The sequence below is a fragment of the Amblyomma mixtum genome, chromosome 5 (genome assembly GCF_055824585.1).
Source record: "Amblyomma mixtum isolate Tamu chromosome 5, ASM5582458v1, whole genome shotgun sequence".
NCBI lineage: Eukaryota > Metazoa > Arthropoda > Arachnida > Ixodida > Ixodidae > Amblyomma > Amblyomma mixtum.
The window spans coordinates 143,963,734-144,035,417 of NC_143016.1; the positions used below are offsets into that span (position 1 = coordinate 143,963,734).

Consider the following 71,684-nt stretch of genomic DNA (forward strand, 5'->3'; position numbering starts at 1 on the left):
CGGGACGCCATCGCCCACGCCAACGCTCCCCGTCTTGTAGCTCACTCGCCACCGGTTGTCCGCGTCCCAAGGCTGTCAGAAACGCCATCATGACTGTCGTCATCGCGAGGACGTCGACACTCCGGGCTCCCTTGTCTTCGTATGGGCCCCGTCAATTCAATTCGTTTATTTCACCATATATATGGTAGGAACTCTTGGGCAAAAAGCTGCTCGAGGCAGCTTGACTGGGCCCAAGAGACAGGTACCCTGTTGAAAATTCCAGCAAAAGTCGTGCTGGATTTTACGCTGGTCACGTTGGAGAAAACGGTGGGACGACTGGATGTGTTGGTTTCCACGTTGGGTGCTGGTGGAGCGAATGGGAGAGATGCTGGATGCACTAATGGCGACGTTGGGCCACGCTGGATGGAGTGGAAATTTTGGTGGCTGCACTGGCACTTTCAGTACACAATATTTGGCTGAATGGAAACCACGCTGGACACTTCAGTGAACACGATGGGACGGGATGGGCTTGGTGGTATCTATCGTGGTTATCTCGATGGGCCTGGCAGGCAACACTGGACTATGTGGAAACCACGGTGGGAGCCTATGGATGTGTACCTACTTGTTTGGCATGGCACAAACAATGGCTGCATTTGAATGGGCGATGCTGGGCAGCAGACACTGCATGCATGTGCCTATATGGTTGACAAAATGAAACTCATTAATGCACTAACAATCTCAGTGGGTCAAATCCATCAAACGTACACTTGGCACTTTATGCTGTTAGAATAAAAGCTGCATGGCAAAATTCTTTTTTACACGTGCTTTTGTTTTGTTTACACGTGCAATTTCACAAAATTTAAAACGTAACGACTTATATACTTGGGCTTAGATTATCATTAGCAAAATATTTGAGAAAAAGTTTAACTTCATTGTTTACAAAATAATAAATTGCATGTTTGCAGAGCCCTGCATGCCTGAATCCGAACACTCAATTTGATTCAGAAAATTTTATTGAGCGTGCATTTCAAGACGTTACTAATTCAATTAACAAATTGTTAACCACATAGCTGGCCACACAGCTGCTTTGTAGAAGGGTTACTAATAGAAATATATACACAGAATATTTCTACAAGGCTGATTACAGCACTCTTATACAAGCACCTTGGTACACAATTACCAGTACAACACTATTTTTCAAAACAGAAATGCAGATATATTATAAACACAATATGAGGATCTAAATTGCACAGCATATTTCATACTAAGAATTGATTTGGATTTCACATTGGATGAGCGAACTCCACTATAGGATATGCACACCTTCACTGTAGTCTCAAGAAAGCATATACCATGGAGGTTGTTCTCTCCACGCGCGTTTCAACGCTGCCGCCTCGCACGTCGTGCTGCCGACCAAACAGCGTCACCATGTTTTTACGACAACATACTCTCTACGACTGCTACGTTGGGTACTTTGTTAGCCTTGCTGATCTCCCATCAATATAAAAAAAACTTCCCCATACAAACAGAAATCGGCACGCAATTTCGTGAATGAGCAAAGCAGGGAGCGATACTGCCGTGAGAACTCATGCATTTTTCAACCGCAGCGCAAGCAACAGGCAAAGCAAAGACCACAGCGCAAGCAAGACCTATAAAGGTGACTGCTCCTTGAGGGTTGTAGTTTAAGACAATAGAAACTATCAGAAACAAATCGCCTTCTCTTTTCGACATAAAATTAAGTTGCTCAGCATTGATGACCCCTCTCATGTATGATCTGCACAGAAAGTAACGCGGTTTCTACACAATAACTCTCGCACCAGTTTCATGGGGTGCTATGTTGATATCAAGGATATATAATACACCATCCCTCAATCAGGATCAATAATGTGTTGAAGAATTCATTAACCTAAATGGAGCAGTGGCATTCCAAACGTCTCAGGCGTTTTGGTGAATACTTTTGTCGCACTTTTAAGCTCATACATTCAGTCCGCCTTTGTTAAATGTCAGAATAGCTTGTTTTTGCAAAAAAAAAACTGTATTAGCGCCGCTGTTATGTGACTTATTGCAGGATCTCCAATCCTGACGAAGCATTGTCTATGGTTAGAGAGGAGTTCTGTCAAAGCCTCAGTCCACTTTGAATCACCACTGAAATTATAGAGGATATGTCATTACATTTATTGCATCTCAATCTTGGGTGGCTACACTTGTTGGGCTTATGAGCCAAGGGAAAACAAGCGACTTTTACCATTTTCTTCGGTTTAGTCTAAGCTGGTCAAGAGGTGTCACTAACCTTTGCTTCAAAAATGCCTTAATGAAATCCTCTTTGCTTGCCATGACATCCAGTTTTGCCCAGCTCATATGCCGTTTGTCCTTTACTGGCTATTCAGAACATTTGTTGGTGTCTTTAGCCGGTTGCTTTAAGCAGAAGTTGAAACATTCCTTTTGTGCCCCCGTCGAGACTGTAACTCCCAAAAACAAGGTTGTACGTACCTGTTCCCTACATCCACAATTGGTCGCACTGGTTAAATAGGCAGTCGAGTTGGCGTTGATATTGTTTTTCTAAACCTATGAAGCTTCAGTACCTGTAGTCAACCGAGATTAGCCATCAAAGTCTCTTCGCGCACTGCACAGAAGACATAGTGTGTTCGAACTCCTTGAAATGCGGCTATGTTTACATTGGGAAAACAGGCAGGTGTGCCACTAAGAGGCTAAAAGACCACCACGACGATGTGAACAAAGCTTGCGGGAGAACTTTGATGATTCACTGTCACAATCGCAATTGTTTGCCAGATCTTGAACGCTGTGAACCGGAATTCACGTTCTGCATTTTGCCTGACAGACACAGAAAAGCTTGTGCGTGAGATAATCGAGGCCTCTGAAATTTAAAAAAAAAAACGCAATCACTGTGTTAGCACACCTTCTTTATCGCTTCCTAAGGAAGAGTTCATGCCCTTAAATGCTTCTTTATCAGTTTTTGTTTTGTTTTCAACTCATGCAATGTGGTTGACACAAGGTGCCCTTTGTTCGTTGTTTTTTTAGGCCACAGCGTATATATTTTGACGTGGTTTCCATACACCTTGGCGATAGTCAGCACTGATGCCATCATATTTATTCCTTCGTTGTCCTTGTCTTGTCTGCATTATTTTGTCACAAGGTATTGACCTCCTTTCCCACCTCTAGGGTTAATGGTGTGGAGAAACCTTAACCAGATGCAGCCCCACATGCTTGGAGCATGTCACGATACATGCTGCTGGCACCACAACGGCACTCGGGTTTATCAGGAGATGTCACGATCTGTGTGCTCTTGCCGTGCTGCGCAGTTTATGTATAAAAATTTTATTGATTCCAAACTGAAGTATTCCCTAGCTCTTTCAATTTTGCACCAAACTGTTTGAAGCTATGCCACCAACTCCCTTTAATCCAACAGCGACACTTGGTACAGCATATGTGTAATCAGTCATCTCATTTGACCACCAGACATCACTGCATAAAAGGGCAAATCGCTCGTTTAGGTGTGTTCCATATACTCTACAATACTTTTCCACAACTTATTGTTAAATGTTGCTGCCCCGCTTCAGACCAGGATGCCATCACCACTCAATCAAGAAATTTTTCCTGTTCCCATTGAAGAATAAATTGGCTACCTCACCACATTTTCATTGCATGTGGCCCCTCAAAATTATGGAAATAAGTGATATCGCTTGGAGCATTGACACTGGTTTGTTTTACCTTTTGTTTGCTGCTGTTTTTATTTTTTGCAACTGATGTATCAATGGAGTGTATGCCTCTTTTCTTAGTGTATCGTCTGCGACATCTCAGCTGTGCTACTGCAGTCACCCTTCTGATGTTACCTTGATATTGTCCCTCTTATTAATACCCCACTAAAAGCCTTCAGAGGACAAAAAAAAGGTGGCTTTTTTATTTTGCTCATTATGGCACACGTCAGGCTTATGTTTAGGGATATAGGAGAGGCCTTTGTCTTGCAGTGGTGCTAGTTATGCAGCTGATGATGGTACTTAATGACGGGAATATGATATTGTAACGTACTTGTTGACGAAGGGGGGCTTTAATAACAAGTGCGAAGACAGACAAGGCCACGCAAGCTGGGGCAGCAAGGGCGACAGATTCCACACGGCGCGAGCCCTTCTTCGTCGTCGTCAGCAGCTATGCGCCACCTGGCAATGCTAGGTGGCATTATTCCCCCCCTTATGAAAAAAGAGCGCTGTCGACGTAACAAAAAAAATAAAAAAACGAGCAAAGTTCCGCAAGTGAACCGTTCCAAGACATCAACACGTCTGCGTCACCGAGTATAGTACGGTTTAAGCCGTACAACGTGCACAATGTCAGAGCTGGGCTGTCGGCGTCGGGGTTGCGCAACACCGTCCGAAACCACTTCATAGTTTACGTCACTCACACGCCGGATCACTCTGTAAGGGCCAAAATAGCGGCAGAGCAGTTTATCGCACAAGCCTTGGCGACGGACAGGAGTCCATACACAGACTTGGTCACCGGGTTTGTAGTCAACCTGTCGGTGGCGAAGGTTGTAACGGCGCGCGTCGGTGCTCTGCTGTTGCCCGATGTGCACGCGGGCCAGCTGACGGGCTTCTTCAGCACGTTGGGCAAATTGTTGGGCGTCTGGGTCGAGTTGGTCATCCTCTGGGCACGGGAGCATGGCATCAAGCATGCTCTGAACTTCACGTCCGTACACAAGGCGGAACGGTGTAAAGCGCGTAGTTTCCTGCAGGGCGGTGTTATAGGCGAAGGTGACATACGGCAGGACCTCATCCCAAGTTTTGTGCTGGACATCTACGTACATGGACAACATGTCCGAAAGGGTCCTGTTCAATCTTTCGGTCAAGCCATTGCTCTGCGGATGGTAGGCTGTGGTCTTGCGGTGCGTTGTGCAGCTCAGCCGAAAGATGTGGTCGATTAGCTGCGCTGTAAACGCCGTCCCCCTGTCTGTAATGACGTGCGATGGGGCGCCGTGTCGCAAGACGATGTTGTGCATGAAAAACTCCGCGACTTCGGAAGCTGTGCCACGAGGGATCGCCTTGGTCTCGGCGTAGCGAGTCAAATAGTCGGTAGCAACTATGATCCACTTATTGCCGGCCTGCGACAAAGGGAAAGGGCCGAGGAGGTCCATACCGATCTGGTCGAACGGAGCGCGAGGGGCTGTAACGGGCTTGAGAAAACCCGCCGGCTTAAGTGGTGGCGTTTTCCGGCGCTGGCATTCTCGGCAGCTTTTAACGTAGCGTTTGACATCATCAGAAAGTCCAGGCCAGTAGTACATGTTCCGCACTCTGGCGAGCGTACGTGAAAAACCCAAGTGGCCAGATGTGGGCTCATCGTGGCAGGCGAAAAGAACGTCACCTCGGAGATCGGCTGGAATGACCAGAAGGTAAGGTCTATCGTTGCCTCTCGAGTTCTTCTTGTACAAGAGGCCTTGCCGCAAACAGAAGGAGCCAAGACGTCGAGAGAAGTGGCGAGGTATAGCCGTATCGCTACCTTCAAGGCCGTCAATGAGAGGGCGAAGTTCCGAGTCCGCCCTCTGCCGGGTCAGTAGGTCGGAGGCGGTGAGCGTATCAAGGAATCCGCTGTCGTCATCGGGCGCTGCGTCGCCAGGATCAACTGGTGCACGCGACAGTGTGTCGGCATCTTCGTGTCTGCGGCCGGACTTGTAGACAATAGTGATGTCAAATTCCTGGAGCCGTAAGCTCCAGCGTGCCAAGCGTCCAGATGGGTCTCGCAAATTTGCCAGCCAGCATAGGCAGTGGTGATCGGTTACGACTTTGAATGGGCGGCCGTATAGATAAGGGCGAAACTTCATGGTGGCCCACACGACCGCAAGACATTCTTTTTCAGACGTGGAGTAATTGCTCTCGGCGCGGAAGAGAGTACGGCTAGCATAGGCGATAACCCTCTCAAGGCCCTCTTGGTGTTGAACAAGGACAGCTCCAAGACCGATGTTACTGGCGTCGGTGTGAACCTCGGTATCGGCATCTTCGTCGAAGTGCGCAAGAACGGGAGATGTTTGAAGGCGCTGGCGGAGCGTAGAGAAAGCGGTCTGTTGCTCAGAGGTCCAGACAAAGGAGGTGGTATTCCTGGTGAGACGCGTCAACGGCTCGGCAATCGTGGAAAAGTCCGCAATAAAGCGCCGATAGTACGCACAGAGACCCAGGAAGCGCTGGACAGCTTTCTTGTCGGTTGGAACGGGAAAGCGCGCGACGGCGGAAGTCTTTTCGGGGTCCGGCCGCACTCCCTCAGCGCTCACAACGTGACCCAGAAATTTGAGCTCTTCGTAACCGAAATGACAGTTCTGGGGCTTCAGGGTAAGGTCAGCCGAGCGGAGAGCGTCGAGGACAGCCCGCAGGCGCTGGAGATGTTGATCAAACGTTTCCGAAAAAACGACGACGTCGTCCAAGTAGACAAGACAGCTTTGCCATTTGAGGCCTGTGAGGACGGTGTCCATCATCCTTTGAAACGTAGCCGGGGCGGAGCACAAACCGAAAGGAAGCACTTTGAATTCATAGAGGCCATCTGGAGTCACAAAAGCGGTTTTTTCGCGGTCCCGTTCATCTACTTCAATTTGCCAATAGCCGCTCTTCAAGTCAATAGATGAGAAGTACTTAGCGCGCCGTAATCTATCCAGCGAATCGTCAATGCGCGGCAACGGGTAGACGTCCTTTTTGGTCACACTGTTCAGTTTGCGATAGTCGACACAAAACCGGAGAGTGCCGTCCTTCTTCCGAACGAGGACGACAGGCGAAGACCACGGGCTTTGGGAAGGTTGAACAACGCCATCATCAAGCATTTCCTGAACCTGGGTTTGAATAACTGCCCGTTCTTTAGCAGAAACACGGTAAGGCTGCTGTCGTATAGGGCGAGCGTCGTCATAGGTGATGATGCGGTGCTGCGTGATGGGTGTTTGACGAACTTTCGAGGAAGAAGCGAAGCACGGCTTGTATTCCTTCAGCAGAAGCTCCAAAGCCAGTCGTTGTTCCCGAGGCAGGTGGCAGTTTATGTCGACGTTTTCAAGGGAGGGCTCGTCAGTGCCGGCTGCCGCGGAAGCAAAACAAACAGGAGTATCGATAAAAGGTTCGGCAGAAGCAATAGCGGTTCCTGCAAAAAGATGTCGGTATTCATTAGAAAAATTTGTGACCAGCACCGCAGATCGGCCACTACGAAGCGTTAGTAGACTGCGAGCGGCACAGATGCCTTGAGTAAGCAGGAGTGAACAGTTAGCCTCGGCGACTGCTTCTGCGTCATGCAAGTCGTTGCAGGCGACTTCAACCAAAACACTGCTCCGTGGCGGCAACGTGACACTGTCAGCAGAAACACGAAGGGCGGCACTGCGGTGGCAAGAGTCGGCGAGGTGGGTGGCTTGACTGGTCGAAAAGCTGATGATTCGGTGGCGGAGGTCGATCACAGCACCATACTCCCGCAGAAAGTCAATGCCGATAATGAGATCGCGGGAGCAATTGCACAGAACTACACAACTGATGACGAACGTAGATCCATGAATCTGAACGCGAGCCGTGCAAATGCCCTTTGGGGTAACGAGATGACCACCGGCTGTACGAAGATGCACCACAGAACATGGAGTAAGCACTTTTTTCAGAAGAGTCGCCAATTTATCACTGATAATTGAATAGTCGGCCCCGGTGTCCACTAATGCACTGACTCTGTGACCGTCGAGAAGAACAGGTATGTCCAAAGAAACGGGGCTGTCTAGGTCGGATGACGGTGCCATCTGTTCACGGTCGGAACGTAGCGGCGGCGACGGGAGGTCTTCAGCGCAGCGACTCCCAGCGACCTCGCCCCCGAAGGTCGCCGGTCTCAGTTTTCCCGACGAGGGCTGGGCGAGCGACCCTGTGGTGCTCGCGAGGAGCTGTGGGGGTTCGGGGAAGAGCGCCTCGGAGACGATGAGCGCGGCTGATGCGGCGTGCGGGCTGAAATTCGCTGTTCCGCTGGAAATCTTCAATGGCAGGGGGCCGATGGCCAAACCGGGGTCTGGGTGAATCGGCTCGAAAGCCCTGCAGACCGAGACGTCGATAAGAGCAGTTACGGTAGAGATGTCCTGGTTCTCCGCAGTGAAAGCAGAGTGGCCGGTTATCAGGTGTGCGCCAGACATCGGCCTTCCGCAAGGGCGCTAGGCGATCGTCGAAATACTGCACTGGTGGCACTGAGGACCGCGGCTCAGGAGGCGTTACCGGAAACGGTGGTGGCGAAACCGCAGCCGGGCGCCTCGCAATTTCAGCATAGGTGGGGCGGTGGCATTCTCCTGGTAGGGGAGGTGTTTCGACAGCAGGAGCCCTGAACGCCTGTTGCACTTCCTCGCGAACAAGAGCAGAAATCGAACCTAGCGCTGGCTGCGAAGGGCTGCAAAATTTCAGGACCTCTTCACGCACGATGGTGCGAATAAGTTCACGCAGATCGTCAGGGTGGCTCCCGGAGGTAACAAACGATGCGGTGACAGCAGCAGCATGCACGGGCCGGTCGTAGGTCGCAGAACGTTGTTGCAGCACCTTTTCCATCGTTGTGGCCTCTGTAAGGAATGCAGCAACGGTCGATGGTGGGCTGCGCACGAGGCCTGCGAAAAGCTGCTCTTTGACGCCACGCATCAAATGCCGGAGTTTCTTGTCTTCCGGCATGGCCGGGTCAGCTCTTCTGAAAAGGCGCGTCATGTCCTCGACGTACATCTGGACACGTTCGTTCGGCAGCTGGATGCGAGATTGTAGTGCACGCTCAGCTCGTTCACGACGATCAGCGCTTGTGTAGGCCTCCAGCAGCCGACGACGGAACTCATGCCACGAGATTAAAACGTCCTCTCGGTTCTCAAACCAGGTGCGAGCACCATCCTCGAGGCTGAAGTAAACGTTCCGGAGTTTGGCTGCGTGGTCCCATTGGTTAAACGCAGCTACGCGCTCAAAATGAAGGAGCCAGTCCTCCACATCCTCAAGAAGTTCCCCACGGAACGTCTTGGGAATCCGCGGAGTCTGCAGGGTGTAGTGAGATGGCGCGGCAGCGGCAGTTTGCAGAGGAGAAGGAGCGGCTGTCTCCATGGCGCCGCTCTCTACTAGTCCTACCTCCGAAGGCAGTCCCTGGATCCTCCGACTGAAGCGGTGTACCGGGGTGTCGAGTGGTACAGGGCTGGCGCGACGGCTGCCTGGAGGGGTCTCTTGCATGGGCTCACGGGTACCCGGCACACTCCACCAAACTGTAACGTACTTGTTTACGAAGGGGGGCTTTAATAACAAGTGCGAAGACAGACAAGGCCACGCAAGCTGGGGCAGCAAGGGCGACAGATTCCACACGGCGCGAGCCCTTCTTCGTCGTCGTCAGCAGCTATGCGCCACCTGGCAATGCTAGGTGGCAATATATTGAATAAGAACCTCAAATTATTTTTCTTTTTGAGTGCGAATAGCTTCAGTGGTTCTTGATTTAGGTTGAGTTGAGTTGACTTGCGTATTATGGCGCATAAGCGACTGAGGCTATCATGCGCCAAGCTCAGGGTATGAAAACTGCTTTATTTACATGTTATTCAAAAGTCTAAACGAACGGCGGTGTAAAGGGCCTAAAAAGTTAATTCATGCAACCTAGTAAAAATATAAGACAAAATTTTAAAAGTGACTTATGGTAAAAGCTTTAAAGAGGGTCGGCAACCTCGGCAGCCATCCTTGGCTGTGCAAGGATCTGGAGGTCCCCAACCGATGAAATAGTGACCTCAGCCGTCCTCTCACGACGGAGAAGGTGGATGAGGTGTGTCAATAAATTGTAAAGCACGGGGTAAAAATTTAGAGTTTTTCTATTACATTGGCTTCTTTTAAAAAGTTAAAAACGCTTGACTTATCAATAAGAGCTTCTTCACCTAAAATCAATGACGGATGAAAATGGATGTGTTGGTTGTAAAACGGAGTAAAAGCTTGGTTCTGAGTGTTTCAAGTTCTATGCATGAGATTAAGATGTGAGTTACTGTGAGTTCATCTCCGCATTTTTCACATGTAGGTTTGTCTTGTTTTGTTAGTAGAAAGTTGTGGGTAAGGTGTGTGTGTCCAATGCGTAAACGACATAAAATAACTTCAAAAAAGCGTTCCTGATGAGTGCATGATTTCCATTCTTCTAATATTGGTTTTATTAAGTGTAGCTTGTTATTTATCTGACTATTCCATGTGCTCTGCCATTTGTTCCTTAGTCTGCTCTGAACTAGCTTCATGCAATCATTATGTGTCATGCTTATTTTCTTTATTTCCTTGTTGTGGGCTTGAGCAGTGCATGCGTCAGCTTTCTCGTTACCATCAATTCCAACATGGCTAGGAACCCAACATAATTTTATGTTATGCCCTTGTGTTATGATCCTTGTTATGTTATGTATGACGGTACCTAGTGATGGCATGACTGCATTTCTGGACTGTAGTGCTTTCAGTACCCTGAGGGAGTCTGTGTAGATAATGCTGTTTTCGATGTTCTTGCTTATTATTTTCTCCGTAGCAAGAAACACAGCATAACACTCGGCTGTAAAAACTGATGCACACTGAGGAAGCCTTACTATTTTTTCCCAGTTCCCTTCCACTACTGCACTTCCAACATAACCTGTAGTTTTCGATCCGTCAGTGTAGAACTCGGTGTAGCTATCATATTGTTACGTGGCCCGAAGTCTATGTCGGCACAAGGACGACCGGAGCACAGGGTCCAGATCACAGCTAGCCCCGAGCGGCAAGCGCGCACACACCGGGCACTTCCTCTGCGTCGTCTTCACGGAGATTATCCGTTGCATGGCCCCCCGGTCGGAAAAGCACCGTCTCGGTGCTCATCAGGGCAGTGAGGGGGACTGCAAGACGTAGGGCTTGAGGCGAGAGACGTGCACAACATCGGTCTGATGCTGAGAGGACGTGGCACCGGGGAAGGCCGGAGCGATCTCGTAGGTGACTGCGGTGACTTGGCGCAGGACACGGTACGGGCCGATGTAGCGGGACAGAAGTTTTTCAGAGAGCCCCACGCGGCGAGATGGCGACCAAAGCAAGACGAGGGAGCCGGGGGTGAAGGAGACCACACGGTGACGGCGGTTGTAGAATTCCTGCTGAGAGGTCCGGGAAGCGAGGAGCCGGGAGCGTGCGAGTTGGCGAGCGTGGTCAGCGCGGGTAATGGCGTCGTGGGCGTATGCAGACGGCGGAGCAGTAGAAGTGGGAAGCAGCGTGTCCAGAGGCAGCAGGGGCTCGCGGCCATACAAAAGATAAAAAGGGGAGTAACCGGCAGTGTCATGGCGGGAGGAGTTGTAGGCGAAGGTCACATAGGGGAGAGCGGTATCCCAGTCGCGATGGTCCGGAGAAACGTACATAGCCAGCATATCGGTGAGAGTGCGATTGAAGCGTTCTGTGAGGCCGTTCGTCTGCGGGTGGTAGGCGGTGGTGAGCTTATGTTTCGTAGAGCACGATCGAAGAATGTCAGCGACAACTCTGGACAGAAAACATCGGCCTCGGTCGGTCAGAAGTTGACGGGGAGCTCCATGATGTAGGATAAGGTCGGTCAAAAGAAAGTCGGCAACATCAGTAGCCGTACTGGTGGGCAGTGCGCGTGTGATCGCGTAACGGGTAGCGTAGTCTGTGGCAACAGCTATCCATTTGTTGCCCGAGGCGGATTCCGGAAATGGTCCTAAAAGGTCTAAGCCGACGCGATGGAAAGGTTCGGGTGGGACGTCAATGGGCTGAAGCAGACCGGCTGACAGAGTGGTGGGGCGTTTCCGGCGCTGGCACTCATCGCAGGCAGCAACATAGCGGCGTACACAGCGGTAGAGGCGCGGCCAAAAGAATCGACGACGCACGCGGTCGTAAGTACGGGAGACACCCAAGTGACCAGCAGTGGGAAGATCATGCAGCTCTTGGAGGACAACAGTGCGAAGGTGCTCGGGGACAACGAGAAGGAGGTCTGGGCCATCCTGGCTAAGGCTCCTGCGGTATAAAACTCCATCACGGAGCACAAAGCGGCGCAGCGGAGGGTCGAATGGGGCGGTGTTGAGGCGGTCGATAATGGAGCGCAGCTCGGCATCGCGGCGCTGTTCTTCGGCCATGTTAGCGAGGACAGAGAGGGAGCACAGAGCATCCACGCTGTCAGTGCCAAGATTGTCACACGGGCCAACGGGGTAACGGGAAAGGCAGTCGGCATCGGCGTGCAAGCGGCCAGACTTGTAGAGTACAGAGTAATGGTACTGCTGCAGGCTCAGTGCCCAACGACCAAGCCGTCCTGTAGGGTCTTTCAAGGAAGAGAGCCAGCACAACGCATGGTGGTCAGTGACAACTGTAAAGGGGCGGCCGTATAAATATGGGCGAAATTTCCCAACAGCCCAGACAAGAGCTAAGCACTCGCGTTCGGTAATTGAGTAATTCCGCTCCGGGGCAGAGAGGAGACGGCTGGCGTACGCGATCACACGGTGCTCTCCGGATTGTCTCTGTGAGAGGATAGCGCCGATACCGTAGCCACTGGCGTCGGTGCGAACTTCAGTGGGAGCGGTCACATCGAAGTGGGCGAGAACTGGCGCGGTAGTAAGCTTCGATATCAGGTTGGAAAACGCTTGTGCCTGGTCGGGTCCCCAGATGAAGGTGGTGTCTTTCTTCAGAAGGTTGGTTAGGGGGCGGGCGATGTCGGCGAAGCCTTGAACGAATCGACGAAAGTAGGAGCAGAGCCCCAAGAAGCTTCGGACGTCGTTTGAAGAACGTGGCTGAGGAAAGTCTTTGACGGCTCGGATCTTCTCAGGGTCAGGGTGGACCCCCGTATTGTCGACGACATGACCCAAGATGGTGAGCTGGCGGCGCGCGAAACGGCATTTAGACGAGTTGAGCTGCAGGCCGGCATGACGAAAGAGGGAAAGGATCTGGGAAAGGTCAGTGATATGAGTGGAAAACGTGGGCGAAAAGACAATGACGTCATCGAGGTAGCACAGGCAGGTGGACCACTTAAAGCCGTGCAAAAGGGCATCCATCATGCGCTCGAATGTGGCTGGCGCGTTGCATAATCCGAAAGGCATAACTTTGAATTGGTAAAGCCCATCAGGTGTCACAAAGGCGGTCTTTTCACGGTCCTGGTCGTCTACAGCAATTTGCCAGTAGCCGGAGCGAAGATCTATGGATGAGAAAAATTTGGCACCATGAAGGCAGTCAAGGGCGTCATCGATACGCGGCAAGGGGTACACGTCCTTTTTGGTGATCTTATTCAAGTGCCGATAATCAATGCAAAAACGCCAGGAGCCATCCTTTTTCTTCACAAGTACGACGGGTGAGGCCCAGGGACTGTGCGAGGGTTCGATAATGTTTTTCGCGAGCATTTTAGTAACTTCCGCATTGATAACTTGACGCTCGGCGTGAGAGACTCGATAGGGGCGGCGGCGGATGGGAGGGGCATCGCCGGTTTCAATGCGGTGCCTGACGGCGAGAGTTTGGCCCAGCGTCGTGTTGTTGACATCAAAAATATCCGAAAAAGATTCGAGAAGGGCACGAAGCTGGGCAGTGTGGTCGGGACTGAGGTCGGTTGCCATCATGGTCGTGAAGGCGTCGGGCGACTGAGGAGACTGCCGGCGCGGGGTGGCAGTGTCTTGAACAGGGGTGTTGGCCAACTGAGCGACGTGGCAAGGAGCGAGGGGAGATAGTGTAGCCACGCAGATGCCGGACGGGAGCACTTGAGAAGAGACGCCGAAGTTGAGGAAAGGCAGAGAGAGGGCGTTAGCTTGTATGGTGGCGATGGTATGAGGTAGGGCAACGTTACGGGTCAGCAGCAGGTCAAGGTTGGGCGTAACGAGATAGTCGCCATCAGGAACTGGGCGAGATGGGGTCAGTGGAACGAAAGAGGCGGTTCGGGATGACAGGCGAGCATAATCGGTACTGTACAGCCGCAGGGATATGTCGACAGGTTCTGAATCCAGCAGTGGAAGTTCAAGGTGTAGGACGCCATCCGAGCAGTCAATGAGGGCGGAATGGTCAGTCAGAAAATCCAAGCCAAGAATGAGGTCATGGGCACAGGTGGTAAGCACGGTGAATTGAACCGGTATACTGTGGCCGCCAATGGTAACGCGCGCGGTACACGTACCGTCGACAGCAGGCGTGCCACCATCCGCGACACGCACACGGGACATTGCAGGCGTGAGGACTTTGCGTAGGCGACGGCGGAGGGCAGCACTCATCACTGATATTTGAGCACCGGTGTCAATCAGGGCGCGCACAGGAACACGGTCGATAAGGACGTCCAGGAGATTTGGTCGAGAGGTCGAGAGAGGATTTGTGGTCCGGGTCGTTGATGCAGCGTCACCTCCGGGAGCTGCATCATTTAGTTTTCCAAATGGGAGTGGCTGGTTGAAGGCGACTGTGGGGAGCGAGAGCGGCGGCCCTGCGGCGACGGAGAGCGGGAGAATCGGCGTGGAGGGGGAACGGCTGCTTCAGATGGTTCGGACGGGGCTCGGGGCGAGAAGGTGCGGGTCGAGGTAGAACTGTAGAAGGAGGGGCCGACGTTGCGGGCTGGTGAAGACCATGGACTGCGGCAATGTCGGGCGATGTGGCCAATGCGAGAACACCGGAAGCAGATGGGGCGGTCGTCTGCCGTACGCCACTCATTTGGATTGCGATAACGCTGCGGAGAATAATAGGAGAATGCAATATTTTTCCTTTAGTGTGAGGAACTCTTGTATGATGTGTTCTGGCGGAGTTTGTCTTTTGTTGAACTGTGTAAGACTTATATCACAGACCGACGGAAAACTGTACCAAGGGGCGAATGCGTCAGAACTTTCTGCAACATTTGGTAATGTTTCTGATAAGTCAAGTTCTCGGCAGATCTCCTCAAACCGCATTAGCAAAGGCCTGGTTGCTTGGGGCTTATTTGTAAATATTATTTGAGACGGGCATGTTGTGACAATTTTATAACACACGTGTTTTGTTCGAGACATAATTCTAAGAATGTGTGCACATGTAAGGGCTTTTCGTCTATCTTCCAGTGATGGCTCATTTGCTTCAACAAGAAGGCTCATTACCGGAGACGTTCTGTATGCTCCACAAGAAAGGCGGATACCTAGATTATGAACTGGATCTAATTTTTTGAGATATGAAGGCCTTGCCGAGCCGTACACTATACACCCATAATCTAGACATGAGCGCACTAGAGAACGGTAGATGTGAAGGAGGCATGCTCTGTCAGATCCCCAGCGTTTCCTTGAGAGTACTTTAATAATATTCATTGCACGGGAGGCCTTTACTTTCAAGTTGTTTATGTGCGGAAAAAATGCAAGTTTTTTATCAAATGTTATTCCTAAAACATTTATGTTCTTGTTTTACCGGTAGTGTGGCTCCATTTAGGTTTAAGCTCGGATCGATCTGCAAGCCTGTTTTAAGCGAGAAAACAACAGCCACTGTTTTCTGTGGAGAGAACTTGAACCCATTTTTGTCTGCCCAGATTGCTAGCTTGTTTAATGTGGGTTGTACCTGCCTCTCACACGTTGACAGGCTGGAGGACGTGCAAGCAATCTGAAGGTCGTCGACATACACGGAATACATAATGGAGTTGGGAATTATTTTCGCTATAGAATTCATTTTCACTACAAAAAGAGTGGTACTTAGGATACAGCCCTGCGGTACCCCATTCTCCTGGTCAAAGCTCTGCGAAAGGGTTGCACCCAGGCGCACCTGGAAAGACCGGTCTGACAGGAAATCCTTCAGGCAGCTCAACATCCTACCCCGGATGCCAAGATCTGGCAAGTCGCGTAGAATGCCATATCTCCATGTGGTATCATATGCCTTCTCCATGTCAAAGAAGACTGCCAGACAGTGTTGTTGATGTATGAATGCCTCTCGGGCTGTGTTTTCTAAGCGGACGAGATGGTCAGTTGTCGAACATCCTTTTTTAAATCCGCCCTGGTGGATGTCAAGGAGTTCGCGTGATTCAAGAATGAACATGAGCCTAACGTTGAGCACACTTTCAAATGATTTTGCTATACAACTTGTGAGAGCTATGTGCCTATAACTATTAGGAGAGGTGGGGGGCTTTCCAGGTTTTAAGAACGGTACGATAACTGCTTTTTTCCAAGCCTCCGGCATCTTTCCGGACACCCATATCTTGTTGAAAAATTGCAGAAGTGCTGCTACAGCAGCTTCAGACAGGTGGGCAAGCATTTGATAATGTACATCATCCGGGCCAGGTGCTGTCTGTTTACCGGAGGACAGTACGTTTTGGATCTCCTGAATTGTAAATATTGTATTATATGTTTCGTTTGCACTGCCTGTCATTGGAAATTTCTGCTTTTCAGTTGTGTTTTTGTGTTTTAAGAATGACTGTGTGTAGTGTGAAGAGCTTGAAACGTCAGAGAAATGTTGTCCTAGTATGTCAGCCTGTTCATCTATACTTGTTTGTGTTCCAGGGGCTGTTAGAAAGGGTACTGTAAAGGGAGAGAATTTGCAGTCTAATTTACGCACCTGTTCCCACATCTTTTTTGATGTAGTTGAACTGTTGATGGATGAAACATATCTTTGCCATGAGCGTTTCTCTGCACTGCGGCGAATGTACCGAGCTTTAGCTCTCGCCTTTTTAAAGTTTAAGAGGTTCTGATGTGTCGGATACCTTCGAAACTTACCCCAAGCTCTATTTTGTTGTTTTTTTGCTTCCTTGCAGTCTTTTGTCCACCACACTTTGCGGTTTTGTGACACCACTCCTGAAGACTGCGGAATAGCTAACTGTGCGGCAGTTACGATACAATTTGTGAACATTTCGTTTATCTGGTCAATGCTTAAATTATCTAAAAGTATATTTTCTAAGGTGGCTTTTGCTTTAATAAGTTCCCAGTCTGCTAAATGCGGCTTCCAGCGTCGCGGCTTTGTTGGGATTATTTCGGGTGAGGAAGTTAAAGTGATTAGTATAGGGAGGTGGTCACTGCCATACGGGTTGTCAATGACATCCCATTTAAAATCATTAAAAACAGAAGGTGAGCTAAATGACAAATCTAAAAAGGTCCTTTTCCCCGAGGTAGGGGAGCAGTAGGTGGCTTTTCCTGTATTTAAAAGACATACATTGTTTGTGAGGATAAAATCTTCGATGATTTGGCCCCTAGAGTCACAGCGCTCGCTTCCCCAAAAAGGGGAGTGAGCGTTGAAGTCCCCAACTACTAGATACGGTTTTGGAAGTTGATTGATAAGTTCTTGTAAATTGTGGACTGTTAGTGTGAGATGTGGAGGAATATATACAGAGCAGAGTGTGATTGTTTTGTAGCTGACAATGCTGACTGCAACTGCCTCAAGTTTTGTTTTCAGTCTGCCTCTTGAGCAGGGACGCCGCTTTGTACGACAATCGCGACGCCTCCCGAGAGTCTATTTGCCTGCTCACGATCGCGTCTAAAAGTTTTATAATGCTTCAGGATGTCCATATGTTGTGGACCTAGATTGGTTTCCTGCAGACATAAGGCTACGGGTGACATTGACCCTAAAATGTTTTTTATGTCATCGTAATTTCTCAATATTCCTCTACAGGTCCACTGAACTAGAAAAGCCATGTTTATGTTTTGGGGTAGGAGCAACGAGAGGTTTACTTATGTTCTGGGGCCGTTATGGTGGCCCTGCCTTTTTTCCGCTCAAGAGAGCTGTTCCGCCGCTGTAAAGCAGGCGGGTTGGGAGTTTGGTCCATCACCTCGGAAGAGGTGCTGGACGACCGCGAAGAAGCCGCGGGTGTGTGGGTGTCAGGCCTCCCCCGACGGGGGGAAGTCCTGCGGGATGCTGACCTGTGGGCCGGCACTCCCTGGCTTGTAGTTGGCAGAGCAGCTTTCGCTGTCTCGGCCTGGGGCGTGGATGGCACTGCCACAGGCGCGGTGGAAGTGGCCGCGGCAGGTGCCGGAGCGCTGTGCGGCGCTACGCCCCCGCGCACCACATCAGCGAAGTTTGGTTTCGCTGTGAAGTAGAATGTGTTGTGAAGTGCAAAACGCCTTTTGGCTTCTTTGAATGAAATGTTTTCTTTAGTCTTAATGGTGATGATTTCTTTCTCCTTTTTCCAGGACGGACACGCCCTGGAGTATGCAGCGTGATCTCCTTCAAAATTCGCGCAGCGTAGGGCTGCGTCGCATTCCTCAGAAGGGTGGTCCTTCGAAGCACATTTCGCGCAGGTTTTGCAGCCGCGGCAACTATGTGAGCCGTGGCCAAACTTCTGACAGTTGAAACAGCGGCGGGGATTCGGTATGTAGTGTCTGACGGTGATTTTCAGGTATCCAACATCGATCGTTTCGGGCAAACTGCTGGTGTTAAATGTGAGGACCATGTGTTTTGTGTCTATTTCTTTGTTGTCCTTGCGGATTTTGATCCTGTGCACGTCAATTACATTTTGATCAGAGAGTCCTTGAAGCATTTCGGTTTCTGTTAGATGGATGAAGTCAGCCTCTGAGATAACGCCTTTAACTGTATTAAGAGATCGGTGGGGAGTCACGGAGACAGAGATGTCCCCTATGGAAGCAATATTTGAGAGTGTCGAGCATTGGATGCTCTCACGGAGTTCGAGGAGTAGGTCGCCGCTTGACATTTTGGATACCTTGTAGCCAGGCCCTAAGGTATCTGTTAAGCATTTGGTGACAAGAAATGGGGATATGATTCGTGCTTGTTTTTCTCCACCGTTGCTGTGTATGACGTGAAACTTGGTGAAAGTTGGCTTCTTTTTCGCAAAAAAGTCTGTTGCCTCGTTCCGCCCTCTTTTCAGAGAGCGGTCTGGTTTTGAAAGGGGGGGAGCCATAAAAAATTTGGTTTTTCGGTCATGGTGGCAGCCACCCACCATGTAGTCCAACAAGGGGACGCGACAGGAACTTGAAGGCAAGTCCTGCCCACGCCAGCTGTACACCTTAACTATAACCAAATATGACGCAACTCAGGGTAGTTGGCCACACAAGTTTAACCCTCGCCGCCAGGAAAAAAGGAAAAAAAACGAAGAAGGGAAGAGGATACAGGAAAGTTATAAGTAAAGAGATAGGACAGTGAAAGATGGAGAGGAGAACAGGAAAAGGCGACAGACGATTTCCCCCGGTCGGGTCAGGCCGGATGTGCCGTCTACAGGAAGCTGGGGCCAAAGTGGTGTGTTGCCTCCGCCGAGGGGCCTTAAGGGTCCAAACGCTCGGCATCGGCTCAACCACCAGGATCCCCTTTTCCCCGGACACGGCGATGCCACGCACGGCTAAGCGCGGATGCTCGGGTCCGTGGTGACGCATTGTTCACCATCATCCCCCTGCGGGGATGTCCCTGCGGATACTCGGGTTAACCCCGTGGTGTCGCCGCTCACCAACGTCTGCATGCCGCAGACGCCTCCCTGCGGGGATCTTCATTTAGGTTCACTTTATTCCTGTCGCCACAATACGGAGTTTACTTTTTTAGCACTCTAATACTGGCAAGAACAATAACTTGTGGATCCTAATTCTATCATTTCAATCTTTTCTGCAGAGTGCACCGCCCAGTTTTCCCAAGCCCTCATGCACCGGTGGTACATCAACAAGGCTGTTTCATGGGGCCCAGCTGCATTGACAAGTGGCTAAAGAAGAGCAATAGGAGCATGAACACAAAATAAAACTGGCTGTAGGAGCTTCATCTATTTTGAAATTTGCTGTCTCATTGCGACAGACGTAACATTGCCGCATGGCCCCTGCCCCAACATCTCCCAGGCGTCCCAACATCTCCTAATCATCCCAACATCTCCCAGTAATTCCAACATCGCCCAATCATTCCAACGTGCCCAGTCATTCCAACATGTCCAGTCATTCCAACATACCCAGTCAGTCCAACGTATTTGCCATTACCATAATCCACCAAGGTGTTGGATGCTGGTTTCCATTATTCCCATCGTTGCCTTTTTTTCCAATAGGGTATGATCGTATGATCGCGCCATATAGGCCTGTGTCAAAAACTCCTGTTGCGCTACACGGGCCCTTACCGTGCCATGAGAAACGACCGCGGTGACGTACGAGATCACACCGTGGCATCCATTCACCGGCCGATACATCCCGCACCCACATTACAGATGTCTCACGCCTCAAGCCGTTTTACTCGCTCCCTACCTTGCCTATGCAGTGCGCACCGGCAGTGTGCTTTTCCCCGGGGATAGTGCTACGTACGCTTGGAGGACGACGAAGTGCTATTAGAATGACGACAACGCTGTGGTGCACGCTTTTGTTTTCGTCTGCTGTCCCAGGCCCTCGATTTTCTGTCTTGCAGATTGCATCTAATGCAAATAACTATGAAGTAATAATATCACCCCACTTTCTAAAATAGAACGCTCTGGATTCCGTTGCGTACCTGTCGCGTATCGCGTATTTACGATCATACTTGGCATGCAGGAGCTGCCGCAAGTTTGTATAATAGGACTGCTTCGTTTTACACTTTATATAAACCATACAGTTCGAATAAGCAACTAAGCATTTTTCTGTAGTCTACGCAGATGACACACGAGTTTTTTTCGTCATGAAGTCAGAGGGCGTGAGTGAATTATCACACTAAGGTAACATCACATTTAAATAAGTGATCGATTGAGGCAAAGTTTGTTTATTGGAAATGAATACAAAAAAACAAGCCTGTGTTATCTTCACCTATGAAAAACTTTCTTAATCGCAGTCTTAGGTAACAAAAATAAGTCCTGAAGAATTAGATACTGTGCAGGAGGGGCAAACATTAGGTGTTGTATTTTATGAACATTTAGCTTAGGATGTATATGTACCACATGTGCTTCAGAGGTTTGAGAGGGCCGGCGGTACTGTCTACGTAATTTGTTCCACCTCTGATTAAAGTTTCATAATGCCTTATTTACCCCACATGTCACGTACTGCAGCCTTGTGTGGGCAACAACTTCCGGGAAGAACATAAGGCGGCTGTTTTTATTAAAAAAATAATGCGTCGCAGTGCAGGCTTACCGCTTGATGCCGACATAACGCAGCTGTTTTTAACGTTTCATATACTTTCTGTATTACGTCTATGGAGTTCAATCTAAGCATGAAGTAGGGAAGGGAAAACTTTATTTACACTAATGGTTTTTCCTGCGGTTTGGGGGCATCTTCAGAGACGTCTTGGTTCTACCCCCAGCAGCCTTCTCTGTCGAAGTCGTCCGCCTCTAATCAGTGGTCGGTTGCCCTCAGTCCAGGGCTCCGCTGGCCACTGCCGCCTGTTGAGCTCGCTGCCCCAGACCTTGTTGGTCTTCACAGCGGTCGCTGGACAGCAGAGTCTCCCAATGCTCCGCACTCGGGTTTTGCATTTTGGGGACCACGTGTATGTTTTGGCAGGCCCATGTGATGTGGTATAAAGTAGGCTTTTCGTCGCACCAGGGACATTTGTCCGTGTATATTGTAGGGTGCATTTTGTTTAGTATATGTAGGTTTGGGAAAGAGCCTGTTTGTAATTGTCTCCAAGTGACAGCTTCCTCTCTGCTGAGAGATTTGTGCGGTGGGGGATATCGCATTCTTCTGAAGTAAAAAAATTGGCGGGGGCTTAGCTTTGGTTAAACCTGGTAGGTTGCGAAAGCGCGCAGCGCCTCCAACTGAAGGAACGTAGTGCGCCGCGTCTACAGGTCACGCGTGGCTACCGGCTTTTTGAGGAAAGGAAAATGCGCAGTAATTCTCTGTCATCTCGGTGGGCACCCTAACCGCACCGTAAAGGAAGGGAGGAACGCCACCACCCGTTCGGCGCGATGTCTTGTTGTTGCGACTGAAAGAAAGAGAACTTGTAGAATGCCGCCGGGCTCGCCATTCTGCGGCGTAGGCGCGTTGCTTAGCCAACCGCTCTTGCTTTTCTCTTTCTTCATCTGTCTCCTCGGCACGGCGCCGGCATTTCCGCGCAGCACGTCGCTCCAGCGACGCCTTGTACAACTCCTCAGACATAACTAAGCGGAGCGCGCCTGCGGCGCCCCGTGTATCCTCTCCTTGCGAGCGCCCTCACGCGGCGGGCCGAGGAGGCCGTCACGTGGTAGCCGCCGCGCTGAGCGAAGGAACGACTACGGCCGAAGAGACGAATTGGGGCCCCTGCTCTCCTCTGGTCGTGATGTCACGCTGTCACGTGGTCGTGCCACGTGACAGGGAAGGAACGACCTCCGCGACGGCAGAAAAGTGCTAGCAATATTGCTTGCGCAATAAAACTCGTGACAAATTGCGTTACATGCTTTCTGGCGCTGTGAAATCTGAGACAACCTTTGGATGAAATCTGAGACAACCTTATCTGCAACCTCTGTACGCTGGCAGCGAAGGGGCAAAACTCTTAGTCAAGCAGTACGTGCTGCACCATCTTACTGCGGTGACCAAGCTATTCTGCCACCGAAAGCGACACGAAAGACCAGTTATTCGTTGTGGGCATCATTTGCGCTCTCTAGATGTCCTTCGGCGCACGTCACAGCTTACGCTGAGAGTAACTGAGACACCAGATGCTGAGGCCCCATTCAGGTGGTGGGGAAACCTTTTGGCCACCCAGGTCCCTTGGCACCCACACAGCCCCACTACACTCAAGTGTTTAACGTTCCTGACGTTAATGACGCTGGGAGCCCGGCCTGTGGTGATGGCTTGCTTGGCTGGTACCTCGGAGTGCAGCACGGTTTCCTAAGCCTGCCAAGTATAAAGGTGCTCCAGGCACTGCGAGGAAGGGCCCCGCCGGGCAGAGTAAAGGGATATGGTCAAGGGTAGCTCTGGAGCGTCGACGGATTCATTTCCGGGATCCTCAGAGTTTGCAGGCACCCATATCAGCTCGATGTGGCTGGGTGGGTGTGTGCAGCAGGAAAGTTGGTTACGCAAAATGCAGACAACGTGAACTTTCTTGCGCGTAAAACTTAGTATCGCAGTTATGGAGTCGAATAACATATATATATATATATATATATATATATATATATATATATATATATATATATATATATATATATATATATATATATATAGGGCCTCAATGAGTACACTGCCTAGACCTATGGTGGCCTCTTCGGCCTTGTCCTAGATGGCTTTGGTGGATATGTGAAAGGTGGCAGTGGCCTGGAGGGAGGGGTTGGCAATGGTTACTAATCGCCCGGATGTTCTCATATATTTGCCGCCGTGAAGATGGCTAAGGCCACTTGGATGCAAATGACTGCGCAGTGCATCTCTATTTTCTTCAGTGAGGTTTAGATTTAATGGCCCGGGAACGACAAGGCTTTCGGACGAACTTGCGATTGTGGCATTGTGTCATTCACGCAAAGCTGGCATGGTATGAAATCGTACAGGGTGATTTGGAAGATGATTAACGAGGCCGACCTTCTAGGAGCTATCGTGAACGCTTCAACTGCGATTAATTATACTGCATCCCGAGAGCAGCTTGTTAAACAGCTCGTGTCTAGGCGGAGCACATCACCGCACTGGCGCATTTGGATAGCGCCGTGATACGGACTGCACTGAAGAAGCATGCGCACATAAGCAGAAATAAACTTCTGTTGTATCTCACTTTGTACTTGTGGCTGTTATATGCGAAGTCCACTTAGCACGAACCTCGGATACAATGAACGTAGTCTGCGTGATCATTAGGTTCGTTATAAGTGGGCTCGACTGTACTGGAAACGCAGTATAAAAAGAAAAGCTTTACGGCTGCACTTGTTTACCTACTTATTCAGTACGATACCATATTTAATTAGATATTATGCGAAAGCATTACTAGTCCAAATACGAGGAACGGCGGCGGCGCATTGTGTGCGAGTTTGTGTGCTGATTCGCGGAGGCTGCATAAAATCCCAACAATGGAAGGAAAAATAGGGTTACGTCATCGAGAGGCCGTATGACGCACACAGCCACTTGAGAAGAAACGTATTCATGTCGCTCGTATATGCATACTCGCCACTGGCCGACGTACAAGTGGCGCCAGTATTCCCGACAACATTCGTTACAAAAATTCTGACGCAACCGCTTGTCGTACAGTGTTCTGGGTGGTGTTATAGGATTTGTCGTTGCATATAGCTTGCATGTGCTAGTCAAGTTGTAGGCTAGCTTGCGACCGGGATTCAAAACGAAGACATACGCACCTTCACTTGTATGCCTGCCCAGACTTTCGTATCAAAATTGTGATGGAACTGTTCGTCGTACAACGTTCCGGGCGGCGTCTCACACCTGTGTGCGCATGTGTCGGTGGGTGTCAGCGGAACCAGGGACGGTAATGCTTTCGCATTACGGCACGTAAACAGGCCTATGTGTCTGGGCCGGATTTTTCTTTTCTTTTCTATGTGACAAGGAAGAAAAATTGGCGGGGGCTTAGCTTTGGTTAAGCCTGGTACGCTGCGAAAGCGAGCGCAGAGCCTCTAGCGGAACGAACGCGGCGTGCGGCGTCTAAAGGCCACGCGTGGCTACCGGCCTCCGCTGCGCGACGACTCGACTTGGTAGCCCATCTCTCACCCTGGTATGACGTCACGATATGACGTCACTACGCATGCCATGACGTCAGAGGTCATTCTAAATGTCACGCGTGGCTACCGGCCGCCGCTGCGCGACGACTCGACGCGGTAGCCCATCTCTCACCCTGGTATGGCGTCAGAGGTCATTCTAAAGGTCAAACGTGGCTACCGGCCGCCGCTACGCGAAAGGCCGTTCATGAGCGTAGTATTGCTTTCGCAATAAAACACCGCAGTGAATGTTTAGATCAAAATGAATTTTAGCGAGCTTAAACGTGATGGCCCATGCATCCCTATCGGCTGCCACAGGAACACATCTCTCCCTACGCGCCTGCAGCCCCTTCGTCTTCTTGGTTGATGAGTGCGGAGGTCGCAAAGGGCGTGCATCTCTTCCAGCGTGGGAGGCACGGGACCGTCGAATGAGCTCAGTCGAGGGCGACATTCACCGTACTGGCCAACGTGAGAAGAAGCGTCGGCAACGGGCAAAATCAAGCCATTCGTAAACCGAACACAATATATGTACGTCCCTCACGGTTGCCTCCAGTGACCCTGCAGACCTGGACCGCCTCAAGGCCGCCATTACCCGCATTGAAGCCACTAGAACCGCGATCAAGGTCCGTGTCCCGCGACAGAGGAACCCGCACATTCGCCTGGCAGGGGTCGACCCCGACGTGCGGCCACAGGACCTAGTTATGGCACTCAACCGCCGGAACCCTAATCTTCATCTCGGCCCATCCTCCTGTAAGGTCAGACTTTCATTTCCCCAAAGATCCGGACAGTTCGTCCACGTCCTCGAGGTGGATCCCCGTGCTTTCGTCCGTCTATGCGAGGCACGTCGCGTGACCCTCGGGTGGACTTCAGTTGAGGTGCGCGAAGACCTGCATGTGCCGCTCTGCACTTATTGCGCTCAATATGGCCACGCTTTGACGGCTTGCACGATGAAAAATATTCCCTCAAAGGCTTGTTGCACCCGCTGTGCGGGGTCACATGCCTTGGCGGCCTGCACGACTTCCATCCAGGATCCCCAACGGAAGTGCGCCCCTTGCGCGGCCGCCGGTCGCCCGTCCGATCATCCTGCAGGGCATGTCTCTTGTTCACTGTTGCGTGAACGTATGGAGAGAATCCGTTCCCGCACTAATTATGGCTCGTAGCGCTCCTCATGTAACCCCTTGTCCTCCGCCCGACCACATCAATTTCCCCCTAGTCAAATTGGATCACACACGGTGTGCGACTGCCCCGATGGTTAAATATATTTTGGACAATAAGATCACAATCACCACGGTCGGAGATCCATATATTACTACCCATATCGAATTTGTAGGAATTCCCTCCACTTTTTACAAACTCCCGTCTCCTGAAAACCCTCGGTGTGTCATATTGCTACACAGTAATACCTTTGATATCTTCTCTACTTTAATTTCTCCTGAAGTTGTTTCCATCTTATGTAAGACATCGACTGATCAATTCCTTTTTGTAGCAGTATATGTACCGCCTCGTGCGGATATCACAGTATCTCTGGCTTTGCTCACCACTTGTATCCAGACTTTACCCACTGACAAAATTATCATTTGCGGTGATTTTAATGCAAAAACATTTTATGGGGTGGCAATACCACTGATGCTAGAGGAACTCATGTTGAAGCTTTTGCGGCTTCTAATGCCCTGGTTCTTCTGAATAATCCGGACTCTTTACCAACTTATGAAACTCCATACGCTTCCAGTTGGATTGACATTAGTTTCGCTTCATGTAGTTTGCTTGCAAAGGGCTACTCCTGGGAAGTCATTCCTGATTTATCTCTTTCCGAACACAGATTTATTAGATACTATTTTCTTTCCCAAACCGTTGTCGCCGTTCAAGCGGCTCACCAGAGCCAGCTCCAGCCGCTTAATTGCCCAGTTAACTTCGCTCCCTTGATTCAAATCCTTTTACAATTATCAGTTTCATTCGGCGTGTGCTCTTGATCATGTCCTCTCAAAATTTAACGCCACCTTTATGTCACTTTACAAGAAAAACTTGAGTTTGGTTAAACCACATTTTCCCGAGGGTTCCATTTGGTGGACGGCTGATTTGAGCATGGAGAGGTACCGTGTGCGCGCTCTTCGTCGCCGTTTTGAACGCATTTCAGACCCACAGCTGAGAATTCTTCACCGTTCAATTTATTATAAAGCTCTTGCTAAGTATCGCTCTAATATCAGAACCACACATGATAGTTATATAAAAGAGATCTGCTCCACAGCTACACGTAAATATCTCTTTGGTAAGCCATATAAACATGCTTTTGGCAAGCTCAGGTGCCCTTCCATTATCCCTCCTCTACGGTACGCTGCTGGCACATATACTGAAACGCTTCCTGACGCTATACAGTTGCTCCTTCGTACTCACGCCGCTACAGATGATTCTTCCCGTGAACTCCCTTTCATACTCATGTTCGGGACATTACTGCGCAGCCTTACAATAACTCAGTCCAAGATTGACCATTCACTGCTGCGGAGATCAAAGCTGTCATTAATTCATTAGATTTGTCGTCTTCTCCAGGGCCTGATCTTTTCTCTCCCCGTTTTGTTGTCGCCTTGTTTAACGCTCATCCCTTGTTTTTCGTCTCCCTCTTTAATTCTGCCTTGCACTTGGGTTACTTTCCGCAGACATGGAGAATTGGCAGAATTCCTTTTATTCCCAGACCGAATAGGCCAAAGCACCTTCCAAATTCTACCGACCGATCTGTATTAATTCGTCTTTCGGTAAGGTGCTCGAGCGTTTACTATATGGTCGGCTGTATTACTTCCTGCGCCAAAATAAATTACTTCATAGAAATCAGTATGGTTTCACGCATGGTCGCAGTTCTGTTCAGGCTCTATATCATTTGCGGGAGTTCTTTACATAGTTATAAACAACGAAAAATTCCTGTGGTTCTAATTTCTCTGGACTTCAGAGGAGCATTTGATAGTGTTTGGCACGCTCTGATTTTACATTTTTTACGAAAACATCGTTGCCCTCGAAATCTATATTCCCTTCTGGAGTCTTTCATTCATAACCGCCATTTGACCTATCAATCTCCTTTTTGTACTCTTTCTGTGCCTTCTTCCCTCGGCAGTCCGCAGGGTTAACCACTTTCGCCACTGCTTTGGAACATTTTGCTATATGATCTCCTAAACCTTCCTGTGCCCTCACCTATCCACATTCAGGCATATGCAGATGACACCATTGTACTCATCCCTGGCAAAACTAGCCGCGAGTTGTCAACGCTGGGCTCAAATGTTTTAACTTTAATCCAAACCTGGTGTACCACGTCCCGCGTTCAGTTAAACCCAGCAAAGTGTTCTTATGTTTTGTTTTTTAATGGAGCTCCGGCGTTACACAAGCGTAAGCCGACTATTCGACTAGGCACTTACAGTCTCAAGTGTGAACCGAGTATTAAATTATTAGGTGTTGTCTTTGACTCTTACTTAAGCTTTATTCCCCATGCTAATTATTTGCAAACGAAAATTCTTGCATCTACCACCAAGCTCCTTAATTGGTTCCATTTTCGTGTTTCTCCTTCTCATATGCGCCAAATTTATCATCAGGTTATTCTCACTCATTCAGCTCACGCCGCTTCTCTGTGATGCATTTGTTTTTATAGAACCTCGCCTCCTTAACTCGACCTTACGTTTGGCTTGTAACCAAATGTAAATAGTCTGACCACTCGCGGCACACCTTGCGCCCTCAGCGTACGTGTTTGCGAAGCCATCCGTAACTGAACTTCACTATATAAACGTTGCAGAGGAAGATAAACCACTCACACCATAACACACCGATCTATGTGTTGTCGCTTAATGACCTATCATCATCTCGTTCCTTATTTCAGTGAAGATCAAGGACTTTCGACGACAGAAGAAAAACAGACGAATTCTCGCCGTGTGACGAGCTGAACCACTGTAAAGTCTCTCTTCCACACCGATTTTCGAAGACAAAACAAGGAGTAAGAAGTTGCCCGCCAGGAAAGCGACGTACGGCCGCAATTCACATCCGTCGCCAGCATGTTCATCGCATACGCAGCCTAGCTGCCGTTGCGTATGGCCGCGCGGCCCTGCTTCGAGCGTCCCTGCTACTGCTACCTTCCACCCACGCCACAGGACTGCCTACAGCATAGGTCAGTTCTAACACTTTAGGGAAAACACGTTCATTAGCTTACGCGTGCACTAATGCGACTGTACCAGCACTAACCCAACGCAGATGCGCCCTAATCCACTGAGACATTAGACACTCCAGCAGTCAAAAGCACTTCGCGCCAACTGAGCCGTTAGAAGGAGTCGCATCTGCACAAAGGCAAACGTATAAAGGTCGAATGAAATGTTTCACAATTTCGCAGGAAAGTGCTCTTTTCTTCTCTGGGTCCTCTCGTCGACTATATCTGTTACGCAGCAGTATCGGCGCTTAATATTCTTCTTCCGCTTCGGATATGTGGCAGTTGAAGCATTGCAGTAGCCCTAACACATCAATTAAGATTACGAAGTAAAGTTTAATTCGGTGCAAATGCTATTTCTAAGCAAAGCGAACACCGACTAATAAATAGCCCGAGGGATTGATACTTGTGGACTCTAGTAGGCGACACGGGAAGGGGCAGACTGCATGGCAGGTTGCGTAGATGTGAGAGTTAGTACGCTCTCCCGCTCACTCGCTTCCACATTTTGTATGTGCGACACAGGTCGGTGATGAGGTAGGGACTCTGCCTGGTTTCTTTTCGTGAAGACCTTTATAGCGTTGAATGCCCCACTTTCCTTGGATTGAGAAGAAGAGAGGTTTGAATCTAGTTAAATACCAAACACTTAAGTTTCGCGCATTTTATGACTGAATTTACTGGGGAACCAACCGAGGTGAAGTTATGAAGGCATGGTTGGGGTTAAAGAAGTGATAAAAATACAATTATATGCGTGCACGTAAAGCAAGCGCAAAAACGGGCTAACCCCTAATTCATTCATGGCTCCTTTACGCATATGGAATAATTTATCTGGGCGAAAGAAAGGCTATGTTAGGCAGAGAGTTTACGTTTCCAGCTAGGTTGTACCCCTTTCTTCATCACCCTTTATTTTACATTACTCCATATTTAGGAGTATCGGCGAAAATAAGTGACCAATCTTCTGGTGCAGGCTTTCACCCAAATTGTACAGCAGTGAGTATGCGTCACGGCCACACTCCGTTTTCAGTGGCTCGAACGACAGTGCAATGCCTATGAAGAAGGTGCTGCGCAACACGCAATTCAGTGCCATCTCCCAGACAGTGCTGGTACCGATAACTAAAGGCTACTGCCCGAATGTCCAGTTGCCTGCAGCTGGAGAGCTAAAACTACGAACGCTGCTTCGGCTGAACAAACATAACGTGGATGGTTGTGGAAGTTAATCGAGAAGAACGACGATTGGCCATCAGCGTGACAAGTCATCATTATCGGTGCGTGGTACGGGTAAAGATTCGAGAGTCATCAGCAGCCAAATGCGTCTGGCGAGAATCTAAGGGACCATTAAGCTGCAAACGTGCTCTAGGTAATATATGCGGAATGAGAGCACAGGTGCGCAGCGTATCGTGGCATATGCCAGGTACTAAGGAAGACTGGCATGTTTCACAAATGTATTTAGCATTTGTCTTTTCCGAACGCATCCTCCAGCAGATTTCACTTATATTCGGCGTCCACTGGTAGAAAAACGGTCTGCAGTGCTGTAGAAACCTGCTGCAGGCATAGTTTGCCAGCCTCTGCTATGGCTTTCCAATCTGCAATGTCCATTGCACTCCTTATGCAGTGTGCTTTTTGTTGCGCAGGAAAACCGCCGATCGATATCCAGCTATGCGATGAAAAATCGGGTGAGTTGCGTATTGGTTGGTTTTTGAGTCGAGAGAAAACCCTTCACACGCGTTTGATAAGTTTCCCCTGTCCTTGCGGAAAGAAACGAATTCAGGTGCACATTGTAGGCATTGTTTTAGGTTGTACCACTGCGGGACCAATTGTTACGATTGTCGTGCTATTCCAAGGAATATTATCAAGAATATATAGAAAGAATGTCAAGAACTTCGAAAAAGACAATTAAAAAGTGCCATAGTATTTGCAGCGATAGTGTAGAGGCAGAGCATCCGCCCCGGGTGCAAGAGGACCGGGGTTCGAATCATGGTGTCGCGCAATTCTCTACCGGGTTAAAAAAAACTATGTGTGTCGATGGAATTGCATAGCCAGGCCCGGGGTACGGCCTTATCTCGGTGACCAGAGCCGACAAAGCACGTCCTCACCGGAAAAGGATTTGGCCTCCCTGGTGTAGCACTTCGCCGCAACATTCTACAGTCCCCAACAGCGGCGGAGCAACTGACCAAGGCGGCGGTCAGACCAGTGACGCAGCGGAGAGTGCTAGTAATCTCTCGCTCCTGACAGGCCGCCATTGGAAACTGAACCTGGTCAACGTTTAACGCTAGAACCTTATCCAGTGAGGCTTGCTTAGCAGAGCTGTTGGAGGAATTAGCGGGTTTTAAAGGGATGCCATGGGCCTTAGTGAGGCTAGTACAGGTGAGGCGTATACAGTACTAAAAGGCGGGCATGTACGAGAACTAAGTGAGGGATTCCTCATCAATCAGGATATAGCTGGCAACACAGAGGAGTTTTATAGTAATAACGGGAGGGTGGCAGCTATCATAATTAGGCTTAATAAAAGGTACAAGCTGAAGGTGGTGCAGTCCTACGCGCCTACATCAAGCCATGATGACCACATCGTTGAAAGCTTCTATGAAGGCGTTGAATCGGCAATGAACAAAGTAAAATCACAGTACACTGTACTGATCGGCAACTTCAGTGCGAAGGTAGGCAAGAAGCAGGCTGGAGACCAGACGATACGTGACTATGGCATAGGTTCTAGGGATAGCAGGGGAGAGTTATTAGTAGAGTTTGCAGATAGAAATAATTTACAAAGTGGTGCAGTCCTACGCGCCTACATAAAGCCATGATGACCACATCGTTGAAAGCTTCTATGAAGACGTTGAATCGGCAATGAACAAAGTGAAATCACAGTACACTCTACTGATCGGCAACTTCAGTGCGAAGGTAGGCAAGAAGCAGGCTGGAGACCAGACGATAGGTGATTATGGCATAGGTTCTAGGAATAGCAGGAGAGAGTTATTAGTAGAGTTTGCAGATAGAAATAATTTACGGACGATAAGTACCTTGCACCGCAAATGCGAAAATATGAAATGGAGGCGGAAGACCCCAATGAAGAGAATAAAAATTAAATATACTTCATATTATGCGCTCACCCTGGCATTGTAAAGGATGTAGATGTCCTCGAAAAGGTCCTTTGTAGCGTCCACAGAATGGTAAGGTCTCGTATTAGCTTAGATTGGAAGAGTTAACGGAGGAAGCTAGTGAAGCTCGAGCCAATTAACGTGTAAGCGGTAAAAGGGAAAGTAGAGAAGTTCAGGATTTCGCGGATTCTGCTTTAATTGAGGAAGACTACCGTAATTTTGAAACAATGGACGATAATCTTACAGCTATCGTTACGGAATGCGCCGTAGAAGAAGGCACTAGGATGGTTGGGCAGGATACGGGCACGCTAAATCAGGAGACGAAAGATCTGATTAAGAAACCCCAAAGCATGAGGGCGTCTAACTCTACAGACAGAAGAGAACTAGCTGATCTACGAAAGTTACTAAATAAGCGCAAGGTAGCCGACATAAGGAAGTTTAATATCATGAGAATTGAGCATGCTCTAAAGAACGGAGGTAGCCTAAAAGCGGTGAAGACGAAATTAGGCATAGGTAATAAGCAGCTGTATGCGTTGAGACAAAGGGGTCAATGTCATTAGCAATATGAATGATAGTTAAAATACCCGAAAAGTTCTACACAAATCTATACAGTAGCCAATGCAATCCAAACATTAACGAGAGAGACAATAGCGCACAGCAATGGGACATCCTCTTCAGTAAAGAAAGAGGAAATAAAGAAAGCCTTAGGAGCAATGGAAAAGGGGAACGCAGCTGGTGAGAATCAGGCAACAGCAGATTTGCTGAAGGACGGAGGGGAGATTGTGCTCGGAAAACTAGCCACCCTGTGTACGGAATGCCTTCCGACCTCGAGCGTACTAGAAGCTTGGAAGAACGCTCATATTATCTCAATTCATGAGAAAGGAGACGTCAAGGACTTTAAAAATTAAGATCGATCAGCTTACCGTCCGTTGCATAGAAAGTATTTACCAAGGCAATCGCTAATAAAAGATAATAGTAACAAAGGATACTCGACAATACACCATTCACACTATCCATCAGGTGAAAAAGAAATGCAGATAATATAGTCGACCGCTATATATAGCGTTTATTGATAACGAGAAACCATTTTACTAAGTGTAAACCTCAGACGTCATGCAGGCAATGCGGAATCAGGGTGTAATGCGGAATCAGGGATCCTGCATGTGGAGGCGACACACGGACCATTTGCTACAAGCCTCAGCTGCGAACACGCAGTCACCATTTGCGGTGGGGGAGGAGACCGACATCTGTTATCCAGGACTTTCAGATTGTCCACCACCCTCATCAACCGCTGTCTCTGCAACTAGCCCTGCACCCGTGGTCAGCGGAAACAGCCCTACGAGGCGGTACCCTCAGCGAGTCAGGAAGCCGCCTGACCGATACCAGCCATCGTGACTCTCCAAATCGCGGTGGAGGAAGTGAAGCATGCAGGCGTTCTGTGCGAGCCCAGTGAGACGCATGCCGGCGTTCTGTGCGAGCCGAGTGAGACGCGTGATGACGCGCCAAGTGACGTCAGGCGTGGCTCTTCAAAAGCGAGCACCTGCATGAGCGCCGCCGGGAGAACGCATCTCAGCTGTTGCCCAATAAAGTACTACGCAGTGTTCTATCGCATCTTACTTGCTGGGACCCGCGAACACCAGTTTCTCTGCAGCAGGAACAGCAGCGGAAGCAGGTTGTCTCCCGCTAGATGTGACTGAAGTCCAGAAAACTATGCGTACTCATCTACGCCATGTACTCCATGGGAAGAACTTCCTACACCGCGTCCACCTAACTCATTGTAACTCTAGCTTTGACCAAGCTGTGCAGCTCCTGCCCCTCTCTACTATTAATCAGCCACAGAAACTACTATTCTGACCTTTCCCCCCTGGACACTCTCGCCTGTAAAGGTGAAGCAGTTCGCACCAGGCGTGAATGCAAAGAGCCGCATGCCACAGGCAGCGCTTCTGCAAGCTGCTCTCACGTACTTAACCGAGGAATGCATGCAGCATACCCCCATCTTCATCGACGGGTTAACTACACAAGCAAATTCTTCTTGTGGCCTTTCTTTTCCCTCAACAAGCCATGTTCTTTCTTACCGGCTGCAGTGTGAGACATCGTCTACGACAGCTAAGATTCAGGGAAATAAAGAAGCATTTTCCGAACTCGCGCCAGATGGGTTATCTTTATCGACTGCAAGGCATATCTACATATCCTGCCCAACCTGCTGAAGAAAGCAGTCATCAGCCCGTTTCCTTTGGCATCGGGTATCTACATCTATTGGCTATCGTCGCAGGCCACTGCATAATATTTCAGTGGATACCAGCGCACTGTGGCATTTTGGCCAATGAAAATCAGATGAAGCAGCCCGCAAAGGCCACCAACATGAAAGATAGATTCGGACTTCCTTCACGAATTCTGATGCATCTCAGATGGCTAAAAGATTTTCTTCCGAAGAAACGTATCGGCTCTGGAGCGTGCCGACACATCACAACCAGTTTATTTACTCCATCGACCCATATCTCGGATCCGGATTCACTACCACAATTCCTCGCCACCTCGAAATACTTTACCGCCGACTTCGCCAGAACACTGCATTTATAAACGGCTGCGATACCGTTTCCGTCAAATGAACAGTCCGCTTTGTGACAGCTGCGGCTCGACCGAAACTGTGGACGGAACGTGTGCATTATGAATATTGGATGGAGAAGCTCTCCCCAGTGCCTCTTAGAATGAACAGTATTTTATAAGTCCTTTAGTCTGCTTTATTAAACAGAGGCACGCAATGAACTTTTTGTTTGCATATTTAACTGACATTGGACATCTTGAAAAGCTCTAATTTCACCTTGCATGATACCCTCACGCATTCTTCACGCCATGAACTTTCTTAGTCCATATTAAGCACTTCATCATTTCATACGTTACATCATTGCTCGCCGATGCACATTATTACGCACTTGATGGCCCCATTTTATCTTCTCCCCACTTTGTCTTTTAGTAATTTTTTTCCGCACCGCTGTCCTTCCGTCTTTTTCTCCGAAATTCCCTTCCCCATGCAGACTGGGATACCAGTGATTTTTAAACGCCGGCTAAATTCTCTATTTTGCATTAAACTGCTCCTCGCTCTCTGCGCAGAACTGTTCTTTTATTTCGCTAAGCGCTCTGCGAGACCTGGTGCGAACTTCTTCGTTGACCAGCGACGCAGGCGCAAATAGTTGTCACCTGAGGCCAGGGCGCGATGCCAGGGGCGCTACGGGGATCATCCCTTGTAGAGAAGCCACAGAAGCAGCCCAGTGGACATGCATGGATGAGGCAGCACGGAAGGATGGCAGGCTCTAGGCCTTACTGGGTGCTGGGACGACGGGAGAAAGAACCACAACCTGGGTCTGCGAGTCTGAACGCATGGCAAGTGTTGGTTACTCGAAACACAAGAGCTCATGAACGACTAATCTGCAAGTAGTGCGCTTGATGTGTCTTGTTCGCGTTTCACGAAAGCGTCTAGTGGTCAAAATTCCTCGCACGCAAGTAGGATGCATCAGTAGCCAGCTACTCCAATGGCGCTTAATTTCTCGTTGTGTACGGATTTCAAGTGCACTCTGCGTACCAACTACCTTATTGATAATTATTTATTGAGACTGCGTCTTCTTTCGTGCTCTCTCTTTTACTTCTTACGTCTTAAGGGTGCCAGAAAAATGTGCCTCGTACTCCGTTTCTGCTATCACAAGTACAAGCCGGTTCTGAATACAAGGGTAAGTAAGGAAGTACCATTGCAGAATGAGTGGTGCTGGATCCTAACCGCAATGTAACGGTGCCCTAATCACCACTATTAAAACCAATTGAAATTGTACGATAGGCCGCTCTTTCGTATTATGGAGCGCTGTGCCATTACTTTTTTTGGTTTTTCTTGCGTGCGCTACGCGGAGTGCTGTGAACATTTCTCGTGTTGGGGCGGAGCCTGTGCTGGAAAATACGACAGGACGTTTTCATGGGATTGTGTTCACCGATTTGTTCTGTAGAATGGCCGTTTTACTGGTAGGCCGTGCTTGGTGGGAGAGGAAAGGGAGGGCTGGAAAATGACTAGGATACGTTTGAGGAAAATTAAAATAAAGAAAAGAAAAAAGAAGGAAGCAATAATCGTCATGTTCGAACCACTGATCTTCGGAGCCTCAGTAAAGAAATACAACGTGCATTGAAACATCGATTAATAAGCTGCCTAGAGAAGGTATCGGCTCACCTCCAAGTTTGAAACAACTAGAAACTGCTTTCACTATGTGCAGTAAGTTCAAGTCAGGTGCATCTGCTATGACAGCTAAAACGGAACCGTTTAAATATATTTAAGCTCCGAACGGCTTCGATGTTTCTGGTATGACTGCCCAACCGCCTCGAATGAAGCCTGTTTATGGTTCGTACAGTATCGGTGTTTCTTGTATGGAAGCTAAAGGAGAACAGTTTAAACCTGCTCGAGCTCGGAATAGTACTCGTCTCGCCGGTATGAGAGCCATATGTGACCCTCAGAAGCCAGTCTGCGGCCGCTCTAAACCGGGTACCTGTTTTTATTTTTATTGCGAAAGCAATACTACTCCCAAGAACGGCCTTTCGCGCAGCGGCGGCCACTTGGCACGTTTGACTTTTAGAATGACATCTTACGTCACACCTTGCCTAGTGACGTTACAGCGTGACGCCATACCAGGAGCGAGAGACGGGCTACACACTCGGCTCGTCGGGTAATCGCAGCCGCTTGGCACGGCGCGCAGCGGTCTTCCCATTCGAGGCGCTGCATATGCAGTATAAAACACCTGCTTTCGCAACCTGCCAGGCTTAACCAAAGCTAAGCCCCCGCCAATTTTTTGGCCCCCGGTTCATTAGACATTCAGTTTATTCGGAAATTTTCTCCTGTCCTTTGAAGCCGAGTTAACAGCGGCTTAGGATTTCACCACTGACGTGAACCATTCTTGCGAATGGCTTTATATTAGCCAGTGGCCGGTTTTATTCTGAAGCAATCAAACAATTTCAGCAACCAGTCCTCACGATCAGACCTCGCAATTAGTGGAATGCTCCTGATCATAGTGATGCCAACAGAGATGTATACCGGCAGCGCAAATATTTCAGATTATACTTTTCGACTCTTAGTTTCATACAAAGGTGTTCCGTTTAGAGCATACAGAAGTCATCGTCAACATCAGCAGCAGCAGAAGCAGCCTAACTTTTCCAACTGCCGGACAAACGCTACTACTAAACGTGTCTAATTAACTTGAAGAACACATCACGAGCTAGTTGGTTTTACATCACATGAAAACAGCGCAAACTTCACAAAGGACGCAGAGAGGGGCACGAGATCGCGCCTGTGTCTCGTCTGCCCTTTCTGCGTCATTTGTGAAGTTTGCGCTGTTTTCGTGCGTCTAATTAACGCTGTCCTGAGCCAACTGTGGCCACATTATAACCAAAAACTGCCTACTCTCATCCGCTCAGCTCACTAAAGACCATCAGTTATCCTGAGTTTACACGAAGTGCCCTAAGATGCCTCGTATTTCTGCTTGATTAAGGTTAAGATATATTTAAATCGAACAGGATCTCTCATCGACTGTGTTCTCTTCCTTTCTCTTAACCTTACAGTATCTTCTTTGTTTCTATTGATCGCTGCCTAGTCCTCAGTTTAATGCCAACAGTTTCCGTTAATGCTCAGGTTTTTTTTTCCCATATGTGAGTACCAGTAAGATATAGCTGTTATAAGCTTGCGCCCTGCGTGATATGCTGAACTCTAATAATCACCTGAAAGTGCCTGCCAAATGCATTCTGCCTCATTTTTATTCTTGTTATTTCACTCTCATGGCCCGTATCTGCATCACTACTTGCTAAGTAGATGTAGTCCCGTATCACATCCAATTCTTGACAGCTTATCGTAAACTGCTGTGGCCTTCCGACAGGGCTGAACAAAACGTTAAGATTATCTAAAAAAAATTTTAGACCACCCTTCTGCTTTGACTCTCTAGGTCCTCGATTATGCTTTCTAGTCCGGCCATGAGTTAGTTACCTAGCAACGCAATGTCATCAAAAAATAGAAGATTGCTGAGGTAGTCTGCATAAACTTTTAGCCCAAACTTTACCCAGCCCAGTTCTTTGAATACCTCCAATAAGCGCGCGGCGGATAATGAATAGGTCTCGACTAGTATACACCGTAATTAAAAAAGATAGGCTTTCTCGGCACATATAAAATTCTGGACTGGCCATCAGCGCAGTTCGTACGCAAAACAAGCATAGCATCCATTACGTGGCGAGAGGTATTCGTTACTGTATATTATTATATAAAATCAAAGAACGTAAAAATATACCTTCCCTCTGTAGAGCATATTCATCCTCCCATTGCTCCATAGGAATTTAATAACACCTGTAGAGGAATAAATTTTTCACATGGGTATTTGTGGCTGTGCTTGCGGGACACTAAAGAATAATGCGAGACGTCGTTTTGAAAACGATTTGTTTAAGCCCCAGCGGCACCAATTGGTCGGAGATTTGGAATACAACGGAGCGCTAGGAGCACAATGATTTACACTTTACTGGTCCTCCTTCTCAGAGCCCAAGCTAGTTTTCTATTGGTCGTTATTGCTTGATCTTTTTTGTTTTTCTACGACAAGCGTTTTTTTGTGCTCTTTTCTGAACTGCGATGACGTCCATACCGCTGGGTATACCTAAGGTGTGCTTTATAGCTAGGGAAGAACGGGTACTTCCAGTGTTTAGCCTTAAGCAAACATGTGTTCTTGCAGTTCAGGTTTATATTTTTCTCCCGACAATTTTGATATATTGGAAAGAGAAGAGTTCGAATTTTTTTACATAACGGCCGTGCGAGTGGTAGGGGAGCATTAGCAGTATTTTGCATTTGGATCCAGGTTCTCTCTTCCATTCCAAGTTAAAAGAAGTTTGGCGCCCACTAACACATGAACAGCGACCGTATTCTGGAGAAGGACAATGGAATGCTATTATCAATGCATTCTGGTTTGACGCACACTCCTTGCAAACTTCTATGAGACCATTGCAATAGTAATATAAGGCGAGTAATAACGTAGATTTCTGGCCTTAGTTTGAAAGTTATCCGTTTAGGACACCTGCTTTTGTCAAACACAGCGCTTACTCAGTAGAAAATGTCATGCTGGAAAATAGTTGTAAATATTAGCTGCATAGGCGGCTAAGACCTCCAATACTCGTCTGTAACATAAATATTCAAGCTTAACAATTCACACCGATTTTTTAATTTGGAAATGAATAAAAGATGAAAATGGTTCAATAACTTGGTACGTAAAATTTTAAAACCCTGTATGCAGGCCTCGTATTTATTTCACATTAGGCGTCCAAACAGCGCTATTTCATTCAATTTCTGCATTTTTGCATTAAGGAGGGTTTGTGAGGTAATCTTAGACTGCTTTTCTTCCTGTTGGGTGTTAGGGTATGGACGCCTATGGCGAAGCAGTTTATTCCTGCATAGGCAAGATTGGGCCCTTGCTAACGATTCAGCTGAATCCGGTAAGGTATCTTCTATATCATGCATCTTTTAAAGCATTATATATTTGGTGTAATCATTTATGTACTATCACTGTGCATATACGTAAACACCATTACGTGCGCAAGCACTTCTCCTAACAAAACCAATGAATAAAAAGGTGAGGCCGAAAAAAAAAATTCACCAAAACAGCAGCCAGATTCACTAAAGACTTTAGTAGTGGTATATGATTACTGCTGATATCCCGGGTCGGCCAGTGGATCATAGGCATGACTCTCGAAGTATTCCTGTCATTTCTTTGTTACGTACTTGCATTTATAAGCGAGAAGCAGATCTCCCGACGTAGCCTACTGGCCTTGTTATAAAACAGAAAGAATGCAAAATGAGTTATGTCACAAATAAATACGGTGCAAACGCCATAAAAAAGGATGCATACCGCATAACCCACCATAACAATACTAAGATGATACGACAGTTCGCGAAGCCTTACGCCCCGAACTAATAATGAAGTGGCGACCAACGGGTGTACTAAATTGGGCTCTCTTTAATGAGTAGGCAAAGACGAGAAGAACTATTGCGGTCAATATTTCTTGCATAATTTCAACCCGACGCGGCAGCTAATTCTACTTTTTTCTTCAAGCACAAATTTGCCCACACGCAGTATTTGAATGAGTCGATTCAAATAATGTTTCCCAGTAGGCCATCTACAAGGACAGTCATAATAAAGCACGTTATGTCAACTAAAGGACTAAGGACGCTGCCATCGATGCGGGATCTGCCCTATCTAGCGCATGCCGTGGCTGCCCTATTTTAAGAAGCTTGCTACTTACATTTTCACAAATAACTCTGTTCCTCCCTACGTTACGTTTCTCTTACACCTTGAACTGAGCTAATCGTTTAGGCCCATTTGAAAATTCGACGCGCTTTTCAGGTTCATTTGCTTTTAGCTAACAAGAATGTTAATTCTAACACTGATCAAGCAAGCGCACATGCTAATGAAATGAGAAGCTCCGCTTTCTTTTGAAGAAATTCGAAGCATGTAAAACTTTCGGTACCAAAACCTTGCAGCACTTCGTGGCAGCCGAAGTTACAAATGCCACAGGGATGTTCGTCGATGCTGTGGTAAGTTATATACTGGTTTTTCGTCCTCTTCCTTATGCAATACATTTTCTGTAGCTAAAAGAAGTGAGTACTAGTGGCGGCGGGAAAGCAGAACACACAAGAAAAGTTGAAAGGCAAAATACATTATGTTGCGGATTTCAACCGACGAGCATTAATGAAGCATTCTTGAACATTAGTAGGAGACTTACATGCTCTTACGACCTTTAGTTAAGCCAGAACAGCTCCGTGGCGAGACTTCGGCACAGCTTGCAGTCTCTCCCAATCCCGCTGTAAAAAAATAATGTCAACAGTAAAACTCAGGATCTTCGTAAGCTCATATGATAATTCAGCAGTAGCCAGGGAAACAAAGACGGTAGAGGCTACTTTTTACAGAGGCTGGCACGTATTATTCTGCGCTCATCATATGAAATTCCAGGCACGCGACGTCTTGGGAGCAGCGCTAACATTTCGTAAATTTAACATCGGCTGAGTGAACGTTTCGTGGCTCTCCCATCGGTGTTACAAGGTGTTTGTAGGTATCTCCGGGGTGTTTATTCTGATACAGTTCCCTGAGGGGCACCGCCCAGGAAAATACTTTATTGAGAGTAATCCAGGACAGATCGCACTGAGTGCCATAAGAAGCGAGGTGTGGAGGAAAAAGCTTGGAATTGTGACTCGTAGTAAATACATAACTAGCGGCTACTGGAAAATATTTTTACGCATGTTATTTCGGCGGAAAGGTAACTGGGAATGTCTATTTTGTCTTTACCTTGCAGGTATTGAAATTTCATTTTCTTACATTTGGCCTATTCCAAGAACAAAAAAGAGACATACGGGTCTTTTTCCAGCATTATCTACAAAGAGCTGCAAAGCTTTTAAATCAAAATGGTACACCTCTATGTAGTGCTTTCTTTTTATTAGAAAAGTTTTATTCTGGGTAAACAACAAATAGTTGGAGTGTGCGAAAAAAAAATCACAAAACTATTAACATGCGATACAAGATACCAACTGTACTCCAATTGAAAAGGAGGAAACGGCAGAAACAGAAGAAAAGCCTGGGAGCAATGTGCGGCAAATTCTCAAAAAAAAAAGAAGGGCCTTCAATACGCCTCAAATTATAGGGCCTACCGAGTGGCCTTGCGCAGCCTTATATCGTACTGAGGCAAAGTGCTCATCTAGAGCAACGAAAAGTGCTACTTTCCCAAAAGCAGTGACCCAGTATATGAAACAAGTGTTTCACAGCGGCCTCTTAGATCGATGGCCGACGCCAGCGTCAAACATGTGCAAGAACAAATTCCTCAATAATCAGATAGTTAACAGTAGTTGGAGTCGAAGCCACCAACGGAGAGAAACGTTTTTTGAAGACAGGCTTTCTTTCTACGGTGTAGGAATGTCATCGGTTTTGTCCATCAAAGTATAGTCATTTCACGTTAACTGGCCAGCTGCTTAATTAATCTTGAGTAAACGTTTTGACTATTACTCCTAGGCTCCTCATTTGTTAAGAGGTTTCTACTCCGTTAATGAATAGCTTCGCCGCTCCAGCATATAGAGAGGCCGCACACGGAAGAAACTGAAACTGCGCAACCGTAGAGTGCGCTAGCCACGCTTATCAGCACGCGTAACACAGCGGTGCGCCTGCCAGCTGCTCTCTGCCTGCTCGCTGCTTCCGTCTAGGCGCTGGGCAAAAAGCATGTGACCCCTGCCCCGCTGGTTGATGCCTGCTTGGAGGCATGACTAGCGCTCTGTGCAGTCGCGAAGTTTCAGACTTGTTCGGTGTGGAGTCCTAACATTGGTTGAGCTGCAGAGGGGATGATAACGGTTTTTTCGAAAGTTTAAAACTGCATAATTAAAATTATTGCGCCTACAAACTTAATAAATGAGCATCCTTACATTATTAGTTAAAAAGTTCTATTAAATACTATTTAACTATCTTGCTAGTTAACAGGTCTTAGAAGTAATATGATGCGCTACACCTCTGACAGCGCTATTTTGATGACAGCGCTCTTCTCAACCAAAAAGCCTGTTTTTAAAAAAATGCTAACAGTTTGCAGTGAAACACAATGTATAGCTGGCGTTCTACATAAGAAGATCTGCAAGTTTTAAGAATAGGCTTTTTGAGTTAAAAGAGCTCTTTACTGGGGGAAATGTTAGCGGTTTAGCGCACCAGGGTACTTCTATGATGTGTTAACAGCTGGGATAGTTTTTGTTCCCTTATTTATTGAGAGGCGCTGAGCCTATCCTAAGTGATATCCTTATCAGTTTTTAAAACTTTGAAACCGCTGTTACCCTCAGCGCTCTCGCCCAGCAAAGTTTGCCTAATTCAGGAAGTTAAGAGAAGGGAAGGGGTTGCTTTGCCTGCAAGCTTCTCGAAAGCCCATGTATTTCGGCGCAAAATTTCTTGGGCCACAGCGCAACGAGTAACTGCGTTTTCGACGTTCTAAAACTTATGGGTATTGCTCATGCTGAGATACACGCTTATGAATACATAAGAGGACGAACAGTAATAGTCAGCACATCTTAGGTCTATTCTGGTGCGCTGTGTCACTGGAATTATGCCGAAAAGAGTGCTCTTCTAACTCAAGAAGCCTATTTTGAAAATGGCAGAACACATTATATAAAACGCACGGTATATTAGTCCAAAAAATGCGGCCTTGTGGTAGAGTATCCGCCTCGCATTCGGGAGGTGCTGGGTTCGAACCCCAGTGCCGCCGGGTACCCACCGGTTTCCTTAATGGGTACAAGATTTCCCCTGTCCTGGTACTCGGCTCTTCTATGGTAAAATGCTTGGGAAAAGGATCTTACACCACAGTTGCCTTGACGGATCACAGATAAGTTCCCCGTCAAGCAACCCTAAATCCGCCTCGTGCGGTAGAAACCCAAAAACATATGTATCTCATTGGCAGCACAACCGATACAGCGGCTAACATCGGTCCTACCTAATGTCGGTGGTCCTTGTTGCGCACGGTATCACAAGGACAGTTCACTAAGAAGTCGTAGCAGTAAAGACTACCAAAATGGACTATTACAGGTAGAAAACATTCTTCACTGCTTCGCGGAGGTAGTGAGTATCGCAGCCATCGTAACAAGGAGGAGAGTAGAAGTAGCCGGAGAACTATTGTAATTTTTTTTTCTATGCAAATGGCCCGAGCTGAAAATCAACGTTCGGACGCTGCGTGGAAACACTGTAGTTGGGATAGGCTGAAAGATCAACACGTGCAACTCTGGACGGCATCTAAGAAACTGAGGGATCAGGGTAAAATATTCGGTGCGCAATTATGATTACAGACACTTCAATCAGTGTTCTCAAATACGCAGCACTGGTAAGGGTCAGCACTCCGCCATGCCTGACGTCACGACATTCCTACAGAGATTTCACCAAAGACGCGTAGAAGAGCGGTTACCAGCTCCGCTTCCTTGTCAAGTGCATCCAAAGGGCACCAAGATACAAACGCACCGCTCGCCCCGCCCACAAACGCACTGTGGCAGCAGTTCGAGTAAACTGGATACCTGTTATGAGATAGAAGTGATTGCCAGGAGTGGCCCACACAGTGCTGGGCAATGCATTATGCCTAGTGGTTCACCGCTAGGGACTTACAATTTGCGCAGGCCATACCTTAACAGGACGACCTCACAGCTAATCCGTGACTGCAACGCATCGATGTCAGCTTGGGTTCTGGACGTGGGGAAGAACTTCACGCATGAGTCTCCATTTCCCCTCAATTGAAGCTAAGGCGCATTATTCTGAAAACAAGCTGTAAGCTGTTGCTCAATATGGGGCGCCTGAGTGTGCCGTTTTATTAAGAAAAGCTAATTCGGTTTAAAGTAAATACGCAAAAAGAAATTAAATTAATAAGAGCTCTTCCGGAAACGAGCGTATAAGTTCGAATTTTCTCTTCTTCTGAGTGTCTTCAAAGCAGCGTAAAACTGCGAAAGTTATTCCAGCTCAGTGTAGTCTGGTATTTGCTTTTTTTAGGATCAGAAAATTAATAAAGAGATAATGCTGCTTTAAGCTCATTCACCTCTGGTGGCTCAAAGCGTGAACGCAAGCGAACACAGTGACACAAACTTGTCGGCGTGGAGAAAACCAGTGATTAAATTTTTTGCTCTGAAGCTGATGTAAGTGTTGTTAACTAACCGACATTTTTTACCGCTTAAGATAGGGATCTTTTTTCTTTTGCACTGGATGCCTCATTCGAACGAGACGGTGAGGTGCTAGGGCATTCTGCTTTATGTTTTAATGCGATCAATTGAAGTTATCTTCACCATCCCAGTTCTGTCTCCAACATCCACTTGCTTGAGCTGTCGCCTGTTGCGACAGCAGCAACTGAATCTTAGCCGTTTTCTTTCAGGACTGCGTTTCCAACCACCGAATATTTACAGATGACGTCGCTGTGTCTTTAGCGTTAATGAAGTGGATGTTAAAGACTCTATTTTGAATTTGACATCATGACAAAGAAATCTCAGCAATGGAGAGAATTTCGGCGCCCTTCTCTTTAGTACCACGCAGAAAAGGAAAAAAGATTGGTTCTGAGGAGCTAACCACCATATGGGCAATGGCTATAAGTCATTCTATGTTGTGGTCTCTACATGAATTATCCTCTTGGTATGTGGAAGAAGATATCAGAAAGGACTGCTACGAAATTGAGAGCACTATGAATAAAAGGGCCACATTGCAGTCTTTTCGTTTCCGGTGCGATTTCCTTACTAGGTTTCTGAGGTCGTCATGAAAGAGGAACGAAAACGAGGTGATGGTCGAGGAAACAACAGTAAAATGTTTATCACTAAATGACAGAGGAACGGTTTGGTTTTGGTTTTATGGGGTTTACCGTCCCAAAGCGACTCAGGCTATGAGAGACGCCGTAGTGAACGGCTCCGGAAATTTCGACCACCTGGGGTTCTTTAACGTGCATTGACATCGCACACTACACGGGCCTCTAGAATTTCGCGTCAATAAAATTGCAACCACCGCGGGCGGGATCGAACCCGCGTCTTTCGGGTCAGCAGGCGAGCACCATAACCACTGAGCCACCACGGCGGCGACTGGAGGAACGTAACGCGCAACACAGAAGAAACATGGTCATCTGCTGCCAAAAGACTACATGTAATATTTGAGTAACGAGCACCGTTGCGCTGCCGTCTTTGGAGTTGCCGCCGTCGCCGTTGCCGTACCAGCGGTTATAGATTAAACACGTTCAGGAAGCAGGAAGGCAGAAAAAGCAGTCCACAAAGATGCTGTTTCCTGGGCAGATTTGCGTCCCAAAAGAACTCTACCGTATTGCAAAAACTAGCGCCCTCGACCCTCTTCCATCGGGAATCCAATACATTTTTCGTGCTGGTTTGGGCTGAGAACGCTGGCGTTCGGCGTAATTTACGAGAGCTTAGATAGCAAGAGACTGTTTGTGCCGGTAGCGTGGTGGCAAACGCTGTAACCACCTTTTCCATGCTGGATTTGCCACTGGTATATCGCTCATAGGAATGGAACAGCTATTTGCGCGTTAGGACAGCGCTGGTCCCAGTATCATTTTGAAAATAGCCGACATTCCGGAAACTGGTAGCCGAAAGATTAAGGAAATGAAAAATACTGTGCAAGTAAGCGCTCTTTCATGGGTCTCATTTCGCAACTGAAAATGAAGAAAATTTCTTGACGTTTTTTTTTGCGTTTTGATAAGCGAGTCAATCGTTCTTAAGGCAGAGCGATCGACGTAATACTGACCTTGATATCAGCCACTGGCGAACAACTTGCAACAAAAAATTGAAACGGAAACTATTGGCTATGGTATATACGCCTGAAGACGCTCAAATACAGTGGTCACTGCAAAAATATGCATAGCTAGCCTCATCGCAGGCTTTAAACGAGGCCTACCAAATAGCACGCCTACGCCCGCTATCTTGCCGCAACGGCCAAGTGGAAGTGTAAAATGAATAAAGCAAGACAAACTGTAGCCTGCCAAGTGATGAGCCCGTGTGTAACAAAAAATAACACCTGAGTGTACAATTTTCTGCGTCTTTATTCACTTTTGCACTCCGTCGAGCCCTATTTAACTGCCGAGCTATCGATCGCACAAAGCTTCCTGATGCTTTCACATATCTACACAAGGCTTCGTTGCAAGTAAAACTTTGTCCTCGCCCCTCTTTAGTCTGGTTGTGAAGCTACGTCGCGAAGTATGCCACGAAGTTTTGCGCCGCTGAGCTCCGTGTGTAGCAACAATCCCGTGTGCGGTACAGGAGCGCGCCCGAAGAGCCAGTGCTGTGAAAATTGTAATCGTAATTTTTTACCATTCATACTACTGCGCGCGTAGCGATTCAGAACATCAGCGGCTAACCCTGGGAGCCGGCACGCGGCCTGAGCGCACCATAAACGGTAATCGCATAGCGGCGGCCGCAACTTCGCTTATGACTGGAGCCGGCGGCTCTGAAATATTCCGTCAGAAAAAAAGCGTTTGCGAGTTGTTGCTTTGGCTTAGTGGTTAGCGCCTTCCGGTACGTATCCAAGTATTGCACTTACCTGTCTGCAGCGTCACACTGGGGCCGTAATCAGGTATGGCACTGGAACGTTGAACACCGGTGGGACTTGGTCTTTCAATATGGTAGGGCGCTGAAATCACACACTACAGGTTTTTACACTATTAAATCGAGGTGCCGCGGAAATAATCTAAGCGCTGACTGCTACAATCTGGACGCCATGTTATTTAGTCCGAGTGTAAAACATTTATTTACTCTAAGCGCAAGGTTATTTAATCCAAACGCCAACTCGAACAATGTCAGCGCCAATCAATTTAATCCGAGTGCCAGCGCAGTTCGTACAAGCGTCAGCGGATTTAATACCGATGCCCACCTATTTGATCCATATGCGGAAAACCAATGCACCAAATGACTCTAAAGCACACAGTACAAGAATGCCAGCAATAAAGCTAAGCGAGGTAACTTTTTAGAAACAATTTTTCAGACCATGCGATGCCTAAGCGAAGCGTCCGTATATTGCATAGCTGTCATTAGTATTATAACCAATACTCCCTTGATGCCGGTGTTTTAGAACACCGTGTAAAGTGCACAATCTCAGCATGAAAAAACTGCAAAGGGGCTCAGTGGTATGTATGGCTTGGTGACTCTTTATTGTGCCAAGATCTCGAGAACGGAGAATGGCACAAATAAATGTGCGCACCGTTCATTATGGAACATTGAATTTAGCTGTTTTCGATAAAAGATACCATTATTTTGTCACACAGATAAAAAAAATGCCAGTAAACCATACCTTAGTTTACACCTACGTAGTTTGGTCAGAAAAAAAGGTACACAGCGAACGATGCAGTTTCAAAGCAGACGGCAAGTTTTGAGCCTCTCTTCCTTGCTGCCGGATTGTCGTCTGCTGTTGCATAACATGCTAGGACAACAGAGGAAGGTCGAACATGTGCATTCATTATTAGAAATCAGTTAACTTTACTTTACAAGAAATAGAATTGTTTTCTAGGGAAAGTAAAAAACTGCTAAAAACACAGAAGACACGAGAGTTTAAAAGCAGACGGAATGTTTTGTGCCTCCGTTGAGTATGCCGTAATGTCGGCTGCATTTGCACAATGTACTAGAGTGGGACGGTGGTGGTATGACAAAAGCAGGTGGTAGCGTACGCCTCTTCAATCATCTTGCATGGACATTAACGCGCAGTATTTTCTTCCATGGAAGCTGATGAGCCGTGCTCTTACGTCCTAATCGGACAACGAAAACGAGGACCCTCCAGATGCACTGAGAAGGAACAGAAAAGTCTCCGAAAATAACAGGGCCAAACAATCTTGATGTGTCGAGCCGTGGAGGAGTTGTGAAAAAAATGGCAGACACGCTGGGCATCAATTTAAAGAGAGCAAGATCCATTGCAGTGACCGGTAGAGACGCGTTGAATAAAGGCGGGACTTCGAAGAAATTCGGAAATGAGGTTGTAGCGGCTCTAAATAATTAGTGTACAAAAACGCTGCTTTCACGCTACAGCAAATAAAGCAAGCGGCGGAAGAATTGCCTGGAATCTGCATCAGCACAAGCAGCATTGATCGCCTGCTGGATGCGCACGGCTACTTTATGAAGTTGGTGAATCAGAGGCAAATCGACGCTACAGAGATGACGTAACACGCACCCGCCAAGCTTCGGCGTGTTTACTGTGCTTGACTGTGACTGCGTCCTTCACTGTGTGACTGTCCTTGACTGTGTGACTGTGACTTTGGCCTTGATTATGTGACTGTGACTTTGGTTTTGCCTTGTTTTGATTATGTTTTCCTTTTTCTGATTTTCTTTGTGGCCGGCACTCGGTGCTCTGTTTAGACTGTTACTATGACCATAACTTTGCAGTGCCTTCGGTTTTCTCTTTTTTATTATCATTATTTATTCCGCGGACTGCACGTAGTGCTTTGGCTGTCTGCCTGCGACTAACTTTTACTGTGATGAGCCTTTTGTTTCCTCTTTTTTGAGTTTTTTTTTACTGCCCTGTTTTTCGCTTAATTTTTTTTTCTTCTTTGGAAACTTTAGTTTTTTTTATTTACCTGGAATTGGCGTTAAGCCTGGCAAAGGTTTGCTGGTCCAGGCATCCTCTCTCTTTCTTTTACGTTTTTTATCTTTTCTGAGAGGACGAATAAAAGGGTAAAGGGTTAGGGCACACCCTGCGGTGCAGACGACGACTGGCACCAAATGAGCAAACCTTAACATTATCGCCTGCATGTCAGCAAATGGTGTTATATATTGGACGGCTGTCAAGGAGATTCGCTGGGTCGTGTTCAATGAATTTTTGAGCGACATAGTTGGTGTTAAAAGTGAATAACCTGATTCAGAAGCGATTTTTATTTTTGACAAAGCTTCTGCTCACATCCATGCGGAGCAGGCTATCCTGGCCAGCACTCGATCAATGACTGCCTCCTTACAGCCCGTTTTTAACCCTATACAGCAAGTGTTTTTGGAAGTTTAAGTTAGAAGTCAAAGCTTTCCTCAGCGAGTGGAGAACTTGGCGCTCATCCCTCCGCGCGGAATGACTAGAAGGGAGCAGCGGCGAAGTTTGTTGCTCGACTCTGGTAAACACTCTATGGAGCAAATACAGCGGGTAGAGTGCGCTGCTTTCGACCACCATAACTTTTAAACCAGAAGCTTCGCGTGAGGATGATATGTAAAAAGACTGAGGGCATACTTTAAGCCAGGTAATTCAAAGACGGCCTCTTCTGTGCATGTTTAAGCATACACTGCCAGTAACCTACACCACTGTAAGATTGGCGCTAGTAGCTATTCTTGACATATAATAGGTGGTAAGCTCCGGTGCAGCTTCGGTCACTTTTCCTTGTAAAACTGAAAAAGCGATGAAGTGAAGAAACGTTACTCCGGTTATATGACTCGTCTCGCCTGGAAGAACTCTGCATTACACTATTCCCTCTTCTTTCTTCCAGCGGCGTTGAATCGTTACCAGAACCTCCTGTAAACATTTTTCACAGGTTGCAACTCCATGAAAACTAGCGGCAGCATAAAAGCAGTATGATGGCCGTAATTGAAAGCAGCAAGCAGATTCATCGCATATGACAACGGATAATCAGCAGTGCTTAACTAGCTAATTAGAACAAGGAGTCACATTTATTTCCTACTCTAGCGTATAAGCAGAAATCCGCAAAAGTTGTGTCAAATCCTGCAGTTTTACAGCTCCTCGTGATTCTTTGATGTTGCAACATATGCGAAAAAAAAAGTGAACGAGGATGTGGCTCTTAGGTGTCGCATGTAGGTCTCAGAAATTGTCTCAACTTCACTTTATTTCCGGCATTCGCATTCTGTGCTTTGGAATGTTGTGGCGCATTCATTTTCCACATTATTAAATTGATTGGCACCCCGATTAGGACCGCTGGCGCTCGGATTAAATTCGTTGGCGCTAGCGTTGCTCGAGTTGGAGTTTGTATTAAATAAGCTGGCGCTTAGATTTAGTGCTTGGAACTAAAATTAAATTACATGACAAACAGATTGCATCTGTCGCCGCTCAAATTATTTCTACTGGCACTAGGATTAAATTCAGTAGAAAAAAGTGTAGAATATCTATTAACGTAGAAGCAGCTTCGCTGGGACTGAATCATTCCAGTCAAATCTGGTTGCATCTGACATACAAAAAACATTGATGAAGCCGCTTGCAGACGACTTTGAGCATAAACAAGTAAGCATTACATAGCTTCGCATCAATGGACAAATGCTTCAAAAAAAGCGAAACAGCTAAACTATACACTGAAAACGCAGGCGTTCATATACCGGTAGTGCCAATATGAAAGGGACCACAGGAGGGCGTGGTCTGCGCGCGTCACGAAACGCTGCAGCTGAGACCCAACGAGATTCGACGGCAAAGGAGCATGGGCGTGGAGGCGACACGTTGCCGTGTTGCCTTACATAGTGTAGCTTTGTAGTGTTTATTTGCTTATGCTCTAAGCCACCGTAATGAGGCTCTGTTACTTTGGTTGTGAAGCAGAATGTGAGCAGATTTATCTCGGACGATCACAACCATGCGCAGCTGCTTGTAGATTATAAGAGATTGCCGTAGAACCGCAGCAGTGGCCTGGCGGTTGAACGCGCGCCTCTCATGCGAGCGAGAAGTGCGGGACTCGATCCCCAGAGGCGCCGGGTACCCACTGGTCATGAAATGGGTGCAAGCTTCCCCTGGCTGGGTGCTCGGCTTAATCAGGGTGAATGAAATTCTTGGGAAATGGGTATTTGACCCAACCTTAAGTTGTGCAAACAAAATATCTTGTGCCATGGAGCTCTTTGGCCGCGGATGCCCTAGCAGCATAAAAATTCACTAGCACCATCATCATCACCGGATAATGTCGTAGATGCTATTCGCACCTTATCTAGAAACTCTCTGCTGCTTTAAATTGAGCACGGCCGAGAGCGGCGATGTTTCTGTTCATCGACTACCTCCGAGAAAGCTCTGTTCTGTTTTTTTGCAGGCGTAACTGATCGAAAAAAAAAATCAGTCTTGTTTGAAAGCCTTTCGATGCCTTCCTAACTGTCGGACTGCCGTCACCATTACATGACATCTGGAGGAGTTCTTGCAGTTCTGGTATGCCTCCCCTGTTGTCGACAAACAGCGACCCTTGTGTTTCGCCAGCATCGCCAGCCGACGATATTCCGTGAGGGCGCAGGACCATGGCTGGATGTATTTGACCACGCGGCCACGCTGAATGCCGCGGACAACGACACTAAGCTCCGGAACGTCTTCTCCGCATTGTATGGTTCAGCAAGATTGTGGCTTGAAAACCTATACAATTCGTTGGCAACCTGGGACAGGTTCAATAGCCAACTATTCACAACGTTCCGATACGCCGTGTCCAAAAAGCAGAGCTCCTGCTTCACTCTCATATCCAGAAGAAACCTTGCCTCGACAGGAAAGGCTGCTCTAAAACAGTTGGCTTTTAGAACAGTATAATCATTAGGCCAGCAGAAAAATAGGGGTCGCATAATAAACTTGCCAGTTGAAAAATGCAAAAAAAACAGGGAGAAACTGAGCAAACGTTGCCGGTATAAGAAGTGAGACACCGATTCCAATCTACTGTTCTGCCAAGTAATTCTAAGCTAACTGCCAGACCTGTTATCCGGGTGACTACTCAGGCTATCAGGTTACAACTTCTTAGCACCGTAAAAATCGAAGAACGCTTTTGCTTATTCCCTAATTCATAAGACATTCAAAATATGCTTGTTTATAGCCCATTTCCCAGCCAGGCTTACCGTTTAGAATATTAATATGCCTAAAGAGAAATTGACAACTGAACAAAACTACTGCCTTGCGGACATTCCAGCCCTGAAAAAAGAGCCAAATTTAAGAGTTGATAGCCTAGAGCGACTGGATGAGCCTTTTCGACAGGGCCCAGAGCGTCCTTTCGCAGTCAGCACCCCCGTTAAATCCCCTAAGGTCCCGCCCCTTCAACAGGCAGAGGCCGACCCAACACGAGGCACATTTCTCCAAGAAGGGCCCCAATCAAATTTGCACAGCACTGTAGCACGCGGAGTCACTCGATGCAGAATCAACCCGTGGGAAAGGGAGAAGAGAAACTGCAAGTTCGCTGAGAATTCGCCTAGTGCAGCAGCAGGGGTGCAAGCGGTTTCGTGTCACCGAAAACACATGTGGTCCTTGCGACGCCGCGGGCCTCAGCTACGGCAAGCTGTCTACCGTGTGGCCGGCTCCTTAAAAAAATGGGTAATCCCTTCGCGGGCCTCAAAACTGTGGCGAGCTGTCCACGGTGGGGACGGCTTCTGACGGAAATGTGTAAGATGGCTCTGTCCGTTTATTTCCCCTAACGGGCGCCCTTGGTTCCGTCCGCCGTCGCTCGCTGCCCCCGGGCGTCCTTCTCCGGGAAGGTTATCCCCGCCCAACGAAGCGTGAGAAAATACCGCAGGCGCTTTCTCAGCGCGGTATGCTTTTTGTGGTCGTCGTCTGGCCAAACTCGGGCCCCAAGCTGAGTAATGACACCTCAAATATTGATTCCACAGTGGGCTTAAATGTACCTTCGACTCCATTAGGAGGCGTCTAGACACTACTTTTCGTTTAGAAATTCGCACCCTTAAAGCCATCCTCTCAAAGAAGACTACAGATCGAGAGAAATAGATTTTGCTAGCCATAATTTCCGGCACTGTAAGAAAGGCACATTCATAGGACAGGCACCGCGTCTTAGAAGAATAGGTGCCGACGACGACGGCTTGAAACATTAAAAAAGCCACCCTAATTCATAGAAGCTACCCCAGAACTTCTTGAATAATGTTTTGCAACGAGAAACCTGTCTAAACCAAGGTTTGGTTTCGTTTGGTTTATGGGGTTTAACGTCCCAAAGCAACTAAGGCTATGAGAGACGCCGTAGTGGAGGGCTCCGGAAATTTCGACCACCTGGGGTTCTTTAACTTGCACTGACATCGCACAGTACACGGGCCTCTAGAATTTCTCCTCCAAAGAAATTCAGCTGCCGCGGCCGGGATTGAACCCGCGTCTTTCAGGTCAGCAGCCGAGCACCATAACCACTGAGCCACCGCGGCGGCTCTAAATCGAGGTGATGTACTCTAAAGAAGTCCAAAATTTAAGAGTGAATGGCCTTCTGCACATATAACGAAATACTGTAACGCACTTCGTACGATAAACAATATTCTGCCGAGATACTGCCCTATCTTAACTGGAAACCACCGCCTCAAGAATATACTCCCCGGTGGAGAAAGGGCTCCCCGGTGCCCTTTCTAAATAAATACTCCCCGGTGCAGACAAAAGATAAGCCTGAAAGATGTCCTGGTGCAAACTAGGCTTGATAACAACCCCCCCGCCCCCCCCCCAACAGTAAGCTCATGCTTTCGATCTATTTGCAAGACATAGAAATATTCACACATCGACACTACTGTAAGCAGGGCGGCAAGCGACTTTAACGACTAGCTTGATCTGCGCGTCTTCTCAATGTTATTTACATGCTTACATGCTCCTCCTTCCTGTCAGAAACAGTACAATCAATAAGGGCAACACTAAATGACCACCTCGCTGACATAGGAAAGAACGTTGAAAATGCAGTTTCGGGACATTTTAATCAACGTGGAGACAACTTCGATGAGCTGAAGCAATTCATTCTCCAATATGGCTTTAAATCTACAAGCAATAGAATATAGAAGCATTCTTAATCCACAAATTCAAAAACTCTACATCTAGCAGGGATCAACATCGCAAAAGGAAACATAGGATGATGACTATGATCACCAGGCGTGCACGACCCTTCAGGAATGTTTCGTGTATTTGAGAGTTTGCGCACAGAAAAGGTATTGCTTCAAGGAATTGCTTCAAGGTATTGCTTCAAGACAGATGGAGAGGTCTGTTCTAAGCTTCCTCGCGGCTTTTCCCTTAAACAGTAACTTATAAAATCAGATTGGTCAATATTTATCGAACGCGAGTACTGTAAGATGTAAATGGGTAGACGCGAATAAAGAAACTGTCGGTACGATGCAACAGTTCGTACGTATCGATCAGTAAGGAATATTAAGCGGTAGCATAAGCACTCTGTTGAGCAGTTTTTCCGGTGTTGTGTGCCTGTCACGCTCGGTGAGGCGGCGGTTTTAGGAGTAAAGACTGTGGGCCACCATACTGTCGCAAAAGTGCGTTACTGATAGCGTCAGAGTCTGCGTGAGATCTAGCACAGAACTGCTAGTCTCAACTTGCTCCAGTCAATGGTCGGGTGTCGAACCGTACACCAACACATGGAAGGGTGACTATGGAAGTGAGTCGCACTAATAGTGCCTACGGTATTGGTGTGTATTGGGAGTGGCCATGCTATCGCTTTTTCACACGATAAGAGCGATTAAGTGTCCCCGTCTGGGGCTAACGTTTCCTCTTTTTCTTGCTATGAATTGGTGGCTAGAAAATGTTTAAAGTTACAGAGGTAGAAGTAAATGAGAGGTTTCACACCACTATTTTATGTATGCGAATGTTATCACAATTCAGCGCACCCCACGGAGAGTGTCGGTGCCGTCGGCAGTGACCTCCAAAAGCCCGTCCAACGGCTCTACAACCGACGATTCTCCACCAGTGGTTTGAGCGCTGCCCGTTGAAGCGCGCTCTCCTGTCGACACAGTATAGAAAGCCGAGTGCGTCGCTTCAAGGCCGCGTGGTCTCAGTCCGGTAGGTTCTTCGGTGGTTGTCGTCTTCTCCAAGGCAGCCACCAGCTCGCTTGACTTCAACAGGAAGAAGACGACAGAGAGCGTGATGAGGATGAGCATCGTGGCCGCCACCATCACGAACGGGTTCACCGTCCTGTCTTCATCGTCGTCCTCCCACGCGTGCAACGGGAACTTCATGGATGGCTTGTCCGTGCCCTGCATTGCGCATTTTGCGAGATGACAAAGTTGCTTGCTTGGGCCCGATCTATGCTATTTCCGCTTATGTCGTATATAAGGTGTCAGAGCTAAGATGAACCAACGTTCTTTGGACAGTGAGCACTGTTGTGATTGTAATTCTGACCACGTGGGCCCGATAAAGCAGCAACCGTGAACGGTCGACAAGGTCGACAACATCGCGACGGCGGCGGTGCGGTGTAGTGCTTTTGATGCCCCCCTCCTAGCCTAAGTGGATTAGTGCAGCGGACTACATTGAGCGGAGGTGACCACGGCAGCAGCAGCGAAGGCCGAAGATGCGAAGGGGGCTTAAGGGCGCAAATTTGACAGCGGCAACCACAGCGGAAGCGGAGGCAACGTGGCGGTGCCAGTCAAGCCGAGGGTATACCCTCGGGTCGTCGAAGGACGGAGGGGTGCTACGCACAGTCACGCTGGCTGTTAATTGAATACAGCTGTGTCCTCAACAAAGGTCTCGTGTTCTGGACATCCGGCGGGGAAGCACGTTCATTCACTTGCTGATAGACTTCGGGAGATTCCTTTCCAGCGGTGTTGGATTGGTCAGCATCTACCCCTTCCCATCGACCGAGCTGCGAGAGAGCGGAACAGACCGCACCGCCCCTGCCGTGGATGGTAACAGCAGCGTCCACTTCGGTCCATCCGATTGGGCAGTGCTCTGCGAAATTTATTCCCCAGGCAGGAATCTGGGGTATCCGAACCCTATTTAACTCGGCTGTGAGTGTGGCCGAGAGAGAAGCCTGCTAGCTCCCGTCGACTCCGGTTGGCGAAGAACTTCCCGTCAACCGAGAGTATTTCTCAGTCGCTCTTTGTAAATAATGTAAATAAGTGTATAACGTTTTCGTTGCATTCCTCCTAACCCAGTCTCCCATCCTCCTCGTCCCATCTCCGGTCCGGCCATGCTACCCGGGCCGCAACAACATCCAATGCGAGTTTAAATCAACCCAGCATCGCTGTGAGTCACTTTCCGTAGTCTCCGATCGTTTTTTCATAAGGTATAAACACGTGATTATGTAACGCTCTTAGCTATAGCTTCAAAAACGTTGACTCCAACAACGATGCGTGCATGAGAAATTTCTAAATCGTCATGAAACACAGTCGGCTGGCGGATTTTAAAGAAGCCGTTGCTGAAGTAGCATTTTTTGCCTGCTTAAAAAAAAAGCTAGATAAGTACAACAACAATTTATATGACAGCGCTATAAGCGATGTGCTCCCAGACCCGCCCTTCGAACCCATTCGAACCCAGAAGCACTGTCCCGAGCGGACAAGGCGTTTCGGCGGCAGCGAGATATACACACCGGCACCTGCTTACGCGTTCCGGAATGAGGGCGCGGGGCTACTGCCAAGAATATTTGGGCACCAAAACAACAGGAGAGCGTGATGGCTGAGTCAGCCTTCATTGAATTAAAAACTTCGTCAAGGTGATCGATATACGCTGGGCTAGCCCAAAATTTTGTGCGACCACGTATTCCGCCTTTTTGAAAAGCTGAAGGTATAATAGAGGATAATATATTTTTTTCACATCTGGCAGACGCGCGACGCATTCACTCCCTCCAACTACGCTTCTCGCCCGACAGTGAAGCGGTGCTCGCGGTTATTTTATTAATGCAAAAGCATTATATGCTTCATGGGAATGAAAAACCGGAAGTTCTTTGCAACATGTGTCTGTAAAATCTGTCCGCAGGAAATGGTACCTCTCATGTAACCTAATTCTAAAAAAAGAAAAATTGAGGGGTTACGTCAGTTGACCTAAAGTGCGGTGAGGCGAAAGCCTTAAGCGCGGTGTTTGTGGTTAAGATTTTAAGCTTCGCCTCTAAGAGTGGAACGCGACAGCGTCTTGCAACACTGCCAGGAAGTCTACAGAACGCCATCGCCCGTTCGGCTCTACGCCCTGCTCGTCGGTAAACTGGTTTTTGAGGAAAGGAAATGTATCTGTCTCGCATATCTGGGTGGAACCTGAACCTCGACGCAAGGGAAGGAAGGACGACGGGAGTAAACAAGACACCGTATTCACTAGACGCGCCTTTGTTCATTCCAAGCCATCGAGCTGGCATGGCGGAGTGGTTAGCGTGATCGTCTCCCACCCCGGAGACCCCGGCTCGATTGCCCAACTTGACCAATTTCCTACTCGGTTTCATTAGACTAATTTCTTAATTAAGCAATTAACGAAACTCAGATCCATTTACATGGAGCATCACTATACGATCTCTTTAATTGGCTGCATGGTTACTAGCTAAAGTACAATTGGACTCGTTTGAAAGTCGCGCACAGTGAGGTCACGACCATTTCGACCAATTGAGAACACACCATCTGTTAGGGGCGACGGCGGCTCCTCGACGAGCAGGGGGTCCACGGACCACGCGACGAGCGGTTAGACCTGGCGTAGTATTGCTTTCGCAATAAAAAAATTCGCCGGAATTGCGGGACGAACCACGGCCCACTGCGTGCCAAATTGGCAGGCAACGCATAAGCCACGAAGGGCCGTTGGTTCAAGCGTGTTTTAGTGGCACGTTAGCGCGTTTAGGTATGCATCAGGATAAAGCGTGTTGGGGATGTGTACTGATGTTAGACAACGATGACTTCCAAAAAAAATTGTTGATATCATCCAAGGGTCACGTGATAAGTGTCACGTGACAGCAATGGCTTGCAAAAAAGTTTCTGGCGCCATCCAAGGATCACGTGTTAAGTGTCCTGTGACAACGATGATTTTCAAAAAAGTTGCTCACGTTCAAACGCTAATGATTTCTCCAACGCAGCAGATTGTAGTGCTCTCCAAGTTTTTTGTGGTAGTGTTCATCACGTGTCAGGCATTTTTAGACTGTTCAAAAAGACGCCTAGTTCGTGGTTTGGTTGCAATACTCCAGCGAGCTCTTTTACTATGGTGATCGACAGCTTACGAACGGGCACTTTCTTCTCCAAGTCAGTAGGTCCCATGTTTGGTTAAAAAAGTCAGTGTGTACAATTGGCGACGACAGGAGAAAATCTACTATACTCAATATTTCGGCTTCCGCAGCACATTCCACTTTTTGAAGCCCTGATTTCACCTTGTTGTTTAAAAATTTGTTCCCACCGCGCTGTCGACTTTTTTCCTTTTCGTTAAGCATTGTTTGCCATTCTTGTTTTTCATCTTGTTTTTCTTGTTTGTTTTTCATGCCATTCTTGTTTTTGGGTATCGTTCTCACTTGTTTTATTTTCTTATAACTGATAAGCGTGATCGCTGTGACCCTGGTGACCTGACAGTCGCCACAAAACACTGCGTGCTTATACAATATGTGCAGTAGCAAACGAACTTACGAATAATTAAATTATTATTGTTGTGCACCACGTCAGCGGAGAATTTCGAATGTTGCGTGTTCTATAAATGCTTTGAGTTAAGAAAGGTCAATCTTTCTCGGAGAAACACTGCTGCGATCAAGGACAGCCCACAATACAGCGAAACGGAAAGACCTCGGCTACATTGGCCTGCTTCTGAGTTTTTATTTCATAGCAACGACTGCAATCCACTCCCGTTCGGGTTCTCACAAAGACAATGAATTGTCGACTCCACAACACAATCTGAATCTTCTTAGAGGAGCGTTGTGAAAGCATACAGCAGCAGCCACAAGTGTAAAGCTTCATTACAGCAACTAAGCTAAAGGAACGAAGCAGTTTCATCTCTGTGTGCGGCTTCCGGTGAAGCCGCTTGGGCTCATGTAGTAATGAAATATTTTAAGAGATGGCTCTATGGGTATGCAGAGTGTACCACGTTAACCTATTCTCAAAAGGGAAAACCTGCGGGCCTGCATTCATCTTACCTGCGTCGGAAAGAGTCCCTTCATTGCGTGCAGACCGGTTCGTTCCTGGACCGCGGTGTAGAACACATTGGTCTGCAATTCTTCCTCCGCAGTGCGCTTCTGCAAGACATCGTCACGATGCGGCACCACGTGAGGCACAGCATGATGACCGTGCGCTTTCGCGTGTGGCTGGTGCGGGTGGCTGGAGGCAGCGTGGTCAGCGTGGTGGGGGTGATGCTGATGGGTGGCTTGTGGTAGCGGCGCTGGTTCTGCTGATGGCAGTTTGGCGTGTTCCAAGCCGTGCTGACTTTGGGGCAGCGCGCATCCCTTGCAGTTCGCACAGAACAGAGACTGCGTCTTGGCCGGCAAGTTCTGAGGCCACCACCTTTTCGGTGAAACTGCAGCCTCCTGCCTGGTGGTAGCCGCTCCATGTTGGTCCATATTTCTTCTTCCTCTTCGCCCACTAACCACCTGATCTGCTTGGACGACCGTAACACCGTTTCCACCACGCTGAATAGAAGAAACCTCTCGAATGCTCGTCGGCTGACGGGATCTCACGAACAAATAAGAGTTTATTTCATAATAAAAAAGTCAATTGTTCCAACCCAACACAATGCTATCGACGCACATTTGAGAATTAATTTTCTGGTCGTGTGCATCGCCTGAGCGCATAAAATGTAATTGGTTACATGAAGGATAAAGGGGAAAGGTAAGGTATATAGGCTGTCGAGCCTAACTTTGGCCAAGATTTAAAAAAGAACATATTTGAGGTGGGCCAGGGAAACACCACTTACAAACAGTTAGCAGCCGGCTTGCTCATCTAGGAAATTTTTCTATTGCTATTAATTAAGAGGTAATTAAGATAATTTTTCTAAATGCGTAAATATTGACTTTAGATGGCAGATGTGAATATTAATGATGAGAGCACCTTCAGAAGCCCCCATTCTATTTATTTGCTATAAAGAAAGCTTAACCTATATCTCTCTTCCGAGCTCCAAAGAAAGTGCGCGAAATACAAAAAAATCACGTGTCTAGCGCATTCGCGAGGCCCGATTGTGCTGCTCTCAGTCCTGACTTGAGTGAACGAAATCTGTTGCTGGTATGGCGACGACCCCACTGCTCCGGCAGGCCTCTATGTCCACGGCGTTGCGACGCCCGCGCGAGCCAGTCGGCAAGCGTGACGGCGCAAGCTGGGCCGCAACCACTGTCCACATATTTATTTATTTATTGCAATACCTTCAGGGCCCCAGTGGGGCGTTACAGAAGGCAGTGGATAAAAACGTATACACAATGCAGGAAAATGAAAACAAAAAGTAAATGCAAAATATAATGTAATACAGTGAAAAAAAGAAAAAATGTAAGCTTGAACAAAATACATATCAGATTAGGTAACACAACAGCCTAGTAAAACACATAGTTTTCCGCGGAATTTTTAAATAAACAGGTGTCAGAAACATCGGCCTATCGGAGCAATAAGGTCGTCGCGCCTTGCCAGCATGGAGTTTTTTTCTTCCTCCATGCTTGCCAGCACCTCATTTCGTTCACTCAAGCCTGGATTGAGAGCAGCACAATCGTGGCGCGCGAATGCACTAGTCACTTGATATTTTTGTATTTCGTGGACTTTCTTTGCAGCTCGGAAAAGCGGCGATACGTGAGGCTTTCTTTATCGAAAATAAACATAATAGAGGTTTCTGAAGGTGCTCTCCAATTTTGCTATTGACATTTGCTGTCTAAAGTCAATATTTACGCATTTAGAAAATTATCTTAGTTGCTAATTAATCAATTGGCAAACAAAAAATTGCCTTTGACGCGCAAGCCGGTTGGTAGGTGTATGTAAGTGGTTTCTTTTTCCTACCTCAACTATTTTAACTTTTAACCCTTCGCTAAAGTTAGCCTGGACACCCTGTACAAAAGAAGTTGGCGATCTAGTGAACTGTAAAAGAGACCATTGACGCTTCCAAGAACTTTAGGATGTAAAAAATATCCCGGGAAAGACCTGCTGTGGCTCGGTGCAGAATTATCGTGTTCTAAAGCGGGCCAGAGCCACAACAGATGCTGAATATAAAAGTATAGACTTCCCCAGTAGTGAAGATAATTCCAAGTGATGGCTAGAGTGAGTGCAATCCTTACGAGGATGCTAGGAATGCTTGGAACTCCCGCTTACATTTGCTTTGTGTTCTTTTTATCATAGTCCAATGCCTTAGGGGAATTCCTTAAAGAGTGGAAGATGTGGAACAAGGGAGCAATTGATTTGGTCAGCCGAAGCGCAGCCATCGGCTGGCTGCCTAATTAGCAGCCGTCCTGCTTAGTTTTTTGGTAGAGCTTTGGCCAGGCAGAGTCCCTAACTCGCTATAAGTGGAATTTTTCTTCGACTACAATGCTGCTGTGAAAGTTGTAGCGGTATGGATGTGTTGTGTTTCCCTTCAAATACTTCGTTCTCCTCCGCACAGACGTCGTTCAACAGGAATGCGCAGCCATCGTGAAGCAGCTCGCGTGCCTCCCGCAAGGTCTCTGAGGAGCTCTGTATTGTATGCTCTCGCAGAAATGACCTCCAGAGAGCCGCAAAATCTTTCCCGACTGACAAAAATTGTCAGTGATGCAATCTGATACCAGTTCATATCCCAGCTGTCTATCTGACGACCTTCCGGGTTATTGCCCGTCCTGTCATTCTAGGCGCGCTCGGCATTGCTTGGTGCAGTTTTTCTGAAGGTACCGTTCTGTGGAGCTACCATCTCCTCGATGGGGCAAGACAGTGAGCTGAGTGATCGGTATACCACTCCTTTTATATTAAAGGTGTGTTACATCATACGTGAGAGACAAAGATATTCAGGTAGAGTTTTCCTTCCGGGCGTCCCTCTGCAGCAGTGTTTCTATGCGTCCGCCACCAAGAATTCGCAGCAGGCTGATTTAGGAAACATGTTGGCTTGCTTAGAACCATTCCACGGTTAAGTGACGATCTTCGACTGGTAGAAGGTATGCCGCGTAACTGATGTCTTGACAACTCCTCTTTATCGAACTCAAAGGCAACCGCTAGAGAGCGAAACACACGATCATCTCGAAAGGACTGGGACCACTTTACCACAGACGCCGACCTTGGCCTGTGTTGAGAGTAAGTCTGTAGGATGAGTAATGCAAAGGGTGTGTTATTAGAGTGGCGTTGGTGACTGGTATCGGAAGGATGGGCAGAACTTAGGGAAAATGCTTTCTGCTACCACAGTAGCCTTTTCAAGGATTGTATAATGCGCTGTAGTTTTCCCTACAATTGCTCGGTAGGCTGGTTTGGCGACGGAGATCAAGTGCCCATTTGGATTATTTCTGGGGCGATATTCGCCCTTGGATTTCATTACAGCATGTGCCCTGCGGCTTCATTTTAAATTGAAAGCATTGTGGCGGAAGACATTTGTGCATTCTTGACAACCACGTGGGATCCAAGTACAATATATGGACTTCCATGGGAGCAGTAAATTATAGGTAGGAGAGTAGCTGGTGGTTTAATTCATGTATCCTTAAAACAGAGGCTAAACAGAGCTCTTGATTATCTTACTGTTAAACTGTACCCAGCTGTCGCCTAGGTTTAACTATATTAGATCAAATCTTTCCTGTCTTTTGCTATAATAGCCAACAGATTGCCTCGCATCTCCCGTTCAAGCTTGTTCGTCGGTATATCCAATTCGGCACAGCGGTGTTCATGAGCCGCTATGGGCTGACTAGCTGCTGTTGTTGGGAGTTCTACCTCCTCCAGCTCGCGCTTCCGGAGTTCTCGTTGCGCAGTATTTCGAGAGCGACTTCATTTGTTAGCATTTTCGGCCTCCTGGTGGCCGGCGGGTCGGCCTTAGCGGCCGAGAGGTCTGGAAAAGGCTGGAGTTATAGATGTTGCGCCACCGCAGCCGCTTCGACTTATTTAACCTCTCTTTCGTGCCGTAAGGTCATACCAGCTCACCCGCGTGCTCCGCACCTGTTACTTTCGATGGCGGCGCCAGGCCAGCCGATTTTGGCGTCTAGAGGTGTGCGCCGAGCACGGGTTTCACTGAGAGCTGCGCGAGCAGACACCTGATAAACAGTAAAATACACAGGTCTTGCGCTAAAACGGTGTAACAAGTTTTGCCGCTAGGAAGGCTATGAATCTGCGCAGACTGTCACGCTTGTGTGATTGACTGGATTCACTGAGGAGTTTTAGATGTTTTTCGCAATTATTTTTGATGTGCACTTTTATGGCTGCGGGCTCTGTAGCTGTGAATTTTAGGACAAAATACAGAGGGCAGGAGAAAGCTTGACTGGTACATAGCCCAGCCAAAAATGTACGAAAGCCGACTCGTTGGTGCGACGTGTTCCTTGTGCGTTTCAAGTTCTGCGCCCTGGTGTATGCGCCGACTGCAGTTACGGATGGCACAGCGCTGGTTGTGGCAAAAAGTACTGAAGTCTGACCCACGAGTATGGCTACAACAACCTCCAAAACGACGCATATAATAAGTCATAAAAAGCGTAGAGAATCCCAGGAGTGTCACTATAATTATTTCCGTTGTACTGGATCTCTCGAAATTTCCGTAGCCCTCCACTACGGCATCTCTCATAGCATGAGTCGCTTTGGGACGTTAAACCCCAATAAACTAAACCAAATAGCTCCTTTGCAAGAGCAGCCTGCCTCTCATCACTCAGTGCCCGTCGAGATTATTGCTCTTCAAGGAACCTGCGCGTCCGAGATTTAATTAAGGCCCCCTGATATTTTTCTGTGGCAAACTGCTGCAACTGTGCTTTCATATTGTCTATGTCATCAATATAAGCCACCCGTATTAATTCTTTCTAGCTCATGCAGGGAATTTAGGGTACACCCAAGCTCACGCAGGTGATTACACTTCAGAAATTTTATCCGTCCTGACGCTTCGATTCCCAAATCTTAGGCTCCTGCTTCAATAGATCCCACCCCTGAAAAACCGAAAGAACCCCACTCGCGCATGTATCTTTTAAACAAGAAATGACAGCACGCTCATAAATTTAAACTCTCAGGAGAGAATTATTGAGCTTCCAGAACTACTACCGAAGCAGGAGAATGCGGCAGCTGCTCTTTCCTACCTCAGCATATACCATGGAATGGTCACTTAAGGAAATCGGCCGTACCCAGTAGCCATGTATATTAAATAACAGTGCCGCAGAAACACAGATCTTCTATAGCCGAGCGTTTGAGGAAGATGGAAATATGTGAAATAAACACTATAGCATTTTTGCCGCTGAATGCCAACAAAGTTGTTTTCACGAAGAAAATTAGTCAAAATAGCTGAACTAAGGTCCTTACGCACACGCACACTTATCAGTCCTCATCATTGCAAACAGAATTTAAATCACCAAGAAATATGATTTCGCGATCATTGCGCAGAACCTAATGTGACGACATAAAGAAAACCTGTCTTTCTCGTTGATTTCTTAATTCATAAGAAAGGAGACGTCAAGGACTTGAAGAATTACAGACCAATCAACTTATTGTCCATTGCCTACAAGGTATTTACTAAGGTAATCGCTAATAGAGTCAGGACAACCTTGGACTTTAGTCAACCAAATGATCAGGTAGGCTTTCGTAAAGGATACTCGACAATAAATCCCATTCACACTATCAATCAGGTGATAGAGAAATGCGCAGAATATAACCAACCCCTATATATAGCCTTCATTGATTACGACAAAGCATTTGACTCAGTGGAAACATCAGCTGTCATGCAGGCATTGCGGAATCAGGGTGTAGAAGAGTGTTATGTGAAAATATTGGAAGATATCTATAACGATTGCACAGCTACTATAGTTCTCCATAAAGTCAGCAATAAAATTCCAATACGGAAATGTGTCAGGCAGAGACACGATCTCGCCAATGCTCTTCACTACCTGCTTACAGGAGGTATTCCGGGGACTGGAATGGGAACAGTTGGGGATAAGAGTTAATGGAGAATACCTGAGTAATTTGCGATTCGCTGATGACATTGCCTTGCTAAGCCACTCAGGACAAGAACTGCAAAGCATGATCAATCAGCTAGACAGGCAGAGTAGAACGGTGGGGCTAAGAATTAACATGCAGAAAACCAAATTAATGTTCAACAGCCTAGCAAGGGCACAGCAGTTCGCAATTGGCAGCGAGGTGCTGGAAGTAGTAAGAGAATATATCTACTTGGGGCAGGTAGTGACCGCAGATCCTGATCATGAGAGAGAAATAACTAGAAGAATAAGAATGGGGTGGAGCGCATATGGCAGGTTCTCTCAGATCATGAATGGTAGCTTACCAATATCCCTGAAGAGAAAAGTATACAGCAGCTGTATCCTACCGGTACTCACCTATGGGGCAGAAACGTGGAGGCTAACAAAGACGGTTCAGCTTAAGTTAAGAACAACGCAGCGAGCTATGGAAAGGAAAATGATAGGTGTAACGTTAAGAGATAGGAAGAGGGCGGAGTGGGTGAGGGAACAAACGCGGGTTAATGACGTCTTAGTTGAAATCAAGAGGAAAAAATGGGCTTGGGCAGGGCATGTAATGCGAAAGCAAGATAACCGTTGGTCCTCAAGGGTAACGGAGTGGATTCCAAGAGAAAGCAAACGTAGCAGGGGACGGCAGAAAGTTAGATGGGCGGACGAGATTAAGAAGTTTGCGGGGATACAGTGGCGGCAACTGACAAAGGACAGGGTTAATTGGAGAGACATGGGAGAGGCCTTTGCCCTGCAGTGGGTGTAGTCAGGCTGATGATGATGATTAACAGGCGCGTACACACGCAAATCAGCCACCACTCTTCATCTGAAATAGCAAGGTCGCAGCATATAAGGCGCCCATCACCATGTAAGCTATACGAGAGGTCTGAAATATGAAATCTGTTGCTGAGGTAAAGCAAACATGCTCCAGAGGAGCCTTTCGTGTAGCTACCAATATTATATTCATTCAAAACCGGATTGACAGCTCTTTCCGTCTCCTCGCCAGTAGATAATTTTGTTTCCTAGGTGGCACCTGCATTGAAGCTCCATCTCTTCAAGAGGTGCTTAAGTTTATATTGTCGCCTTCGATTTCGTATACCCCTCAGGTTGAGGTTGGCGACCTCAAATGCTGAAACTGCTGCCATTCCTGCTGCTTTGCCTTACTGAACTCGATCCGCCGGGGCTGGGAGAACCGCCTGAGAGTTGGTGACTTTCAGCGGAATAGTCGTCCTCTTTTTGGGAACCAGCCGACGCGGTGGCAGAGGGGTTATGGCGCTCGGCTACTGACCCGAAAGACGCGGGTTCGTTCCCGGCCGCGTCGGTCGAATTTCGATGCAGGCGAAATGCTAGAGACCCGCGTACTGTGCGATGTCAGTGCACTTTAAGGAACCCCAGGTGGTGGAAATTTTTGGAGCCCTTCACTACGGTGTACGTCATAACCTCAGTTGCTTTGGGTCGTTAAGCACCCCTAAATAAAACCATAAAATAATATTTTCGGCACCACTCCTTCCGTCGCCCCGGCGTTATCTGCCATCGTCTGATCTCGATTGTCGCACGGCTCTTCATCTGCGAGAAGCTTCAGCGGTGCGCTGTTCTCCATGAGGGCATCTAATGATGTCAAGGCCTCACAGCCCTTGAAGTCGGGAGAACCCGTCGCCCAGAGCTCCTGCTTCAGCCAACAGCTCAACAAACTTTCTGGAGGCCGACTATGCCAACGGCGCAGCTCTGCACTCCGACGACGCACCATGCACAACCACTCGTGAGGAGCTTCCATCTGGTGAGGCATTTGGGTGACAAAATGCTCGATCTCGGCAAGCACAGTGCGCACCGCATCAATCTCGCACGGGCCAGTATCTGGAGGCTTTGGATTACGATGCTTGAGTCCTGTATCTTCCGCTGTCCCTCTATGGGGCGGCATAAACTTTACTCCGTCGACACCTGGAACCGCATTGCCGACTTCACTAGAGGCATCCAGAACCTCCCAAATATCCATGATGTGATCAGTTAATCAGTTCGACCAATGACCCACCTATCGGCGCGCATCATATTTATCGACAGAGAGGCCAAAGCGACGGCATTGTTTATATCGTGGCATTCGGCACTGTCTTCGTGCATGACCAACCCTGCTGACCGCAGTCGCACAGGAGGTGTGCGATCGATTGCAACCAACGACTGGATGCCCAATATAGAGAGCGCATGAGGGATACTAGAAGTTGAAACACAGTTTTTCAGTGTCAGCGCGACCTCAGGATTCGCCGTTTCCATATGCTCCGTGCCCAGGAACCAACACTTTTAAGAGGGTTAGCTCTTATTAAGGCGATAGCCTTAATGGCTCATTCTCCCGTCCGTCCGGCGTTACATCCAGGGCCTGGGGTGACTCATCGACAAGCATAGCTGAAGTCATCAAACGGTTGACGTGTGTCCACCGAGATATGTGAGACCGCTGGTGCGTAATTTCCTTTCCTGAAATACAATTTTCATTTTCTTCATTACGGCCCCTCTTTCTTCTTTAGCTCCCACTTCCTCCCTCCCTGTACGGTGCAGTTCGGGTGACTACCGACATGACAGAGAATTACTGCGCCATTTCCTTTCCTCAAAAAGCGTTGCGTTCAAAGGTGTTTCCAACCAGCACCACATCGCGCCGAACAGGTGGTGGCGTTCCGTGGACTCCCTAGCAGCCCTACAACGTGCTGTCGCGTTCCAATCCTAAAGGCGAAGCTTAAGCGCAATCAATTAGCAGTTAATTAGCACTTTGGAATCCTCTAGGAGTAGAACAGGTTATACACCGAAATTAACTCATGAAGTTAATATTTAGTTATGGCTATGTTTGTATTTAATTGCTTATAATTAGCTAACCGATAACGTCATGACCTAACTAATGGATATTCGTAACGGGCTCGATGACACCGGTATTGTCCAATTCGGTTAATATTGACTTATGGTAAGGCTTAACATGGCGGCCATGTCGTCAGCATTCGGCAGCTGACAATTTCATACCTCATGGCGAACGGGCACCTACCGGCCTTGAGGCAAGGAAAAATAGCCCTCCAAAGAGTCGAAAAACTTTTTCGGCCCAAAGTGGTCAAAAATGTCCGACCTCAAGGGAGGAACTACACCTCCGAAAGCTACAGACCAACACTTACAACAACCCACGCAGACTACATGCTATAGACCCGGGGTCATTTGACTCACACTGCAAATTCTGCGGGGAGAAGGCGGACCTGTACCATATGGTATGGTCCTGCCAACGAAATCAGGCGGTCACTGTAAGTAACCAGCAAACGTAGGAGGGGTGGGATGCAGCTCTGACCAGCTCGGACGAAACGAGTCAAAAAGAACTCATCGAAAGAGCGCGGACAGCAGCCTACGCCAATGGGGTTCCGGACTGAGAGCTCCACCCGCCGCTACAACCTCCTAAAGAATTTCATTAAAATATTTTCACCACCAAGGCGGTAGACGCCCGCTCACCGCAAAATATGAAAAGGTAGCCTAAGCACGTGGCAATACATTACATGCACGATAGATGGCGCCACCGAACAGCTAACCATAGAGAAAGAAAAAATAAACAGAGGACACTCGGCAGAAACTGGCCTCAGAAAGTACGTCACGACTACGCAAGCGTCTAGTAGTATTCTCACCGAACACCGGAGGACGCAAACGCGAAAATAAATGTTGTTATATTAAAGCACACAAACTTCTTGCTGCTAAATGATTATGTTATGTTTCAATGTCACTGTTTTATCATATATATGAAGAGGTAATTTATTGAAAAAGGTTCCGAAGTCTTTTTTTTCGACCGTCGTCTTCACTGTCATTTCCATGTGATTGTGGGCGTCGGATGCGTCGGTGTTGCTGTGCTGCAGAATCGGCTTTTCTCGTGTGGGACAGCAGGTGAGACACATTTCTTGCAGAAGTTATGCTTGAAAACACTGACATAAATAGTGAGCACAAGCAACTGTTGCGTTTTTACATCGCAGTGAGCTGTTCACATACGGCGTAAGACACGCGGTGGCCGTGTGGGTGGTTTGTTTACAAAAGTAAGGGAGTGGTATGACTGAGGCATGGGGGCCCAGAGCACGAATAAATACAGCATAGACTCGTGCAGTTTTAGGCCAAATTGCTGCGCAGTCTTGAAACCTTGGTCCTTATTACTGAGACAAATGCGAATATATTGTTTTGCTCGTGGTGAAACACACTGCGCATTGCACGCCGTATTCCCGTATCCTTGCGTGGCGCGTATTTCAAATCCTGAAAGGACCCGCATTTGTACGTTTCGGGTATATGTTAACTGCGCCTGCGTTAAACTCCTATTTAGACTCAACATGTACTGCGAGTACTTGTGTGGCAGCGATATTGTATTGTGACGCGATTCGCTGTTACACTGAAAAGAATTTTTAGCGCAGTTATGGCTTGATATATTGTTTTGATTATTCAGAATAACACATGCATGCATTCACATCCTTCAGAAGACGCTGCCATGCCGTCCGGCGGCCCTTCCTACGGCAGCTACTGTTCTGTGTCGCGGTGCCAGAACAACGGAAGAACGCGTAAGAAGCCACGGACTAGTTTCTTTCGTACACCACGGGACAGCAGGTGCGTTGAGTTCTCTTATGTTTTTTTTATTTATTTACGCTAACTATTTACGCAGTAAGGGTGAAATCAAAAATCGTTTATTCGCATTTATAGCGCTAGCTTCATAATAGGAAGGCTTGGGCAAAACGTCTTCTTCATTTGAGTATAAAGTATGGTAAATTATTACCACTACGGGTTAGTAAATATTGTGCAAATATATTTTGCATCTAGTCCTGACACCCTCCGCTGCATGGTTTATCATGTTGACAGCACAAGTCCTCCGGAGGAGGTGCGGGCTAACATACGCTGCAAGTCTCACATAGCACGGCCTATGGGACGCCGGGGATCATACCTGCTCGTTCTGCAAGGCCGTTTGACTCTGCCGGAGTACCTTGCTTACTACGGTGCGATTATCAAACCGCAGCCCTTCCGACCACGTCGTATTTTTTGCTATCATTGCCACAAAGAAGGCCATATGCAAACCACCTGCCCTAATCCTGCTGCTGTGGTCGACATGAATGAACCATCAGTTCTTTGCGCCTTATGCAAATCACCGGACCATGATATACGCTCTCCCGCTTGTCCAAAGAAGAAGCGAGCGATGGAGCCGCACAAGCCATCTGTTAAACAGGATATTCCTACAAGTAATCGTTTTGCTGCCCTCGCATGTGATGACAACGACTTCCCTGAGCTTCCTTCAACTGACCCCGCTGCGCAGCACCCGTCTTCTCAGCACCCGTCTTCTCGGCAGCGTTCATACGCACAAGCGGCTCGCCTTCGTACATCAAATGATACGCCAACACGACCAGTGCATCCCTCACAAGTGGATTCCACAGATGAAGACGCAGCTTTAGAAAATGCTATCGTGGAATGTGCCGACCACCCGTTAACCGTGACTACCCCGACAGTGGATAAAATATTGGCGCTCATGAAGCAGTTGACCTCCCTCATCATAGAAGCTCTTCGGCCTAGCCATGGATAGTGCATCATCTATGGTGGTGGAGTGAAACTGTCGAGGCTTTGCTAATAAGGCCACTGAGGTGAATATCCGCCTTCGTGATGAAAAGTTGAAGGCATGGGCGTTCCTGTTGCAAGAGCATAATTCACTACCACGTCTTTCAGGATTCTGCGCATACAATTCACCCTCGATCCCTGATCGCCGTTGCATCGCCTCCTCCCTCACCCCAGGTAAATCTGCAATTTATATTCACAGCTCCATTCCCCATACTCCGCTAGACCTTTCACGGTGGTGCAACACACGTCAAGAGGTCGTCGCCCTTCTTGTTAAACCAGCACGCACCCCTCTTATTCTAGTTTCTTTTTATGGCCGTCCTAGCTCCGCATCTCCCAATCTTGGATGGGTACGTTTCCTTCGTTGTACCAACCCAGGTATCCCTATTCTAGTTGGTGGAGACTTCAACGGCGCACACACTTCGTGGGGTTACCCAGCAGATTCCTCAAGGGGTGCGCACATCCAAGGCAGCTTTTCAGATAATTCCTTTCAACTTTTCAACCACCCGAATACCTCTACCCGCCCAAGAGGTGGCCCGTATTCACCTGACTTGACTTGGTGTTTAGGGCCCGGTAACCCTCGTTGGGATGTTGAATCAGACTCTAGGGCTAGTGATCACTGCTCTATTTTCATCTCCCTCACTCCTTCGCGTCTACGGAAAGTACGCCGCAGCGTACGCATAACATCATGGGATTCTGTACGCGCTGACAACCGTTTAACTACATTCAACCCGTCTTCAGCAGTGTCTACCCTCTCTGATGTTCTCGCAACTCATACTATTACCAGTACTGTAAATGAAGGCGACCCAAACCCGGACATACACCTCCTGAATCTGTGGGCTCTTCGTCGCCAGGCCGATCATTATGCTTCTCGCAATCCTGAAGACCCCTTGGCTCTTCCCTCTCTTCACCGAGCTACCGCCCGAGCGCGGCGTTATGCAAAGCAACTAGGCAGGAAACGCTGGGCTGCATGGTGTGCCCGCCTGTCCTCTACGCAGGGCAATCGACATCTTTGGAGCGTTTCACGCCATGGAGCGCCCTTCTCAGGTTGCAGATTACACTGAAAGCATTCGCCTCGCGCTGAATGTGGACGAAGATACATTTGCACAACAAGCGGCCCGTCAGTTTTTTCCACACCATCACTGCACCCCTACATCTCCTCCAGTCTTATCGGTTACAGAGCCTTCCGATGAGGTTACTTCTGATCTAACCATGGCAGAATCGCTAGCCTCCATTGAACGCCTCAAAACTACCACTTCTCCCGGGCACGACGGCATACCAAACTCTTTATTCCGTAACTTGGATGGGTCTGCTTTGCAAACCCTACTGGATACTTTCAACCAAGTGTGGCGTTCTGGTGT

The 71,684-nt window shown here is 47.8% G+C and overlaps 3 protein-coding genes across 3 annotated transcripts; 1 reads left to right on the forward strand and 2 right to left on the reverse strand.

The window, feature by feature from the left end:
- Positions 1-17,523: 17,523 nt before the first annotated feature.
- Positions 17,524-18,711, reverse strand: LOC149343962 (uncharacterized). The gene has a single exon (XM_089542534.1). The coding sequence runs from the start codon at positions 18,709-18,711 to the stop codon at positions 17,524-17,526; it is 1,188 nt and encodes a 395-aa protein (XP_089398660.1).
- A 9,683-nt stretch (positions 18,712-28,394) lies between these two features.
- On the forward strand, positions 28,395-44,598 carry LOC149343963 (uncharacterized). Its single transcript, XM_089547111.1, has 7 exons — positions 28,395-28,471; positions 29,526-29,604; positions 30,133-30,174; positions 35,250-35,318; positions 39,007-39,084; positions 40,130-40,183; positions 44,512-44,598. Exons 1-7 carry the CDS (start codon positions 28,395-28,397, stop codon positions 44,596-44,598), a joined length of 486 nt encoding a protein of 161 aa, XP_089403237.1.
- A 10,018-nt stretch (positions 44,599-54,616) lies between these two features.
- On the reverse strand, positions 54,617-59,457 carry LOC149343964 (uncharacterized). The gene is made up of 2 exons (XM_089547112.1): positions 58,819-59,457; positions 54,617-54,991 (listed from the first exon to the last, which is right to left on the reverse strand). The coding sequence occupies exons 1-2, from the start codon at positions 59,236-59,238 to the stop codon at positions 54,617-54,619; spliced, it is 795 nt and encodes a 264-aa protein (XP_089403238.1). The 5' UTR covers positions 59,239-59,457.
- Between the last annotated feature and the right edge of the window lie 12,227 nt (positions 59,458-71,684).

Bases quoted from the DNA above. Each gene is read 5' to 3' on its own strand.
- LOC149343962 (XM_089542534.1), bottom strand. From the start codon at position 18,711: ATGGCTCCCCCCCTTTCAAAACCAGACCGCTCTCTGAAAAGAGGGCGG.
- LOC149343963 (XM_089547111.1), top strand. From the start codon at position 28,395: ATGGCCGCGCGGCCCTGCTTCGAGCGTCCCTGCTACTGCTACCTTCCA. The intron at 28,472-29,525 runs GTCAGTTCTAAC...CTCCGTTTTCAG, and splicing joins CAGGACTGCCTACAGCATAG to TGGCTCGAACGACAGTGCAA. The intron at 35,319-39,006 runs GTAAGTAAGGAA...GTTGGGTGTTAG, and splicing joins AGCCGGTTCTGAATACAAGG to GGTATGGACGCCTATGGCGA.
- LOC149343964 (XM_089547112.1), bottom strand. From the start codon at position 59,238: ATGGACCAACATGGAGCGGCTACCACCAGGCAGGAGGCTGCAGTTTCA. The intron at 54,992-58,818 runs GTAAGATGAATG...TGCGCAATGCAG, and splicing joins AGGGACTCTTTCCGACGCAG to GGCACGGACAAGCCATCCAT.